At 38.9% G+C, this 55,031-nt stretch overlaps 2 protein-coding genes across 2 annotated transcripts; both read right to left on the reverse strand.

Moving 5' to 3' along the window:
• Positions 1 to 10,044: 10,044 nt before the first annotated feature.
• Positions 10,045 to 36,592, reverse strand: LOC306948318 (neuroendocrine protein 7B2-like; the record flags this gene model as incomplete). Its single annotated transcript, XM_079537893.1, has 6 exons — positions 10,045 to 10,140; positions 13,837 to 13,890; positions 18,950 to 19,062; positions 22,012 to 22,161; positions 35,243 to 35,475; positions 36,444 to 36,592. 6 exons carry the CDS (start codon positions 36,590 to 36,592, stop codon positions 10,045 to 10,047), a joined length of 795 nt encoding a protein of 264 aa, XP_079394019.1.
• Positions 36,593 to 38,727: 2,135 nt separating this feature from the next.
• ARHGAP11A (Rho GTPase activating protein 11A) lies at positions 38,728 to 49,470 on the reverse strand (the record flags this gene model as incomplete). The annotated part of the gene is made up of 11 exons (XM_079537892.1): positions 38,728 to 40,289; positions 40,669 to 40,816; positions 41,583 to 41,691; positions 42,020 to 42,155; positions 42,429 to 42,596; positions 44,949 to 45,095; positions 45,194 to 45,354; positions 45,857 to 46,113; positions 46,478 to 46,574; positions 46,887 to 46,957; positions 49,345 to 49,470. 11 exons carry the CDS (start codon positions 49,468 to 49,470, stop codon positions 38,728 to 38,730), a joined length of 2,982 nt encoding a protein of 993 aa, XP_079394018.1.
• Positions 49,471 to 55,031: the final 5,561 nt, after the last annotated feature.

Genomic DNA, 55,031 nt, shown 5'->3' on the forward strand with positions numbered 1-55,031 from the left:
TTCCACAGCACTATGTGCTGCAGACATAGAATAAAAATATGTTTTCTGGCCTGAGAACACCTATGTATGTAATGCATCCCATATGTGACTATTTTTCAAAAGTGATTTAGAAAAGCTTATTTTATTAAGATGAAGTTTGACTGTTGGACAAGTATAAACTTTCATACCAAATGAAGAAATTTAATTGGTCAGACTTACCTTTTATTTCTGTTTCCACAGTTTTTAATTATTTTTTTTTTTTTTAAATATATCCTTGGTATTTGATGGCTAGAGAAAAATCTGCCAAGAAAATGAAAGCCATAAAATAACTCTGAAAGATTCTTCTTCCCTTCTGCATTTGCTTTACACATCCTTCATGGCAGGACTGCCTGCAAGATCTGGGGGAGGTGTCTGCTGATGGGCTCTGCTTTCTGGATGGTTTTGGAGCAGCATGCCAGTAGGTGACTCCACTCAGCACTCTGGAGCTCAGAAGCCCTTATAGTTTAAAGCTGTTAAAGCTGGGTATTAGTAAGGAGGCATCGAAAGAGCCTGGGGTTTTGTTTGCTTACATATTTCACTCCATGACATGACAGCTATGAAATAGAGTTTCCAGTTATTCTGCAAAATGAACTGATTCCTTCCCACGCGGTGCTGCATCCCACATGTTGGTGACAGTATCTCAGGTTGCATGTGCTTTCAGAACATGTATAGATGTGCCACGGGCAGTTCTGGCAGGGCAGTGGCACCCTGCTGTGGTGCTGAGCAGTGCTTTGCAACTGTACCTGGGGTGCAACCATTCTGCAGAGATCAGAATGAGAGCTCTGTATAATAGTTTGGGACCTCTGTGCAGCACTCTGGTGCAGCACCTCAGAGTGTAATGCTGGCCATGCACTTAGGTGAAGTGAAAGTGGAAGCTGAAACCTCGGCTTCTCCTGGCTCTGCCACTTGCTACCTGTTGCGAAAGAAGAAGGAGTAACAAATGCAGGAGAAATGTTTTGTGATGTATGTGGGTTCATAAGGCTTTTAATTTGGATTGTCTGCTTTCCCATTGCCTGCTTCTTAAAATTCACATCTTATCTGTTTTTGTTTTTCCTGGCAATACCTAGGTAAAAACAGAATGCTGGATAAAGAAGTGGCTTTGCAGGAATGAAGGAATGTCAGCTCCCTTTGGGCTGCGACAACAACTTATTCAGCCCGTGTGCAACTTCTGCCCTTTATATTTGAAATGCAGTGAGACGAACACAACTGCTGTGTTATGGGAAGGACAGAGCTCTGTGAAACCATTGTGTTCATACTCTTCTCTGAGTGAATGGTAACATGTTCCTAGGGAGGAGGTAGTAGGAAACAGAGCCTGTCCTCACTGCCATATTGTGTTTGGATGGTCTCCGTGTCAAGACAATGACACATAAGAGGCATAAGCACCCTCCCACTCCCTTCACTCACAGCAATTTTCTCATGCCTCCATTTCCCCTGTGATAGGGAGAAGAGTTTTTCAAGGAGCCAGAATTGTTTTGGTGTAAATCATTAAGGCTGGTTCAGTACCAAGCTCACAATGAAATAAGCAGTTAATTATAGTAAGAGAAGCCAGGGGTTCACATCAATATGGAAAGACAATTTGTTTTTTGTTTTTGTTTTTTTTTTTTTTTTTTTTTTTTTTTTTTTTTTAACCTTTTGTGTTTCCATGCCTGAATGCATCCATTTCTAAAAGCTTTAAATGGGGAAGAAGGCCTTCTAACTTCTGCAGTTCTCCACAGTTAAAAAAAAAAAAAAAAAAAAAAAAAAAGCTATTTCCAGAGAATAAGCCAAGTTTTCATTGCTGTGGACAAAAAAAATCTACAGGCAGACAAAGAAGTGTTTTAACTGCTTGTGGTTATCTAAAAGAACTGCTGAAGATAAGGCAGCAACCCAGCAAGCTGTGTTGATTTGAACAGCATTTCAACTATACGTATATATGCAAACACACATTTAAGTGCTTTGCTGAGTAAGGTGGACTTGTGTACACACTTTCATTTTTTTTATTATTTTTTATTTTTTTTTTTAACAGATTGAGACCCCAGTCCTCTAGGGGCCTGCCAGATGCCTGCCTTTGTTTTCAGTGATCTATTCAGACAGTATGAAGTGAAGAGCATGCAAAAATCCCAGGGGTTTGAGTCAGGCGGGCCTTCTGAAAGGACCTGAAGTGATGTATTATGCCTTTTTCTGTAAGTGTGTATATTAGAACTTTAAACTTTGCAAGCTGAAGAAATAACAGTACAATGCAGTAATAACAAAATGCACGAAAAGTCTATATTTTTTGTCTGTATGGTTACCAAAAATTTACTCTTTCAAAAATTGCCAAAGAAATCAGTTCTGGGAAACTACACAGGCAAATGTAGGGCCAAATCTCTTGTCCTGATATTTCCAACGGCTCTGTTTTGCTTCTTCTGTTTCCTTGTCAGAAGTATCCTGTTCAGCCTGTTTGGCTAAGGGCAGTTGGATATTTATTCATTGATCTTTCCCTTTCTTACAGTATCTTGAATTCTAATTAGCATTTTTCAAGTTCTTTTACTTTATTCCCCAAATATAGCTACACCAGACCTCATTCTTCCCCTTTTTCTGGAGCTGTTCAAAGTCATGGAAGAGCTGTCATCCTATGTTCTGTAACTAACTGCGCTGCCTATAAATTCATCAGCTGCTTTCATTTGCAGTTTAAGTTCTATTTCTTTTTACATTTAGCAGTGTGCCTGGAAATGAGTAAAATCACTTGGTGTTAGGAGAGGCTCTGAATAGTTCAGGAGCTTTCTTCTAGGTGTTCGCAATTAATCAGACACCAAACACTTGGAGCATTTGGATGCACTTTTAAAAAGTCTGGAAATATAAACAGGAAATCTTAATGCACTAAAGACGTAAGCGAAGAAGTTAAATTGCAAGTGACCAAATCAATTACACTTCAGATCACACTGTGGCAGGGCTTTTTGGTCTTGAACCAGATGGAATGAGACTCTTTGTGAAGGAGGTATTATTATTTCTTGTCATGGTTTCAAAATGAGCATATAAATTCACAGTAAAAAAAAGTACATATTTTTTCTTTTGAAAAATATATGAAAGCATTTAGAGGAAGGAATCCTTGCGACCGGCGTCATCAAGAGCTATCAGATGCACTTCTAAAAATATACGTCCCTGTTGCTAACCCAAGCAAACAAGAAATGAATGTGACATCTTACTCTGGTGTGAGGCAAAGAAGAAATCTTGCTTTTTAATAGAGTCTTAGATTTAGAGCTTATGACTTGTTTTGTCAACGTTTTTCCTGTAGGCTGAGATTTTTTTCATTGAGACAGCTGTTGTGATATAAAAATGTACCAGAGAGGTATCTCTTTCTCCTTGCTGTAGTTTGAGATAAGTCTGTGCCATCACCTGGATTTTTCTGGAGTCATAAAGCACTTTTATAATACAATGGAAAGAGATAGGACAACTTGTTGAGCTCTGAGAGGAAGTGACTGCTGGGATCAAGTGTAACGAAACTTGCTTCCTAGATAAAGTCATTGTAGCCAAATGTAACTTCTTTGTTTCTGGTTCAGAGAAGTATTTTGGAAAACCAAATACTTATGTTTTGATATGTCAAATCAAGTTGTTTGCTTTATTTGGCATCTAGATCACACTTTATTTGCATATACCATCATCATCTTTTGTGAGAGCTTTGAAAAACGCTTTAGTATTTCTCCCTAAAGGAAGTAGAGTCCTAAATGCAGAATGTGCTAACAATTTTAAGTTACTAGCATGAAGAATGCAGTCGGGTAAGTAGACTCTTAGTAATTCCCTAGTCTTGCTGAACATAGCATTCTTACAGAAACCCGAAGACCTCACTTCTGGAGTGCTGCCCCACAATCCAAATGCTACACATTCACCTTAGACTGAGGTGAGAGCTGCCACACAGAGTTCTTGACAGCATTTAGATGCCTGAGGTACTTTATTGACGAGAAAGCGTAGGTATACATAGACTTAAGCTGCCTAAGGAATGGGAAAGGGAGGCAGGATCTGAAGATCATGTTCTCTGGTATTTGTGTTCCACACCAGCTGCAGTGTGGATACTTAAGGTTTAAGTGGATCTGGCCCTCAACCTCTTCACTTCTGTTCTACCATCTGTTGCAGATGTGCAACAATGTAGACGCAATGGGTTTTTGTGGAGCAATCAGTGTTTTAGGGACTATCTATGAAGGTGTTATCTTCATGTTTGTGGGTAAATCTTTTCATTTTGATGGCTTACAGGTTGATGCTGGGAACATAAAAGCACAGCATGTCAATACATACACAGTCAATGCTGTTAGACACAAACTAGAAAATCACCTCAACTATCAGAGCGGGAAATAATTTGCATATTTTAAATTGAAAGAAATGTGTGCACATAGCTTGCATGTTGGATAACTTGTTCTTGTGAGAACCCCTGAAGACAAGTCTTCAAAAAGGCTGCAGCAAAAATGGAGAATAGCGTGGAGAAGCTAGAAGGAATCGGGCTGGGCTAACTTTTCTGTGTTTTTAACTCCATGCACAGTACCTGCATATGCAAGTAGCCCTGGGGCAGCTGGGTCAGAGAGTTGTTTGGGAATTTAAACAATAGCTGTGGACTGTGTGTAAACTGACAGCAATGTTTGTCTGTCAGAATTATGACTTTTTAAGAACTTGCTAAAATCAGTTATGTCTCTTCTTATTTGATAAGTATTTTATGCAGCAGTAAGGATGATCTTGTTAGTTCAGTTGCAATAACACAGCTCTGAGGACCATAAGTCTCACAGCCATCATGCTGTCCATTGGAGCCCCTGAACATTTTGCAATCAGCTTTGTTTGTGGTTGCAGTGTTCTTAAAATAAATAAATTACAAAATCAAAATTAACCAATAATGAATTATTAGTCTTTCTCTGGATGACCTGTCTTTTCTTCTTTTATGGGTATGTTTTGTTCATTTGGAAATACAAAATGCCACAGTGTGGCAATTTCTTTTATTCCTAAGTATGCAAAGATGTTCTGCCTACAACAGTGTGACTCTGGACCACACTTACCTATGAGGTTTATCCCACTTGAACTTCAGGCACTTTCAGATGGTTTTTAGACACTAGGATGTAGGCAGTGCACTGAAGAACTGCGTATGTTAGGTTGGTTTGGTTGTTTTGTGGTGGTGTTGTGTTTGTTGTTGTTTTTTTGCTTCTCAGAATGAAGATTTAATTAAAGTAAGTTAAGACTGACTTTATTTCAGCATTGAAACTGTATGCCCTTCCTGTGAGCAACTCTTAAATATTAAGATGCTCAGATCTAAAAGAAGCCCCCTAACCTATCTGTAAGGGAGAACTTTGGTGGCTCTCAGAACTTACATTGTCATGTGGTTATTAGGTTGGGACAAAGATCTGGAATGAAAGCAGTCAGTGTTTATGCATTTGAAATGGTCTGTAAATGGATGATGCCAGTTAAGGAAAGAAGGAGAATTTGTGCATTCTCCTCTGCCTTGCTCCATTTACAATGAAACATCGCCACCGACTTTCACTACTGTTGTTCTTGGAGAGCAAAGTAGGTTGAAGAAACACAATTGCACGTAAAATACACCTGTGTGTCATAAGGAGAGCTGTATTCATGTCTTTTGATGACAAGAATTAGGGGAAAGAGAAAAGATGGTTCAGGTCTAGTAGGTCTTTAACTTTTGAAGCTATTCTCAATTCCAAACTTTTCTCATAAACATAGATGTTAGTGACACTTTTTTTTTAAGCTGTCTCAGTCCCAATTGGTAATGTTGCTGCCATGATATTCGCATCGTTTAAGATTTATTGTGCTCCCATGTGTTACACACATGGCCAGCAGCTATTCACAGGATTCATAGAATCACAGCAAAGCAGTTAGCATCATTTTAAAAAAAACAAAACAAAAACGTGAGTAGATACTACATACTTCTTGTGGTGAATTAGGATCATGAACTGGAATTCAACCCCATTCTTCACCAAACAGCAGAAGGCTTGAGTGTGCTAGACCTCAACCATGTATGCACTTGAGAACCAGTCCTTTAACTCTTTCATTATCTCATATTCAGACAGCTTGGTTTAGGATAAAATGCTTTAACACCATTTGTTGTTCATTGGGCCCTTCATGATGGCAGTTACACCCTTTTCTTATAATTTCTGTTTAGTTTTTAGTTCATTTGCATCTAAGTAAGTGCATCACTGCCAGCAACTGAGCACTTTAAGAGAACTTGCCATTTTTGCTCATGGTTGTAGTATGCCTTTGGCTCTAGGCACTGTGAGCAGGCAAGACCTTTTAAGGGACATGTTAATTATTTAAAAAGAAGTCTCACTGTTTGAAATGATTCCTGAACATCTTTTAAGATTACTGAAGGTGCTTGCGTGAATCCAAATAAAACTGCTGCTAATAAAGCAGCAAGCCCATTCGTCTATCTGTGAGTCATGCCTTTATACAGTTTACATTTCTGTGTAGAAGATGGTTGTAGCATCTGCCCACTTTCCTTTTCTCCTTCCACAAATCTAAGTCTGTGAAGTTGGCTGAGAAGTCACCATCTTTGAACTCTGTATCTTCACAATTCTTACATTCCAGACTGGCATGTAAGAAAGAAATATCTGCTTGAAAATTAATTCACAGGACAGCATTACAAAAGAGGTAAGACTTGGTTTAACAAGCTTACAAGCCAAAAGGCCAGAAGCATACAACTTTGTTTTGTGTTGGTGTTGCTGCAGGCGTTTTTGAACAAATTTATATGCTTGAAACATTTGGTTTTGGGTTTTGTACAGAATGAAAATGAAAACAAAGTCTTCTCAACTCTTTCATGCTGCTACCAGCTACAGATCTGGTTTGAGAGCCTCAGCTCAACTCTCCTCTTTTTTTTTTTTTTTTTTTTTTTTTTTTTTTTTTTTTCTTTTAAATTCTTCTTCCTATGCTTCTGACATTTGGAATAATAAGATGCTTGAATGTTGCTTTATCCACAGCAAATCCAGAAGCTTATTTGGCTTGGTGGTGTTTATCTTTCTGCCAATGTCTTCATCAGTTTTGCTGATTAAATTTGTTTACCGTATTTCAATAGGATAAGATTCAGATTGACTTTACTTAATGATCCTGTGTATGATGCAGACAGACAGCATGGTTTTGTTAGCTGAATGCAGACATGCCAACAGAATCCCATTATTGTGCATAGATTCCTTCAGCAAATTGTCTGAAATGTGTGATAGGTAGTTAAAACACTTTTTTGATTTAAAAAAAATCTTAACTTTTTTGTTTCCTAAATAATGAAAATTCTAAATGACTATAGGTGTGTTCAAGCCACTTAATTCATGTACACAGGGATGATTACATCTGTGAGAGATGGCCAACTTTTTTTGCCTCTTTGAATGATTTTTGGTTTCATAAGCTCTTATAGAGGAGATAATTGCCATCTTTGTTCCCTGATCCCAAAAGACAAGCACTGTGATTCTTTGTGTAAAACTACATAAAAATATTGGGACTGCTGTTGAAAGCATTTGACAGAACATTTTTTTTTGACTACTTTTTTTTTTTTTTAATGAATACAGAACTACTTATCCCAATTAAGAAAGGTAGCTCTAATATGTAACCAAAATTAGGTTGATGTATTCCATTATGGTGCAATAGCTGTACTTTATCAGTATTTCACAGAAGTGCTACTGAGCCTTTGTGAATGAATACTAAAGCTGCCTGATGGGCTCAGACTGTGGCTGGTATGGCTCCGCATTTGATTTCTTCTTGTAGATGGTTCCTGTAAAACACATCATTGTATTGTGCAACATAAAGATGGGTGTTTTTTTTTGTTTTGTTGCTGATGTTTTGTTTTTGTTTTGCTTGTTTTTAAGACAAAAATATCTCAAAAATATTTGTAAGTGTGTAACTTTCCTTTTCCTTCTGTGTGCACATAGGTGGAAGGGCAGCTCCTCAGCACTGGTGATGTGCAGTGCCAGCAAGTGCTGTGAGCTGACTTACAGAAGTCAATTGGAGCACTTCTGATACTATTAAGAATAAATTACCTCTTTGCCCCTCCCTTTTTTTTTTTTTTTTCTCCATATATTTACCATATAGTTATCCTTTCGTTTTGCACTGGTCCATACTAAAAGCTTTTTAAAAAAAAAAAAAAAATCATGTTTTTTTCTTTTTTGTAATTAAAATGGCTTTTACTGTAGATAACAAGGATATGGTGTAACTTAAGTGTCTTTAGAAGTAGGTAAGAGTTGTGCAGCTGAGGAAATGCTGGAATTAGAGCAGTGGAGCCACTGACCAACCAAAATCCTTTGTAGCAGTAGCAGGGCTGGCTGGGGTCAGAAGATGTGGATGACAATCTGGGCTTCTTGGGGCCACTGTGGTACCATGATTCTCTGGTGATCAGATCTCAGGTTCATGCCATTGTACAGTCCTTTCTGTTCTCGAGGCAATCTTTGCTTTTCCGTAGCTCCCAGTACCTGAGTGAACATTGAATGGGAGTGTGGATAGAAATAAGCATAGAAGATATGTCCTACCCCACAAGCAACTGGCCTGCTCTTGCCCTGCTTTGAGGCACTGAAAGCTGAAGGAGCTCAGCATTTCCTAGAAACTACTCAGTTTCATGCCATGTGCAGTTATAAAGCCCACTCTTAGCTTTCCCTTCCTTTTTTTTTTTTTTTTTAAGTGAAAATAAGATGAAAGATATTATAGTTCAGCCTCGAATGGTGCTGAGTTTTGCAATCCACCCGTAAATAACTTGAGGAATGACTCCCTGCATGCATCAGTTATTATGAGTTACTTACTGGTAGGACAGAAAAAGCAAGTGCTGTGCAGTCATATTTGTGACGTTGTTAAATCATACGTAGCTAGGACCTTTGGTTTCCGTTAGTCTTATCTGTTTTATCTAAAAGATCACTGTTATTTTACTATGTCTCTTTGTAGGACAGGAAAAGAAGCTATACAATTTTTTTTTCATAGATTTGAAGTTCAAAGCTGTAAGCTAATGCTGTTCCAGTGCCACATGTATATAGCTTGTTTGGCCTGTATGTTTTCAGATGCATCCTGAAAATAAGAAAAAATCGTATTTGATTTTATATTCATATGTTCAAGAAAGCCAGACCTCAGTTTGCTGCCATGTAAAGTTCTTCTGCTTCTCCTAGCAGAAGAGCAGTATCAGTTTCCCATAGTGACTTCCAAAGCAGCTGTAGCTACCAGTGTTATGAACTACCACAGTTTTTCAGACCATCAGCTGCAATGACCTTCACATCCTGGGTCTGCATTTGAAGGATGCAGACACATCCTTCTTAACACAGATAACGGCCTCTGTCTTCACTTATCGCATCCTGGGGTCATTAATTTAAGCACTTCATAAAGCACAAATGCTGCTGCTAAGGCAAAAGAGCAGAGGGGGAGATTAATTCTCCTTGATAAAGAAGGAATATGTGCAAGAGGTTCGGGGACGAGGAATGATTAAAACTAACAAAAGTATTCAAGTGGATGGATGCAAAAAGCAGCTCTTTAATTCTTAAACTTGCACAGAAATAACTGAGACGGATGAGCCTATGAAATATTTTGGAAAACGTCACTTTGCAAACCTTGTAGATTGCTTAAATGTTTATTAAAATAGACCGAAAGCCAAAATTCTCTGGTTAAGATAAATACTTTGTCTTTGCTAAGTAACAATATTTGTGAACAAAACATAAAACTATAATTTTCATGTGTCAAACATAGTAACATTTAAGATTAAATGCTAAAGTCAGACAGGGTTTTTTTTTTTTTTTTTTTTTTTAACATCTTCCTATTTACAAGTTTCTCATTAAGACCATTTACCTCACATTAGCTATTAAAATGACGAACATTTTAAAAGTTTTCTCCATGACTAAAATAAAAATAACAGAAATGTCCTTTTACCATAGCTTAACAAAAAACAGAACCGTATTTTTGTTATCTAGGAGAACATACTGTTATAAATACAGCTGTTTTTCATCTGCAATTATATAAATAATAAACATGCTGCCATTCACAAGGATTTTAATAGATTATTATATATATAAGCAATATTACGATCTAGTGGAGGATGGCATGAGTTTTCATCATTCATTTTTATTGTACTTATTCAGGATCCTTGTCTTCATCTGAAAAATGTGGAACAGACTTCTTTGCTACAACATTGTCCAATCGCTGTCCTTGCAGATATGGGTTCACAGTCTGAAAAAAAATTAAATTATTTATACTTTATTAGAAGCAGGGAAATGCAGAAAAGGTAATGAGGAATAGTAGATGTATGAATATATTTCTTATCTGTCAAATACTTACAGACCAGAAAAAGAAATTGCTCCCACAAAGAAAATCTACCGTCAGTCCTTGCTTTTTTTTTTTCCTAGTACTTCTCTGTGTACATGAAAATTTACTGTATATGTATATATATGAGAATCCACTGTGTAAGAATAACTGTTGCTACATCATGGTGCAGGCAAGTGGAAGAGGCCTGACCTGAGTATCAAAGAGGCTGAGATAACACTGTCCTTGTGCTCTGTTCCTCCTTTCCTAGGTCTGGAAAAGGATAGCAGGTCTACTCTCCTTGCCCTCAAGGTAGGACAAAACTCATTGGGAGCATACAGGTACACTTCAGCTTAAATCACTGTTCCCTGGTGGACCTCAAGCTGGGAGAAAATATAGTTACCACAGCAGCTTTGACTGATGTCTCTTTTTCAGCCCATCTCCTCACTGGGAAACCCGTATTTGCTTCCTTTCTTGATGCAGAGATAAAAAAGGAAAAAGAAATGCTGGCCCAGAAGCAGAGCCAAGTGAGGGTTTTGGCATAGAAAATGGCCTCATACCACTGCCAGAAGGAGGGAATGCTGGAAAGAAGATCCCTGGCAAGGGTCTGCCTTCACTTTGCGCCATGTAAGCAGCCCAATGTGAGACTGAAGATGAACAGACCTTGTCTCATACTGTTTGGACATCACGGTCCTGTAGAAAGCCTCTGCTTTAATTTTGTCTATGCCGATGAAATGAAATGTGCTAACTTGTATTCTCAAGTATCAAGCCATTTTGCAGAACTTGAAAATAAACTTAAGTATTATTTATACCCACTGTATCTGCGTAAACAAGATTCAAATATATGTTCTCTTCTTCACAGATATAGACAAAAAATTTAGTGCTGCTTTTTGATGACAATAAAAATTATTTGCCTCTCCAACTATAAACTTTGGAGGAATGCAGTTTTTCCAGTATCGCCTGATTTTCATTGTGCTGTTGCAGCTTAGAAACTACTTTTCCTGAGATGCTTCTTTTACTAAAACCTGTGAGTTCATAATAAGGCAAATATATATATGTGTACATACGTAATATAGTCCTAATAAATGCACTAAATATTTATTTTCAATTATCTGTCAGAGTGGGAAAAGTTTTGTGATTTGTCTCTATTTGTGCCTAAGCCCTTGGATTTGTCTGTATTTGGGGAAGAGATCGTTAATGGTTGTTCAGAGCACAGAGCAGTCCTTTTGCTTTGTTGTATTGTTTCTGAATGCTCTGCTTGCTACAAGTGAAAACAGAAAAATAGTAAGAACCAGAAATGAATGTGGAAAAATCTTTGAACATAAAACTAACACTAATTTAATGCTCTAAATTGTTAAAAATAAGACACATGTAAATAATTTGTTTGTGTTTGTTAAAAGAAGTTCTGTTTAATGTTAATTTAGTGAAATTCAGCTGTTGCATAAACTTCTAGGAATTATTTGAAGATTCTTAGGAAGATTAATTGGTCTTTTTTTGGACTGGTACTCGCTAGCTACTTTTTGAAATAAAGTAGAAGAGAATGAGAATACATTAAAAAAATGAATCCCCAGCAGACAAAAGAGAACACAAAATATAATGCATAAATTCTGGCTGATATGGATAAATTTTTTTTAATTCCATACAGCTGTGCTGAACTCAAAGCAGCAGAGGTCTTGAGTACCTTTGTGCATAGCTCCAAGCCCACACCAATGTAACTCTGTTGTTACAGAACTGTCAGCCATTGAGGACCCCAGCTTATGGATGGGAGTATGCTTGAGCCCGCTTTCAGCATAGGGAGAGTCGCTGATTAAATTAGAAGTCACTGGGGGCTGCCTCATTTACTCTGCAAAGTGCAAATAATTGACACAGTAGCAAATAGCAAACATGTACTTACTATATACGAGAAACATAGGTGTGTATATGTGTGGGGAGATGTATATTTATATGTATCCACGTAAGTATATGTATATAAACTCAGAATATGTAGTTTTGCATAATCCTGTGGTCCCCCTGCACAGCACTGTATAGATACAACACCTTCACTCTCTGTGGACAACCCAACTCCAAATGTGACATGCTTTAGTCTAAAAATGGGACTGTTCTGATCCCAAAGAGCAGTCCGTTGCAGCAGATATCCTCAGCAAGCTCTGCTGTGAAGAGGGCACCAACAGGAGCACAGGGGGTAGGAGGAGGGGCAGGTGGGCTCTTTGCAATCAAGTCCAGTACTCTGCTGTTCTCACCCCATGCTGCCCATCTGTTGATGCAGTGAAAATTCCAAATTGTTTATTGCAGCGTAAGTAACCATTACAGTATTGCTCTCAAAATAATAGAGAAATTTTTGCAATTATAATAAATTTACATCTAAATGATACACTGGGCTAAGAAAATATATTTGCTGCAAAGCAAGAAGGTGAAGGTTCATCTCCTAAATGCTGGGCTGTCCCTGGCTGCAGGGCTATCGTGTCTTCAGCCATTATTCCTTTGGTATCTGTCTGATGACACCAGTCAGCATGCAAACAAAAAATGTGCATTTTTCTTGTGCCTGTGTTGCATTTATTATGCTGTTTTAATGAGCAGTAAATATTCCTGTTTCAAGAGTAAATTCTACTTAAGACTTAAAATAAGGTGCCCACACTTTTTCTATTAACAAACTTGAAAATTAATTAAGCATAAGTGGGAGGCAGACACTGAGGTAAGGCAGATCACTAACTTATGATCAAACCATGTCTACTACCAGTGAGAATTCAGCCCATCCCTTTCTGGCAAAAAGTTTACTTTTGAGAGTGAAGCAAACTGAACAAATAAATCAGTCAATAAATCACCTTCCCTTGCACTTCGAACATTTCAACTCAATGTGACTTAATTTGCAGTATAAACTGTGCTGTCATATTTTACAAAGCTACTTTTTGACAGAGAGTTAGGCTTCCTAATGTAAAGTCCGGTTTTCTTCTTGTGAAAAATACACCATCAGCAAAACTAAAGAATCTGTGGGGAAGGGATTGCTTGATAAAGGACAGACTAACACTGCTGAAAAAAGAAAGAGAGAATGCAGTGGTGTGAACAGTGCAAAAATTCTCCAAAACATTCACCTCGTCCTCCCTTGTGCTGGGGCTGGCAAGGTGAGGAATGCCCTCCTCCTGCTCTAACCAGCAAGTGGGACATGGAGCTGGAAGTTTAACACTGAGCTGCATCGTGGTGTGCAAGTTAATGGAATGACATTGGCTTAAGAGCAAAATCTGCTGCTATTCACACCAAAAGAATATTGAAATGAATGAGAAGAGGTGATTAATTTTGCCAATATTTGTAATAGGAAACATTTTATTTGGTTTTAAAGAAACTTAAAGAATTTCAAGTGGGCTTATGCAATCTGAATCTCCACAAATAATACAAAGTTTGTGAACAAATGCTTTGCATTGAAGTGTGGCTTCTGAACACAACATGCTATGTAGAAAATTACATCTTGCACTTCATGGAGCTGCAGCAGTTTATCACAGAAACTTCCTGACTTTACAACTACCTGAGGTGTAATGCAGACACATTAGACTAACTTCATTTCAACAGCATGATTTTATCCTTATTAGCACTTTAGAAGATAAAGGAGCTATAAATTATTCTGATAGTTACCCTCTTTCTTCTTTTTGGACCACCGTTAATCTTCTCAAAGAGTAAGTTCTTGCTCTGGAAGAGGAGAAAAATGTAGCCATCAAATTCATTTCATTCTTCTAAGATACTGCTCTTGCTATTAAATACTGGCATGTGAACTTTTCAGAAGCAAGTCTAGATGGGTGCGTAGTTTTACGGGAAAGATAAACATACCCAAAATGTTAGCAGGAAAACTGAAATAAACACTTGCAGTTCTTCAGGAGCAGTCAAGCTCATCAACAATTGCAAAGCTGCAGTTTGCTACTGTGCTGCACTGTATCTTTGTTTTTGCTTAGCAAATAAGGATCATAAGTATGTGCTCAAATAATGACATAGATTGGAAGTTCCACATCATGTATTATGCAGTATAAATACATAAATATTTTTAAAAAAAGAAAAAAAAAGAATAAAAAAGATAAATAAGAGGAGGGGGATAGGGACAGGGAATGCTGTACATTTTGGTATTCTGAATTCTGGTACATTTTCCTGTACACTTGAGGTGACAAGCACAGAAGCAAAAATACTTCCCTTTTACAAGGGATTTTCTAATTCATTTTTAAAATTGCTTTCAGTGTCATTCCTACTGTTTTGTTGTCTTTGCTTATTCTTTTCCAGATATCAACACTTTCCAGAACAAAGTTCTGCTGAAATGAGTTCTGAGCCAACTCTTCCTTTGTTTAAGTAGTGCCCTCAATAAAGTTTAAAAAAACCATTTGGTCCATAACATTTTTAATGGCAAACCTTTTAAAAACTGCCAAAAACATCTTGGCAGAAAGGAAAGTTATGATGATGAGGAAAAAAAACACGCACAAAACCCCTCTGACCATGGTTTATAAGAGCGCATCCACATATTGTTATATTTCATACAAGTAGTGAATTCTAATAAAGTCCGGAATAACACACACATGCTCAACACATTTTGCTTCAATTGTGTATCATGCAGAAAAACAAAACAATACCCTAACCTGAAAATGGAAGGAGAGAAGAGTTACATGTATAAAAGCTGAACACTGTATAAACAAGACCATTAATTCTGTTATAAACAACTGACCTAATGTTGATTATATAAATAGAAAGTGTAATTCTAGCACAAGACAAATTCACCAAACACTTCTACCCTCTGCAAAAGCTTGATATGAGAAAAAACAAACATTTTCAAGTGTTACAATGAAATCTGCCAAAATTGTCTGTTTTGTACTTCTTGTGTTCATTAAGCCCAAAATTCGCGAGGCCTATCTCTTGCCCAACCTAAGTTATTTTATCCGAACTGTGCCAAAAAGGAACAGAGATTAAGTTGGCCAAGGGAGACATTCTTGGCTAGTCATGTGTCCAAACTTACTTAGGGAAAACATAAATTTAACATTTAAAACAACAACAACAACAACAACAACAAAAAAACAAAAAACAAAAAAAACAAACAAAAAACCAACAAAAAAAACTCAACACAGACATGTGAATCATTTTCTGTAGGAACCCAAGCACCATTGAATCCCCTCTTCATAAACTATTTGAATTTATACTTTTAATGAGAGGAAAAATATTGCTGCTGAAATAAATAAACTAACTAATTTAATGTTCCTATCACTCCAGAAAATTCCTTATAATTGAAGCGTTCCTGCTCAAGATGATGGTATTGGTCTTGCCTGCCTGGGAATGTGCTAAGATCATTTCTCCTACTTTTCAGCATTACGTGTAGTGCAAAGAGAATGGGCTTATGGAGAACAGTCAACGAGTGTGAATGGATGGCATGTCACAATTCTAGAAACACATCCCACTGCATAACAGCTTCAATTTGACTGTGAAGGGCTCCCCATTTACATCTTTCACCTGGGGCCCAGAGGGAGTGAAGGCACAGATCTCCTGGAGCTGGAGACAAAGCTCGGCTGGAAACAAGCTGCATGGCCAGCAAGGAAATGTGGCTTCCGGATTGTGGAGGAGATCTCTTGTCCCGTTTTAGGGCTTCAGAGCTGCAGGAACAGCCATGGCACAAGGAACCAATGCTTTGTTCTCACTCCTGGAGCTTCCTGTTCATCTACCAGGTACTTGGAAGTGGGCATTTAAGGAAGAGAACTCAGGAGTTAAAATGCTTGCAATCAGTGCCAGAAGGATCAACTCTTTGATCCTTCTAAGGTCAGGGAAACTTGCTTAGGTCAGTAACAATCAGCAACTCTGAAATCCGGGCTTGCACAATTATTAAGCAAAAAGTGAAAAGGGAAGTTGCATTTACAAGGATGCATGCTTTCAGGAGCAGTTTTTTGTTCCCATATCAGCCAGTGTGCAGCCCATCAGGAATATCAAGCATGACAACTTATATCGCCAATCATACTCCATTGAATTCAACAATGTGTATCTACTGTCTGAAATTGAAGGGGGAGGCACTGGCTCACTGCAGTCCCCTAAATAATCACCACTGCCAGCCAGATATTTTAAAATGTCAGTTAGCAAAGTAAGATGCACTTAACATTGCTCATTACAACTGAAGCTGGAATAAAATGAAATCTGCAAGTGACTACTTTCAGGATTTCAGTAAAATTAGGAAGCCAGAGATGGCAGCTTCTTTTAACAAGGAGTTCAATTTGTTGCCTGTTTTTATCCCTGCTTCCTATTTGCCTCTCTTTATGTTGGCCCAGTTCCCTCCTCTGCAGCTGATAAGCACAACTGGCATTATTTCTACCCTGAGACTGAAATTTCATCCATTGCTTCAGTAGAAAGAAGTGTTGTTGAAAAATATCGTTGCTTTTAATTTCCTATTTGTACTGATACTGGTGTCAGAAAATACAGCTGAACTTCCTTCCTCTTTTTAACCCCTACATGTGGTACTGGTTGGCACTTGGGGGTTCAATCATTCTAAACCTCATTTGTACATAAGTTATTTACAATAAGTGTATTTACAATACAAGTATCTTCATGAAAATCTTTCTGGGTGCCAAGAACACATCTTCAGACCATTCAAAGAGTCAAGCTGCAAAATACAAAAAAGGCAGACCCTAATGGACAATACCTGCCTCCTGCACAAAAATGTCTGAACTGATGGGAAAAAAAGTTCTTTAGCCTGAAATCTCAGAAATCGTTGTTGCACACTGGAGTCGAGACCCATCTTACTGTTTCCACTATGTCTGCACATGAAGGATAAAGAAGGGTCTTCTCTATGTGAGGGGAAAGGAGGGAAGAGTGTAAGCTGTGTGTCTTCCCCTATCAACAGAGCCTGTTCCCAGACTCCCAGAGGTGAACACAGTGGTACAAAGAAAGTTCCACCAGACAGAAGGATTCTTCCTGTATCTTTCCTCTCCCTACTCAGTGTACATTTATCATGATTTATGTATTCATAACTTCATATGTGTTAGCAAATTTTTACACGTGATGGTTGGCATCTGAATGGAATCACACTTTGCTACACAAGACAACTTCTAAACTTATTTACCATTGTGGAATACATTACACTGGGTATTGCACTGGTCCGCCAGCTTTGCAAACACCAGAGTTGGTGACCAAATGAAACCTTTATAATAGCTGATTTTTATAGTGCTTTTCTGCAATTATTATTCCAGAGAGGGAAGAATAACCAAAACAGCCATAAAATCACTATCACTGTATTTCCTAATCTTTCTAACATGCAGTGATATCCAAGGAGGAGGCAGCTGGGGCAATACTCCTGGATTTCATCAGAACATTTACTCATGTACATTACCAGCTGTTTCATCTCTAATCAAAAAGATCTGGGCTTGGCTCCACTACAGCTAGATATGATTACTGCTTGGGACCTAACGCTCTTTTTTAAATCCATGTGTGAGTAGTTTTTTCCCTAAATTAACAGTGATGGATGGAGAAATGAAAAAAAAAGGCCAATGTTCTTGTGATCAAACTAGTGATTACCTATCATTTGTTAAGCATATAGGTTGCTGATGACAGTGCAGTACGTACACTGATTCTGAAATCATGCTGCAGGCCAAAGATCTGCAGAAGTGTTTTTATAGTCTTCAAAATGGCATTATGAAAGTAAATTACTTTTGAATAGTAAGAAAACTAACAGCATTATCTGGCATAAATAATAAAGTTCACCATCTGGTGTTTTTAAAATGAAAACCTTTGATAGTAATTACTTAGAACGCAATGAGGGTTTCCAAAATTTGGATTTTTGGCATGATTCTCTCCAGAAATTTAGCACTCGCATAAGTAATTAAGGCTATAAATCTTACACTGGTTCGATTGTGAATGATGAATCACTGTCTCACAATTACAGCAGAAGAAGAGGCTGCCAAACTTGTATATTTATCGATACATGCTTAGAAAGCACTGGCTTAGGGCAATCTTAAGAAAAGTGCTGTAATAATGCATAATGAGATTTCGTTATTTGCTTTAGAAGCATAAATTATGATCACTGTTATTGTTTTCCTGGCGCCTGAAGATGGATTTGGGATTGGACATTCAACTGATGTAATCTAAGATTAAGTGGCAGAGCTTTCTTTGGAGCCTCTAGCCTGCAGAAATAGTCTAGCTGGAGTTATTAAAGTATTGTATGTGTAAAGCAAGAGTTTTGCCCTCAGTGTAGCACATAATGCATAAAATAGGTTTTCAATGAAATCCAGTAACATAGCTCTGGGAAGGGCCACTGATGTTCCACATAATCCAACAGCAGCGGAAGGGGAAGTCGCAGCTGGGAGCGGTGTTGGGGTATGAAGCAGACCTGGGCACCCACTGCTATACCAGGGCTGCTCCAGCCCAGTGTATATCAGGATCTCACAGGGGCCCTGCTATGTTTTGAAACCTCGTGCTAAAATCTGCACTGAGTTTGGTTACAGCGCAGTGCAGTTCGAAATGTGGTTTGCTGCATTTGCCACGCACATACATAGTTGTCATGCTTTGGGACATAATGAGAGAATGATTTCTATTTTCTGCTTCCATGGGCTTTTCATCAATCCTTCTTCCTAGCCTCTATTTCTGTATTTTTAAAGGCCAGTTCATCTTTCTGAGAAGCTCCCTTCAGGGTGACAGATCTACCATCAGTGAGCCCATTATGCTCCCTGTGAATCCTGACATCCCATGCAGCAAAGCCCAGGGCCACATGCGGCAGACCCACCAAGAGACAAGTACTCACCCACTTGCCGGTGCTGGGATAGTTGTGCTCTGGATCGAAGAGGTGCTGGTGCAGCTGGTACTCCCTGCTGAACTCCGCGGTGTCCGGGGTGTTCTCTAGGCACCCATCATCCACTGCAAAAGCACATTAGAAAGCACAGTGTTGTGTTTAGTGGTTTTGAAATACTGTGCCACTTTTAGCAGCAAACTTCTTAAACGTGGTTTTGCAGTTAAAAAAAAAAAAAAATCTAAGCAACTGGACAACTGGAAAGTACCTATTTATGTTGTTTGTTTCTCTGTTTCTTTTGAAAAGAGTTTGTCAGGATGTACGTAAACCTTTTTTAAAGAATACAACTTAATGAAACTCTAAAACTAAACAATCTTATTTTCCAAGTTCTCTCTCCTTCTTGTTTCTCTTTTAAATCAGTGATTGAGATTAATTTTACGTAGAACTGCATGTTCTGCTGATTTGGATGGAATCCTATTTTCATTTTTTAATGCCCACAGGAGGTGGTAGAAATTGTTTAGGCAATCTTTTAGAATTTCATGGTGAAATGAGTAAGAAAAGGCAGTTTCCTGCACTAAGAAGCTCTTGGTAGAGCTACATTTCTGGCTTGCTACTTTGTTGAAAATGGCTGAGAATTGTTTACATGTCTTAAGTTACCTTTAAAAACATGATGTAGCAGAAGTTGTATGCCCTGGCCGTTTCTGCAGATCAGTAGCAAATGTAGTGAGTGAAGAAACCTCCTTTATCACAAGTAATGATTTTGCAGACAGTATCACATCAAGAATAATATCCTCTTAAGAACTCTTCTTATGGACTATTTACTATTTAAGCAACTTTTCAGGACCAGACCAGCCCTCTGTGCAGAGCCTGCTGTTGGGGCTCCATTCCCACTGCCAGCATCAAGTGCTGCAGCCCCAGCAGCTCCCAGCCATGGCCAACCAGATCCCAGCACTTAGAGCATTTTGTGGGGCAGCCAAACTGCTGCATCTGCAGGCACAGACATTCCAGAGGGGACCATCTCTTCTGTCCCTGTGTGATCATCTAGTAAAAAACTTGCAGAGGGACTGTTTTTCCCTTGGATACGGGAAACAGACAAGACTAGACTTAAAAATGAATTAGTGTAATCCTGTAAGGTTTATTCTAAATCCAGTGGATTCTCCTTTCTCTCTTTTCTCGTTAGGAAGCAAAAAAAAAAAAAAAAAACACCAAAACCATCACTAGTAAGAAACAGGGCAAAAGTAACCACGAAGGTTAACTAACCCTGAAACCACTGTAGTTTAATAGTTTCTTAAAAACTGTGTCAGTCTCAGAAGGGACAGGGTTAACCAACCCAACAGAGAAGAAAGTGACAACAGAAACATGGATTATCTCCTCACGGTGTGGTGTCTATGCCTTTGTGTCTTCTACCCAAAGAGAAGCTGGACATGTGTCTGCCCTCTGTGACTGCTAATCAAAAAGTCTTCAAGCTCAAGTGCTTGAGGCTTATGTATTCCTGCTGTGGAATGTGCATGTGTAGACAGTGACTGGAAAAATTGTTTTCCATTAAGCAAATCCACAGACCTGATTGAGGAAGGCCTCCGGTAATTTGTATGCATAATACAGTTTTAACAGTCACCACTTGAATTTCCATTTAAGGCTCCGAAAAACATTTTACTCTAATCCTAGCAGATGCTATCTTCACCCACAGCATACCTATGGCAGAGTTTATCTGCACAGACCGCACTTCTCGAGGAATTCCTCCTGTGCTCAGGTCTGACTGTATTACTCTGAATAACAACCTTTATTTCACTTAAGAAAGAAAAATTGAAGGGATTTTCAAGTAATTTCTCTGGAAACCATGCTTTTATTATTATTATTTTTTTTTACCTGGTCACTAATACAAGTTGGATGGGCAAGCAAAAAATGTTCTTCTTTATCTAAGAAGCATGTTACTGTGTGTGAGGAAACCTAAAAACCATCATTTGCAACCTGTCAGACAACAGCTACATTGAACAAATGGAAGATGATACGTTTTTTCAGAAAAGACATAGTCATATTACCAAATGGGCTGTAATAGAAGTAAGTGGGGAAAACTATTCGATTTTTTAGTATTTTTGAATGAAATGTAAAAACACTGTTTGCAAAACTTCCCATGACTTTTTTTTTTTTTTTAAATCAATTCTAAGCTAGTTAGAACAGTTTTAATAAAACTACAGCCAACTGTTCTGCATTATCCAAGGAACGTAAATGAAGACTAAACAGAAAAGATTTTGAAAAGATCTCTTAGCTCACAAATAAAAAATGAGAGACAAAAAAAGAAGTGCTCATTCCCATTCCCAATTCCAGCCAATGGGCGTTTTACTACTACTTTCAGTACTGGAAATCATTCCTTGGCTCAAATAACAGGAAAAAGATCAGTTTCCTTAGGGTATGTCTATATCATGCACACAAAGTGCTGTTTCCAGGTCCTTGAGCACTATCCACTGTGGATGCATCCAGCCTCGAGGTGTGGCAGGGACCCACAGGTATCCCAGGTGCTGCACCATGATCACCTTCCCCAGCTTCTCTGCACTGCTCGCTGACTGGTAATGAGTTGGGGTACGGCCACACAGTGCTCCAATTCTTGGCGCAGATGCACCCTCAGTGAGCTATAAAGCCATGTGGATGGGAGCCAAGGTATCTTAAATATTGACTCATGGTCTGGGTTGGAGATCAGGGCAGACAGTTTCATTCCTCTTGGCACAATGAAAGCCTCTAAAATAAGGGTAAACCTCATCTGTACAGAACGATAACTTTTTCAGGATCCAGCCTAAAAATGAACTCCCTCAGGAACAAGATGTTGTTATAAATCTTGCCATCTTTTCTCCAAGGTCAGGTTGCTTTCTTTCCCCACACCTTTTCTAGCAGTCATATATCAGTACAGGAAGTGCACATATTAAAAGAAATCTCATCTTGAACTCCTGATTGCTCTACAGGTCTGTTCCTGGCATACAGAATGAAAGGAAACACCCACTGGTGATAAGCATTGTGCTGCTTAATATATCACAGAAAGCCCAGCAGCACAGCCCGTACAGAAGTGAAGGTCATGGCAGAATTACCTGTTTTCCCAATAGGACAGGGGTTTGGAGGGTCAGGATAGCCTTGATCTTCACTGAAATCCTTTGGTATATTATCTCCTGTCAGTTCAGCCACGATGTTTGGGATATTGCCGTAAGGACCCAGGTGCTGGAGACCCTCATGTGCTCCGCCTAGCAAAGATTTGTACACAGTTGTTTTACAAGATGAAAGGCATAAGACCAAGTTAAAAAAAAAAAAAAAAAAAAAAAAAAAAAAAAATTAAATGGAGACAGATCCTAGTTTAAGTTTCAAGACTCTGTTTTTGAAACATTGGCCATGATTTAAATCAGATGACTTCGGTAATGAGAATTGAATCTAGGAAACAAAGTCAGCCATTTATTATAAACCTCATTTTCTCAATTTTTAAACTATGCAAGTTGTAGGTAAGTAAATGCAATGAAAAAGGAATATGAGACAATAACAGAAATTAAAATGTTTACTTCACAATCATCCTCACTCACTGATGATGTTATGGTTCAGTGCCGCAAGTAGTAAATGAAGAAGATACAGTAAGACAGCATTGTACCAAGTTAATGACACCGTAAAAAGAAATGGTCCCATGCATACAGCCTAGAAATACGTTAGTAAATTCAGTCATGGGAGGGAATCTAGGATACTGTACCAAATTTTGTTGTATACACTCATAAAGAAATATTTTAACATTGAAGCACCTATTAAGTACAAATTTCAGTTTCCTAGTGAAAAGAGGTAAAGTGCCCAAACTGTTAATGGAATTCCTGTGTACACACACCTACACTGCGGTCATTTTGGTGCCTTTGGCACTTTTTCTTAACAGATGAGTTATGCGTTTATATTTGCCCTATGGGACTCGGGCACCATGACAAGGTCACTGCAGCAACGTGCCATGCTGTGGCAGTGCAGCAAGTCACCATAACCCCGCAGGGCAGGGCAAGGAGAGGTGCTGCCTGCTCCTGGGCAAACACAATGCAACCAGTGTCTCACAGCTAGTGGGAATGGAGAAGACAGAGTGGCTCTCCTCCTCCCCATGCACCTCAGCCTGCACTCCTCCACTGTGACTTCCATGAGAGGTCTGGGAAGCAAGCTCAGGCCAATCTTTCTTTATTCTTTTCTACAATTACTCATGTGCTCAAGGTTGTTCTGTGTGCACACATTACTGGTCAAATGTATCTAAGTATCTAAGTGAAGCCCAGCTGCTTGAGGAGTTTTCTAAATGCTATTGTAGAGCATTCTTTTGAATTTTAGACAAATGAAAACTTAGTTTCAAGTATGAGCTTTTGCTCTGCCATAAAACAGATGCCACACACGCTGCAACAGCTAATGTGGCTATTGAGCACTGAGACAGCTGTGTAATGGCAGAGCAACACATTGTACAACTCCAGATACGGAAAAGTAGCAACACACAGCCCCCTGATAGACTCCAGTAACAATGAATGAGAAGAAAAGGAATTCGTACAATGGGAAAACGTGAATTAAATAGTAAGCGCAGATAAAATAGGGTAAGTAGCATGATCACTGTCTGATCACTATAAAACCTTATTTTCAATTTATATAACTTTCATAGATCCAAAAGGTAGGACCAAAGCTTCTCAAAATGCATCTCCTCCAGAAGAACTCAGGCATTCCTGCTCTGAGTCACAATAAATACTACCTGCATAAACGGCATCCTATATGCAGCTAAGCGTTGTAAGCTAAAACTCTGCCTTTCAGAAACTGCTAACTTTAGGCAGTCTTAAGAAATTTCACATCCATTTCTACACTGAGAAGTACTAGTTCTGTCAAGTTATTTGGAAATTGCAAATGACCAATTGGAAGTTGGCATTATAGTACTAGTTAGTGTATAAGCATATGTCTTTCAATTTTATTTGCCTATTTTTTCCCTTTAAATACAAGTTTCTTATTTTGCAATGCGATGTTGAAAGTAAGTTTTACACAAACATAGATGTAGTCCTGTTAAAACTGTTTGCAACTGTGTTATATGAGGTTCTCCCTTATAGCCGGCCACAAGACCTGACACTAAAGCCAGAAAATTGTTATGACTTTATCATACGTTTACAGTTTATAATCAACACAAAGATGATGCTTGTAAGAACTGTATAGATTCACAGTCATGCTATGGTTATGCATTAAAAATCGTATAACATACATGTAATCTAATGTCACTCAAACATGTAGTGTATAGCATAAAATTTTTCTTTTGTACTGAGCTCCTTCACATGAAGATTGATTGCATATCTGTACTTAAAAGCATCAGATTATGATTCTGCTGTAAACGAGAGAACCACATAATCAATACATGTTTGAACATCCTATATACAATGTGATTCGCTACAGGACAATCCATCAGATGCAAGCATATCTATCCTTGCATGTGGTGCAGACCTCTTGGCACCAAAGCTCCATCCATAAAGAAAACAGAGGTACTTAGCAGGCTCCAGTGTGCTATATATACATGCAAGTTTAAACTGACTGCCAAGAATCCCTTTGACTGAGTGCAAAACAATCTTTTTATATTAATATAAAGGATTGTTTCCTTTAGGTATAAATGTTCAGGATCATTTAAGGGTTTTTCCCTTCTTTCCGAAAGAACTGGAGACAATAGCACCTGCTCTGGTGCCATAATTTAGCACACTTGAATGATTTAATAGCATTAGTGAAGTTCATTCCTCATTAACTGTGATAAATAGCACACTAAGCCAAGACTGCAATAATAAAAATGAAATGCTATGAATATACCAAATGGGAGTATAATGTACGGTAATGCACAAGCTGCATTAATTTGGGTATTGTGATGTTACTGATCTGAAGAAACATATCAGAATTAAACACACGGGCAGCTAACAAGTCAAAACATTGTAATACAAACATATACACTGCCATGTAAAAAATAGCATGAGATGGCTCTCTTGAACTGGGACCAAACCTCGAGGTAGAGACTGAAGGAAAAAGACAAGAAGACTAAATATTGAGGAACTTTTTGTAATTCCCTGTCCAAGTGCAGCATGAGAGACACCACTGATGAACTATTTGAAACCAGACTAGAGAAACCCAGAGGAATCATGCAGAGAACACTCCTGTAATGAGAAAGAGCAGACTGGAGAGACCTATGTTTTTCCCATCTCTGCTTACTTCTCATATGAACTGGTTTTTGTGCATATTAGCAAAAAAAAGAAAGAAAAAAAAAAAAAAGAAAAAGAAAAAAAAGAAAAAAAAGCAACGCACTCCCTTTTGTGCTTGGGATGTCTCTGAAAGCATGTGGTTATTTTAGCTCCCTACAGGATAATCCGGAAGTTTAGGTCTTTTAGACTGAGGTCTGTATTGTCATAACTCAGCTTTGAATTTCATTTAAAAGATATGCATACACACAGCCACCATCTGATAATGGCTGTGAACTGTTGCAGAGTGAAGAAGAAAACATGGATCAATGCATCCCTGCATTCGTGCAATTCTGGAGACCTCTTTGATTATCTCACCAACTGCCGATGTCATCGCCATTGGAGATACTTGGAACGACTGAAAATCTCAAGTGCTTTCATTTTCAGCTCATATCTCTGTAGTAGCAATACTATTCATGTGTATAGGAGGACAACACAACCACTGCACTCTTGGAAGGAAAAAAGAAAAAAAAAAAAAAAAAAAAAAGAGGGGAAGGAGAAAGAAATAAAGGGGAAAGGAGTAAGCAGTCTCATGCCAGTATTAAATACTTTCCCTGATGAAACAGATCTGATGGAAAAGCTGAAATTCTGGTTGCTGCTACTAGTGGAAACAAAAAACAACTGATCAAATCTGTTCTCAGAAGCAATCCTTCACACTGAATACAATCAGCCAGCCCTGCTCTCCGAAAAAGCCATTTTAACAAAGCCAGAGAATGGGTTTTCAAAAAATTTAAAACGATTATAGAACATTTTAAGAGAAATAATGGGGCATGCTTCCTTTTCAGTCTGAATAGAACAGTTTCCTGCATCACTGTATAGAAAAATTTACCCCATTTATAAATGCAGAAAAGAGGTGGTTTGGCTAATCAGTGTAGGAAAATAAAATAGAACTGATTTTGAGTGTCACTTGTGAGTAAACATATGCCAGGTACCAAATTAAGACTTTTTATTAGCAGAATAATGCGCACTGTCCTAGATTTCACTTTTTGCTCTTAAACATCCATTTAGGAGCAGATTCCTGAAGTAGCCAAGCCCTCCCCAGATGCATGAGGAAACACTCCCCTGAGTGAGAAGTGCTCCTCTTACCATCTTGATCTGCACAAGCTCCAAGAACTGTAAGCTGCAAGGCAGGACTGCCATACCTTCTCCCCTTGTGTGAGGCTCTTGTGGGCTATCAGGAGATGAAGTATACAAAACCCGTCCGACATGTCCAACTTTTTGCCATTTTTCCTCCACAATGGTGAGTACAGGAAATAATAGACAATGAAATGTGTTGCTGGAGAGGAATTCTTCACATGGGGAGACTCCTGGCAGCTATTTGCAGCCATCTTGCATTTCACTAGGTGTGCGAAGCAAACTGACCTGTCCAAGAACTCCAGCAGAGAGCATCTCAGCTTTGTTATTTCTCAGCTGTGAGTTAATCAGTGATATTTTAAAAAATGTTAAATAGAGATACATTATCGCCTTTGCTAGTGTGCAAAATGTTTTGCTAATCTAGACTATTAGTTCTTATCACTGATAAAATCTTCAGAACCTTTTCCAGTGAGCCCTCTCTGATCCAGAGATAGTTCATTTTCCTTCTGTTAGCTCTCCATTCCATCCCGCACTTTTGATATGAACCACTCTGCTCTGTCTACTTTCCCTGTGTCACTGTGTGGTTCAAAAGGGATGTCTCATCCCTAATCAAAGGTAAATGTGCCAGTGTGCTTTCTGATGCTCTTGCATCTTAAAATCATACACCAGCCTCTAACATTCTTTTCTTAACTGCAAGACTCCTCACCATTTAATCTGGTTAATTCAAACTGTCAAAAAAATCCCAAAAGCAAAAAAAAAGCAAGCAACACATTTTCATTTTCCTTACCCTTTCCAACATCACCAAAATCTTTAAAGCCCCTAGTGCTATTTTCCCCTGCATCTTCAGCTAGCTTCATCCAAGAGAGTCCCACACTTCGTTGCTGAGACTTATTAAAGGTCAGAAAATAGAGGCAAAGAAGAAATTGTAAATGATCACATTTTCTCCATTCCAAAGTAGTGGCTAAATTAAAGAACAGGTAGAAGAGCTCTCCCAGGAGAATCAAGAATGGGAAACCGCAAGCCTAGCCAACTTCCCTACTCATTCAAGAGCAAAACCCAAGAAAACTACAGCTGTACTCGCACAAGTATCCTGAATTTCGGAGTCAGCTTCTCCTCTCCCTAATGGTACAAAAAAGATTGTTTTTTCTTTTCTCTGCAAAGGAACACATTTCTTTCAATGTCTTTTCTAAAGCTTTAAACACACACATCACACAATCACTGATCTTATTTCCAGTGAATGATTCACTTTTATCCCATATTTTAATTACAAACAGTACAAATAATTAATATATGAAATGCTTTTATTGTGAAATAGTTGGGACAAAGCAACGCCCATGCCTCTCTCACAAAGAATTTATGACAGTAGCTTATATGCCATTATTAGTCATTACTCAAATTGCAAAGACAATACAAATATCCAGCTGCTCACTTGTTGACAGAGCACAAAAGAAATCTTACATCTCCTTCAATTGAGCAGTCCTGTAATGGTGATATTAATTTGCCCCGCACCCTGAGCAGAAAGCTTTCTCACTTCACCATGTAGATAAGCTCCTATTTATATGAAGTGCAACCTGCAGCAGCAGGCAGTCCACACTGGCTTCCAGCTTCTGTGCATCATCAGCAGGGCCATGTCCAGGAAGCAGCACACACCTGCACCTGGCATAGAGTGATCTTGCCAAAAACCTTGTGAGGGGCACACGACTTTATGAAACAGAGAGGAAGCAGATGGCCTAATTTATCTCATGAGGTACAGGATGCTATTTCTTTCCTATGAATGCAGTTGTGCCAAATAAAGACCAGAGGCACTTTATTTACTGGCACTGATGTTGGCTCTGTGAGACGTCCAAAAAATCCTTCACTGCCAACCTACCCAGGCATTGGCACCCACTGGAGTAATCAGAGGTAGGAGCAGGCCAAATGTTGCTCTTCAGCACTGTGATAGGGACTTGGGCCAGCAACCTGCCGCACTTGTGCATCCCTGTGGGAGGAATTGGCTTCTTTCAGACACTTGCCCAGAGGCCAGGAACATTCTGCCCCTCGTTCATTCCCTAAGCAGCTATGAGGGCACTGCTGAAAGCATGCACAATGGGAAGCGCAAGGAGAATAGTTTTGGAAACCCCTGGAGCATGCCAGAGATCTTATCTGCTGCACACTGCACCACAACCAAGGAAAGCAAGAATCTCCTCTTTGTCCAGAAGTTTATAATATCTTTTCATAGAACTAAATAAATAAAAGAATCTTTTCTTACTGCAAGTTAATTCAAAATCCATATGGAAGCAGGGGAAATGCACATGATGTGAGAACAATTACAAAAAGGTATAAATCCTAATAAATGCACCCAAAAACTTGTTTTATTCATGAGAAAGAACAAGCAGGAAAAAATATTAGTATACAAGAACTCATCATAATTTAACTAATCTTCACTGACAGATTTTTAAACACTTCTGGGCATTTTTCATTGATACATAAGATTTTATAATCTTGTGTTAAATTTCTACATATCATCTTCCAACACAAGAAAACAGTGTACTGCAAAGCATCAGATAACCAGGAGCTGTCATTTTTCACCTTCTCAGATTTCTTATCTCTCTTATCAGTTAATCTCCTCCTATCCGCATCTAAAATACATAATTTGCTGCATAACCATTTGTATAATCTCATTCTAATTTATTAATTAACTTTGGGTACCTGAAATCTACCTCAGTCCCCACAGACCTGGCACCTGCCTTGCCCCAGAGGGTCCCATCTCAACCTGCTTTGTCTTTTGGAATTACCCCCTGAAGATGGCTTTTTGAGGTTCCAAAAGCAGAGGTCACTTTATCTTCTTGGTTATCCAGAACAGGGATGTGTAGTGACACCCCACTCCCTCCTAAACCATGATATTATGGGCCAAACTTTCTAACTCTTTAATAAAATAAAGAACAAATAAATCACCGGACCTCATTTTTCTCCTGTTTACGAATTTACAACTATAATCCATTTCACATGCAATTTCTTTGTAGAACTCTGTTGCATCACTTGCTCAGATGAAGAAAACACACTCTAAAGCACTGCTATCATTTGGCTCCTAACTTTTAAATACAGAATTAGCATTCCATACTGCTTCTCCTGGCGCATGCACCACAGCCCAATATCATATTTCTGGCTATATTTGACATCATAATTCTGGGAGTAAAATGTAAAGAAAATAGTAAGCATTTTCAGTAAAGCCTGTACAAATTAGTATATAGAAAAGCTTTACCAATTTACATTACAAATCCAAAATGCCCATATTAAATTTTGAAGTAATATTTGCTGGATATTTTCAGTAATATGAAAAGAAAACAGAACAACTACAAATCCCTGAGGGCAGGGACTCTTGGAGAGATGCTGAGGATCAATTTTGTTTGTTCAATGTCAGACCCATAACGCACTGTTTGATGAAGCTCTTGTGCGCTTCAGCAGAAGATGACCCACTGTGAATGTAACTTTATGTTGAGCTGCAGCAGGACTTTCTCTAAAGAACAGATACAACAATCCAAATCCCGAGCTATTGTGTGGTCCCTCTGCACCAAACTGACACTGCAAAATAGCCCCAAGGCAGCCTACTGGCTTGTGGGAGGTCTGCTCTAGTGCAGTGGCACTGAGCCAGCCCAGCGCTGGCACTGCTACACTGGCTGCTGGCAAGGGGGGTGCAAACAGAGCACGGAGAATGCAGCCATAATGTGGCCATGTGCATTGATAGGGTGCTCACACGTCACTGCCTGTGCATATTGCGCCTCATCACCCAAGGAAACACAAATGCATTGCGGTACAAGCACAGCACACAGCAGCCAAAAAGCGAGTAGGTGGTGGTCAGCCATTCCTGCGTTAGCTTTGCAAAGTGCCTTCACCAGCAAAAGTTTGGGGATCTCTCAGGTGAGAATATTGCAGTGTCCTCCTGGGAAGTGAGTGGCAGTCTCGTAGGTGCATTGCAGGGCGGATAGCAAGGCAAGCAAGCAATGTCCCTTTTAATTTTCTCATTAGGAAAATGTAAACTGAATAGAAGTTATTAACATCTGTGAGTATACTGCATGATTTTTCAGAAAGCATATTCTGTGCAAAGTGCCATTTGAACAGTCTGTACTGTCAGTTCTTAGTAAAAATATTAAGGTAATGGTTCTTAGAGTTTCATCACCTCAATCAGGCAAACACTAACTCCTTTTTTTTCCCTTCTTTTTTTCCGAAACAGAAACAAGCATATATTTCCCTTCAAAAATAACTAAACAAAAGCCTTCCTTTTCTCAGTTGCTATACGCAGTCTCTGCAAGAGTAAAGAACTCTATGTTCCCAAAGACACATCATATTTTCATATTTCTACAAAAGATCAGGATTTAGGAGACATTATTTCAATGTTTTCATTGAAGTTTAGAGTACCGTGACTCTTTCGCTCTTCAAGTTTCTAAGAAATAAAACCAAAACTACAAAGTTGAACCAAAACCAACAACAAAAAAATCAAAAGAGAGGCAGAGAGGCAACGAAAGACTTTTTACCGCACTAAAAGACTTCTCTTACCATTTTGAAGCGCTACGAACTGCCCGAGCTGGACTCCTGGTGCCCCCGTGTGTTTAAGTGAGATGTTAATGCTTTGCTGCTGTCAGAGTCCTGACATCAGAGTCACACATATGTCCACCTTTCCATCCCTTCTGCCCCCGACAAAATGGCACCATTCATAAGCACACAAAAAAAGCAAAAGAAAACAACGCAGTCTCTTGCTCCATAATCTCCCTGCCTGGCAGAAAAAAAAAGCTTCAGTTTTTGAAATGCTGAAGGCATCTATTTTATTCTTCGATGTTAACAGAGATGCAGCCCCGCTATTCTCAATAGGAAATCTGAATGTTGTATAACGTTACTCATGCAGTACTTTAGTTAAAAAAAAAAACAAAAAACAAAAAAACAAAAAAAAAACAAAAAAAACAAAATAGTAACCACAGAAACACAGTTACTCATTAAATACCAGCTTGATTTTCTAGATTTGGGTTTTTTCCACTTCTCTATGCAGCATTGCTCAGCCTCTGCCATGCTATTTCTAATCAGATAAAGTAACAAAGAGAGAGAGAGTGTTACTATAGAAATTACAGCAGTTAGCGTGGGGTTGCTGCCCAGAAATGTGGTGAATGCCTCATGCCTGGAGACATTCAAGGTCAGGCTGGATGGGGCTCTGAGCAATCTGACCTAACTATGGGTGTCCCTGTTCATCGCAGTGAGGTTGGACTAGAGAACCTTTAAGGGTCCCTTCAAACTCGAACAATTCTATAATTCTATGTATTTATTGGCTTCAATATAAGAAAAGACAGTAAATTCTCTTTTTAATTAACAAGTTGTGTATTGCTGTTTTTTTTTTGTTTGTTGGTTGATTTTTTTGGTTGTTTGGTTTGGTTTTGTCCATCAGGAAGTAAACTATCTGGTCATTCTGCAAAGGGAAAGCAAAGATGAATGCATTTTCTGAAACTCATCCATCTCCTAGCTATCCTTGGTGCTCAGCAAGTTTGTGACTGTGTTGACTACTGCCAAGTCAGCCCTAAACTTTTTTAGGGGGAAAAAAAGACCATATACAGTTTCTTAAAACCACCAAAAAACAGTGTTTCAAGTCAGAATATCATGATTAACATTGGAAAAAAATGTAGATACCAGAAATGGAAAATGGGCATAATTAGGAAACCTGTTTATGAACTAACAGCAATAGCATTTTTATGGATAAAATTAAGCTCTTATTCAGCTGGAAAAGGTTATGATGATAATCACTCAGAAATTTGAAAACATTTCATTATAATAAGGCAGTTAGCATAAACTTGTCTATATTATGGCAGCTTAAATTTGTTTCCAAATTCCAAAGCTACACAACTTATTTTTTCTTGACAGCACCTCGTTTGCAAGAGTACACATGTAATCGGTGAAATGTTGGACTTTTGGAAATCTTTTGGAATCCTGGCTTTGCTGAAACTGATGGCATGCACACTTATCAACACAGCTGTGGGTGTACACTAGAGTTGGTGGTGCAATTTCTGACAAAAACATTTTGTTAGGAAAAACATGTTCAGAACAATTTTCTGCAATAACACAATAAATTTATTAAATTGTGAGTGGCAAACTTTGTTTCCTTTTTTTTTTCCTGAGGTGCAAGATCTGGTCAAAATGAGAAACAGATGCGCTCTAGAACAATCTGTGGGCTGATGGTGATGACACCGGCATGCGATGAGCCATCTTTTAACTGTCCACATTGGTCACTGCAAACTGCAGTCTGAAAAATGGACGGACGTCAACACTCTGGGCAGCTCAGAACTTCTCTCAGATAATACCACTTTCATACCATTTCCACTACTTTCACAAAAATTCCCACTGAAGACAGCATCTCATGAGAGCAGTTAGTGAATTACTGTTTTGCTACTGATGATGTTCTTTATGAAAATCCTATTTTGCCATGAAGTATTCCAGTCCCCGCCTCTCCAACTCGAACTAAAGAGAAAACTTCCACTGACATCTTTTGTTGAATCTACAGAACTTCTGCCCTTCTCTTTCTTCGTTTCTTTATCTCCTAGTTTTCCTCCTATTATCTTGTAGATCTTTAAGAGTACTTGCATACACTAGCCAGTGAGGATCCCATTACTGCATTAGGCAAAGCCCACCTGCGTGCCCCTAAGAACATGAACGGATGCCATCTAAAACCACATGCAGCTGTCTCTTCCTCAGCTCAACCATAAATCACTTACCATTGCTACATGTACTTCTGGAAATATTACTTACAGGGTCTTTCTCTACCAATCAGACAATGCCACTGCCAGCCAACACCAGCTGGCAGACACCAGCACTGCAGACGCGGTCTTCACGGCTTCCACGTCTCAACCCAAGCTGCAGCTTCATGTGCCACTGCTCAGTTCTAGTCTTTGTGTGATGGCCACATGGCACCTGATGCACAAGTGAGCATCAGTCTCGTGGCTTTGGTGGATCAGTGGGCAGATGGTGGGTCACAAATGCAGCTTTTCAGACATATACCACCTGTACGACTATTGTGCATTTCTTGCAAAACTGGACTATTTTGGATCTCACCATACCATGCTGGTAGTTTGTTTCCAAAGAAGAACCTAAAAGTCCAACCCACTCTGCAGTTTTCACTGAAACTATGCAAAAATAAATATACAAAGAGAATAAAATAGAATACTGTTAACTCTAAAGTCTTTCTTAAGGTAATAGTTAAAATCACTGGAGAGAACAAAATTCTAGTTTTGTTGGATTAATTGTTCAATAATGCACAGACTATATTAAAAAGAAATTCTCAGTGAATATTTACTGAATTATATGCACCTTTCAAAAAGGCAAGATAAGAAAATATCATGTATAATGACAGATCATATTAACTTTATAACTGGAATTAACACTTTTGAAACATTCTGAAGTGTTTTTTTCTTCAGCTCCTAATCTGTTGTTTTAGCAGATGGCTCTGTAACTCTCCATACAGGCAGACTAAAACCACAAGAAAAAAAAACAACAAAACGGCAAGTGGGTGCTATCTGAAAAACTTATGGCAGAAGAACTGATGAAGAAAAATGTCTGACGTGAAGGTTAGATTTACATATCTGTTTCAATTTCTCTACTTTAAAAAAAAAAAAAATATATATATATATATATATATGCATACATATACACACACATGTTTGTATCTACATATAGAAAAAACTCAAGAGTCAGAGATTTGCTATTTCTTACACTTCCAAAGTGGAAAGGAACAGGAAAAGGGAAAGGAGAGAAAGAGAGAGATGGAAAGGAAATTTACTAGAATTTTACCAGAAACTGTCCCAACATTGCCAAAACTACCAGACTGTTTCTCTGCACATTAGCCTTAATAAAGGAGGGAATAGTACAGACCAAATATTACTCTTTATCCTGCTCTCTCTCTCTCATTTAAATCTGCAGAAAATCAGAAAGAGATGAAAGTTTATTTAGGTCTGCAGTGATCGTGTAGAAATGCACATTCGGGTTTTATCTTCTCCTCAGCCTTCATTAGGGCAATTCTATCTCTTCGGTGAGGACAGTCATTAGAAAAAAAATCGATGCTGACTTTCTACGAACTTCAAAGCAACTACATTTTGTGAAAGGGGCTTTGTGTTGAGAAAGAGAAGGGCTGAGATTTTCTGCTGTTTGGATGTTTGCATATTAACAACAATATTCTGAGTTACATACCTTCAACATTTTGCTATAATCCCAAAGTAAGGGCAGTTCATTACAATTCAAATAGCAATGCATTTTGCAGTATTACCCTAATACCCTAACATTTGAGCCAGATGTTTCAGATGGTTTGCATAGTTAGAAAGTTAGTTGATTCCAAGGAAACTTTACATGCAGAAAGTGAGACCAGAAAAACTGTCCAAAACAATGAACCTGAGCCTGTTGCATTCATCACAGCAACACAGTCTTCAAGTGCTATTGTTACATAGCAGGGAAATGGGCAGCTGTGCTCTTCCCTCCTCCTTCCCCCCCCCCCCCCCAGAGCACCAGATCGCTTGTGCTTCCCCTGATGCTGTAGAGACCCCTGGGAAATGTCCAATCCCCCTCTGTAAGGTTTCTCCCTTTACCTTTCGTAACATTGCAAATGTTTGGTCTCCTGTGGTCCTCAAATATTTCAAAAAATCCATGAGATCTGGGGCCTACAGCTTACATTTGTGTAATGTGAAACATACACATGATATAGATATATTCAATATTAAGGAAGAATTCGGCAAATTGTGTTATTATGAGGTATAAGAGATCAGTAATTTCCAAGATAATGTAGTTCTTTCTACAAAGCTTGTACATAGAAAACCACTGCTTCTTCAGCCCTCATCATAGGAAAGGTGAAAGATAGCTGATTCAAAAGCAGACGTTGGACAACAACACGGTGCAGAAGCCTGTGATTTTGAGCTTGGGATATTCTGCATAGATACATCTGCAAAGTGATAATTCCTTTTAAAGCATACCAAAAAATTCACCATAAGCAGAAGAAGCCAGATACCTTCAATGTTCTGTGGGCCCACCAAGTTCATAGCCTGGTGTGCTGGGTACTCCACACGGGGCCGGGCGATGCCCAGCTGCTCCATCACCCCATGGAGCAGCCTCTGTATGTCGGCTTCAGAGACCCTGTCTGGAGTTCTGGTGCTGTGGCTGTATGCCGAGGCCAACCCAAACAGCAGCAGGAACATACTGGTACCAAGCAGGGTGCTTGCCATCCTGATAGCCAACTGCAACCTGGGAAAAATAAATGAATCTGATTAGAAATGGTAGTGAAAACAAAGTGGAAATAACTCTCCTCTTATTACTATACATCACAGCTTGTCACCCCCAGCTTCTAGAGTCAGTTGAAGGTCTGTGGGGGACAAAGGGGAACGGCAAAAAGCTTGTTCCCTTCAGAAAAGGAAAAACAGAACTGTGAATTGCCCAAATCTGTCTTTCCACTCTGTGTTTCCCTGCAGTGCTCATTAGGCGGCCACTGCAAACAAAATGGATCCACCGCTTCATTTAATGAAAATTGATTTCCCCTCACATATGTGTTTGTTATGCTGTTTTATAAATCTCTGGGCTCAATATGAATCCTTCTTCAGATGGGAGATGCTTCCCAAGCTGTACGCTTGCTCTGCCTGAAAAACCAAGCAGTGGGAACAGCAGAACAATCTCCATCATGGCTTTATTTCTGCCATAAGACAAGAGGCTGCCTACTGCACATACATCATCTTCCCACCTGAAACAGAGAGGGTTCATTTGGTTCCCCTGAATGCCTTTCACTAGACGGCTACAATGTACAACTTAATTAAACACAAAAATAAAATTAAACTAATCACTACTTTCTCAGATTGAATTTTATTCAGAGCATTTGGTTCCCAATGCTCAGATTCCCATCACACTAAGATTACAACGCTTATCCCCAATCTCTTAACCAAACAAAGACCCTCTCGCCCCCCCCACCCCCCTCCTTTGGCCGCCCGATTTCCCCGCACCAGACGTCAGGATGTTCCACCGCCTCTCGCCAGGAGCCTTGCAATAACTTCGAGGCAAAAATGGCTGAAAAAAACAACGCCGGCAATATTCCCCTCTCGCCTGCGCGGCTCCAAGGCACCGCACATCCCCGTCAGCCTCTGCAGGAGGCAGCCTCGCACAGCCCGAACCGCTGTTTGCCGCCTAGAGAAAATTGCCCTTTTTTTACACATAACCCGCGCTACAAGGCGGAGGGCAGCACAACCCGCCGCTGTCGGCGAGGAGCCGGAGGAAACCGGGCGACAGCCCCAGCCCTGAGCCGCGCCGTCCCGCACTCACCTCCGTCCCGCTGTCGGCGCGGCTCTGCGGATGCGGCGTCTCCGCGGCCGCGCATCCTCCGTGCGCAGCCCCGGCCCCCCCGCCGGCCACCTGGCGCCGTGTTTGTCTAACGGGTATTCAGGATATCCTCTGCGACAAGCCGAACGCAACGCTCCGGCAACTTTCGGTTTACATTTGGAGATGGACGCCGTTACAGGGATGTCAGCTCTTGTTTCCGACGCAGCGCTCGGCTTCTCACCCGGATTTTTCTCCCAGAATAGGATGCTCCGCAGCCGAACTGCAGGCCGGCGGCATTACGTAACGGCAGGACACAAAGCGACAGCACGGCAGCTCCCAGCGCGTGCAGGTAAAGAGCTGCAGTGTAATCGAATCAGCAAACAGCAGCTCGAGCTGCCGCTAATAGAAAAAGACTCTAAAGGGATCTCTCTGTATCTGGTCTGTAATTCTTAGCACTCAGCAAAACAATCATTTCTAATAACTGTTTTATATAATGACTGCTTCGTGTAACTTAACTGCTGCTAATGTGAATTTCATGCCTTTCAATTTTAGAATGGAGATATCTACAGAAACCCCCAGCCTCGATGCTTCAGAGAGCACAATAGACCCAGGAATTGCTCTCAGCAGGTGACTGATGCTCGTTTCCTACCTTCTGGTCCCTTTCTACATGTCAGTAACTTGCCCAGTGCAGGTCTCTACTGCTTAATCCTGAACCTGCTATTTCTACTCCCAGAAACGCTGACAAAATAACTTGGAATTTGGATTGTAGCATCTTACTGTACAGACGAAAGTTCTGAAAGCTTAAAGTTTCTGAAGCACAAGAAGCAGATCAGTTGCAACTGATAGACTTCTGCAAAGATCTGTTGTGCCTTCACATTACACAAGAACAACTTTCAACACTTATGGAAGAAAATAATGAATAAAAGCAGCAATATATACTCACAAACTACATGTTCCTCCAACTCTTTGCATGACAGCTAAAAACAGAATCTAGAATAATTGCTACTGTACACTGAATAATTGCTACAGACCCCTGCTCTGACACCCACCCCAAATAAGGGAAAGAAGGGGGACCGAGAAAAGCAGCAGAACCAGACCTGCCATTGATAGACCACCGTAAAAGCCTACTCTTGCTGAACTATTTTATACCATGCCTTTTGCTAGTAATGAAAATCACCAACACGCATCTTTGAGAGCCAGAATAGAACTATTTCTGATTTCAGCACTTTCAGACTTACTCACTGATGCTTGCGCAGTCTTTGTGTATATGACAACATACGCTAAACTTCTAAGTCACTATAGAAGAATGGGCTCAGAGAAGGAACAAAACCCATGGTTTTATTAAAACCAGAAGTATCCAGTGCTTTCAGCTCTTATATTTTGCCAAACAATTTGCACATACAGAAAGCTAACAAGTTTCAAGTGTTCACTCTTAAATAATCTTACCACTGATGACAAACAGTTTTCATTTTAAAAGATGTAAACAATTGCTTGTGCAAATCAACTTTTGACAGACTATGGCTTCATACAATCATCCTCCCTTGCAACATCAGCATCTAAAATTTTCTTCTGCTCCATCTAGTTCACACTATTCTATTGCTCTAGAAATAAGTTAAGACTGTCTTTTCACTGTAAAACATTTTACTGCCCACAACTGAAGATTCTTGGTTCATATTGCAGAAGGCGTCGCCTGAAGAAATTAAGACTTTTCACTGCCTGAGTTTCCACTCCAATAGAAATAAAATTTCTCAGAAGGAGAATTGGTAATAAGCCCAACTTAAACATCAAAATAGTGCTACAGTATGCCTGAAACTAGGAAGTAAAGGAAATCAACAAGACGCAGCACCAAGATGTGTCTTTTACATGTCTGTTAGGTCTGTTTGTAACTGGTGTTCAGGCTAAATGCCGCAAGATTTGTTCTGGGACACAGTGTGCTTTCAGAAGCTGAGGTAAACAAGCAACAAATGCAAACATTCATAAAAACACTAAAAAAAAAAAAAAAAAAAAAAGAAAATCAAATCAATTTGAACAAACTGACTAGCAGTTATAAAAGAAGCATAAGTAAAAAAACCTCAACTTAAGCCTCAAAGTGTTACGTACAAGGTACAGACTTGTACAAATCACAAAAACAAAGTAGATTTTCCAAAAGGTTAACCAAGTTACAATAACCCCGTTTCACAATCATAATTAATCCTACAAGTCTACTGGTTTTGCAGTTGGCAGCAGTTTCACTTTAGATATTGGATTCTTTGGAGAGCCTCTGTAACGAGCTTTTTCTTTTCCTGGAGCACTTCTTATGATTGTAGATTTTTCTGGAGCAAAATCTGGAATATTTACATCTGTATTAACTTTTAAGCAAGACTTCACCGTTTCCTGATTGGTTAGATCTTCTAGAACAGACTTTGATGGATGAACAGTCACTTTCTGTCTGTAGATTCCAGCAGTTCTTACAGAACCATCAGGCTTGTCTAACAGATGCAGATGTCTGCAGCGTGGTTTGGATGTTAAGTCAAGCTGACTATGAGATGTAGAAACTTGGTCAAGTGTACTTTCGCTCTTGAGTGACAAAGCACTGGAATTCTTATTGGGTTTTTCTGTGCAGGAAGAGAGTGCAGAATCACAGCTCAAAGATTTTACAAGTGGTGAACCAACATCACTAACTATACTGAGCTGAGAGCTTATAGGTCTTTTGTTAGCCTCCAATAAGGAGTTAATTCTTCTTACAGACTGCCGGACAGGAGTACGCTGGAATTTAAGAGGTGGTTTAGTTTTGCTTGCAGAACTTGGGTCATTTAATGAAAGCCTGTTAAACCACTGTATGTGGTCAGAAACCTTTCCGTGGTCAGGAACAGTTGATGCCTTACTTAAAGTTTTAGCAGAATTTTCAGCTTGCAAGTATTGGTTGCCCACTTCATTTCCTGGTACAGGCAACTGCAATGCAGGAAGCTGTCCTGTCCCTGGAAGTTTAGCAGTACCTTCTTCTGAACTACAGCATTTTACCGTACCGTTTTCAGCTGTTTGTGAATGCGGTAGCTCTAGTTCCTCTTTTCTTCCAAAGGAACCTAATTTTAAGTCATCTTTTGATGAACTGTTCTGAACAGCCAAATTGTCTTCTTCCTGTGACACAGGTACTGGCCAGAGATCTATCACATTTCTTATATCTGGTTTCTGGACCTGAAGTTCAATCTCAAGAGAAGTTCGGAAGCTTTTTTTCTCCAAAGTTTTCATTTCATCTTTTTTTGGTTGCTGTTTATCAATATCACAGGATTGACACTGCTGGTGGAACAGCTCTCTGGACTCTACCTTTGCTGGACTCTGAGAAACTCCAGCTACCAATTCTTTCTCTGGACTGAGCCCTGTGAGACCCAGAGTTTCCTTTAATGTTTCATCTGTTACACCTGAGAAAGATGACTTTCTATCAGCTCTCAGATGGTGAAGATTACTTCCAGACCCAGAGAAAGCCTGTTTAACTTTCAGTAATGTTTCTGCAGTTGAATTATTTGCTTCTTCACAAAGCTTTAACCTGCTGTCTTGTTGATCTTCAGCTGCAAGTCTGCATTCATCTGGAAGAACCCGTAGCTTTTCAAATACAAAAGCACATTCTGAAGAACTGTTTTCTGGCAGAATTCCCTCATTGCTGCTGATCTCCTGAGAATCTGTAACAGTAGGACTATTCCATGACATTCTGTAAACAGCTTTGTTGTGGCATTTTGGAGTTAACAAGTTTTCTTCTGACTTGCTCACATTCTTTGAACCTTAAAATAAAGATTGGAGGTGTTTAATGACAATGTCTTGCAATTTAAAATGACCATTATAGGAAAACTTTTTGCTAATAAATGTTACTATAGCAGCATTGAATTTAAAGGTGCCATTAAACTCTGTCATTTTAGAGATGTGAATTTCAGTTCTTCTTCAGGATGATCTTTTTTCACATCTCATCATGCTTAACCAGAAGAGAACTAAGATACATTAAAAACAAAAGCTTGTCCTAAACCAATTTTTCCCCCACAGACGCCACTAACATTCACTAGCTTTTAACTTACTTGCTAGAAACATTTTTAATCCAATTATTCTCTATATGAGGTTACTTGTCCTTACGAAAATTTCACCCTCCCACTTATGTTAGATATTTACCTTTCCTAGAGACTTTTTCATTGATACATGGGCTGAAGAGTACACCTCTTTTTGCACATTCAGCTCTGCTTTCCCAATTCTGTTGACCGGCAAGACGCCTTCCAATATTTTCAGCTCTATTACCAACTGCACATCCTGATGCAACATTCTTGGAAGAAAATAAAATAAAAAAAAAAAAATGGAATTCCATTTATAAAGACCACCAGGATAAAGGTATGCAGCAGCTTTTTCCTGGCCATACTTCATCTTTCCTCAGTTCTCTGTAGACCTACACAGAAAGAAGCCTACCTGCAGCAAGGTAGGCTTAACCACTCTCTAAATATAGTGACTGTAAACACAGCCTCTGCAAAATCAGAGGTTCAGAAACGGTCAGAACTACTGATTGCAACTGCATTGGGTTCACTCCAGCTGTCAGATAAGCCCCTATCCATTTGCTTGCTCATTCTATCTCAAGCAGGTCACAAGAGAGAATTAGAATGGGAAAAGAGAAAAAAATACACCATCATAAAACAAACAAAGCCTCACAAAAACTCTCATAAGTGATGCAAAAGCAATTGTTCACCAACAGCAGACTTATGACCAGTCACTTTCTAAGCACTGGCCACTTAGAAAATATTTCACCTCATTTGTATTGCTAAGAGTGACATTATATAGCATGGAATACTGGTCTTTCTGGTCACTTCAAGGTCAGCTGTCACAACTGTGTCCCGTGCCAGCCTCTTGTTCCACGCCAGCCAAACCCAATGCAATGATCACTTACTACTATGGAAACAAACATACAGCTTCTTGCACTAGATAGCAGATCCAGTTGTACTCTTACCCCACCATTCACAATCAAATCCTTCCAGCTAGTGAAAAGCAGAGCCCAAGACTTCTGATTAAAGTTTGCACTGTAATAAAAGCAGCATACTTACCACATCCCTACTGCTTTTCCCCAAACCAAACTTCAAGCGTAATGACCTACGAACCATTTCTTTTCGGCTAATCTTTGGAGAAAAGCAACCTGTTTTTCCTGATTCAGCCCTGGGAAGACAAAGAAGTGACACTGAAAACTCTTTAGGAGGGCAATGACAACATTCTTACACTTCTTTCCTCTGCTTTGATGACTTCTATTGCCCTCACATCAAGCTTTTTTAGTAGGCGCAGAAAGGTTCCCTTTGAAGCCACTATGATACTTTTTTTTTTTTTTAATAAATATTTTGAACTAGATTTTACTGCCTATGATTTTGAAAAATACTATAAAAGTCTGTTGTGTTTTTTTAAAAAAATCATTTTAAAAACTGAATGAGGTTTTTAACCTCCTCCACACAGTCAAGGAAGTTAGATCAATTTGAGAATTAAGGTTAATCACCTGTACAACTTTTTGCTTGCAAGTCTTTTACTTCTTCTGTTCCCTGTGCTAGACAAACGATTTTCACCACATGTTGAAGGAGATAACGAAGCCTGAGGTGACTCAAGAGACACACTAGGGCTTGCTTCAAACTGAACTGCAGGAACAAAATACATGATCTTAGAATAATTAAGTTTTCAAATAGATACTTAACAGATAACATAGCACAGAAAAAGAGTCTTAGTAGACAGACAATTTACTTATTTTCTGCAGTGATGACTTGAAGTTACTTTGACTTCCATTTTGTTTAATGTTAAATGGGGCTGTTGCTTGAAGCATTCATAGAAGAATTGAGTTGTAATAAAATGCGCACTACAGAAAAACAACCACTTCAAGCAGCAAAGGGAAATAATTAAGGCACTGTATTTACCTGATGCTGGTGTGGAGTTGCTGTTAAAAATACTGCTTGGTAACAGCTCAAAACCAAAACCGTGCTTAAAAGATCTTCTCTTCTTGCTGGACAAGCCCTGAGAGCAATCAGCTGGAAGCTTACGCTTAATACTTGGAGTAAGAACCACTGGAGTCAGAGATGAAAGGACTGAAAATAACAAAACCAAAATTTTTTCAACAACAGCTTGAAAGGGTAAGAGTTTACTACTAGAACACAGCATTGTTCTTTACCCCAGAAGTTGCTGTAAAAACTTGAAGTGCATGCATTTTGAACAGGCGGAAGCAGTCAGTATAGCTAAGTTGGTTCCATTTTGTTTTTTGGGGGGATTTTTGTTTAGTTGTTTTTTTTGCTTGGTTGTTTTCTTTGCAAGCTAGTGTACCAGAAGTACCAGAGCGTACCAGAAAGGAAAATCCAAAGCCACATATTAATAATGTAGGCAGTACAAAAAAAAAAAAAAGCACAGTCATTTTCCTGTAAGTTAAGAAGGACTAAAATTGAAGGAAGTCCTTCAATTTTCAAGTCAGAATAAAATGCTACTGAAGCCTTAACGCAAGTTAGATGAAAAGCATAAAGTACTCATACTAGAACCAGCCCACTGCTGCAATAGCTAAACTACATGCAGTATCTTGAACAGAAATCTATCTATATTCATAGTTTTACACAACTGAAGCAATCATTTCTCTTTAGTTATAATTCTTGAGCTGCACTGTGGGATGTAGCATACAAATCCAGGAGATGCTGCATGCGCTCTATTTAGCACAAATACACCAATACCTACCGCTTCTGTCTTGCTGAGGTGTAGTGGAGGGTGTTCTGTTAGATTTAAATTTATTCAATGCTCCACTAACAATATCTGAAATGCAAGACACACCGAGCAATCAAATTTAAATATGAAATTTGTCTTGCTCTATTTTCAACTGAAATTTATATCTCTGAAAGAATGCAAGTTAAAACAAATCAGTTAAATGGCTGTTTTACATACAGGAACCCGCAGCCTAGATCTTATCAACATACTTACATTGCTTTCGCAATGGCAGAAAAATTCTGCTTAGGAAAAAAAAAAATACACAAAGAATTCTACTGAATGTTATACAGATCTATGGCTTCCAATTTCTTGATTTGTTATAGGTACACTCAGAAGGTATTCATTCAAGACTTTCTCACAGAACTCACTAAGCAATTCTCTTGTACCTGAGAAGAGGTTTGCACTTTGATCCAAGGCCCAAATAACAGAATGAAATTTTGGTCTTGCAAAGAATTAATACACAACTTTTGTTTTTTAATAAAGGCAAAATGAATCCCAGTAGAATACACATGAGCTTTTACCTTTTTTCCTGCTTCCAAGAGTGTAAAACAGAAGCATTTTTATTAAGCGCTCCTGCAACCTACAGCTGCATTTCTACGTGTTCCTTGCAAAGCTCAGCAAACTGTAATGCTGCAGTGGGAGAGCTATGGTGACAGGTAGCTGTCAGGCAGTTTTCAGATCTCAGATTTGGATAAGTGTACACTGAAATGTAGTAATATTATGTTTTATCACATCTGGAGAAGACAGATGTTGCATATTACCAGAACCTATTCTACAGAATGTTTTAACAAATTCTAACTACTTCTCCTCAAAATTTGAACATTCACAAACATTTCTCACTTTGTAACTTGGGTGACATCCCTTCTTCAAAAAATATTACACAAAAGCACGCCTTGGCTAAACATACACAGCAACAAAGCATTAAAGTCAATTGTTGTCAGGTTAAATATTCCAAGCATTAGCTAAACATACACTCATTTTTATAACAGTACATATAAGATCCATATTATAGTTACAATTAAATTGTGTAGTTCTCGTAATTCTAATGACCAATGTAGCTTCTTAGTTTCAAGGTAAGAAACACTACATCATTTTAAAGAAAAAAATGAAATACAAGTCTCAGTGAAATTCTCCTCATCCTTACCTTTTTAAACCAATAGAAAACCACTTTCTTATCCACCTAGGTATAGAAATGGTTAAACCAAGAGCTTTTAGAAATGCGCAGACTCACCGAACTGTATTTAAATCTCTTCTATTAAAGCTGCGTTATCTGAAAATAAAATAATCAACTAAACTAGCTCAGCAGGAGTTGTTTCAATTTCAAGTCTCATTGAAATCAATGCTTCCCAATATAAAGATTTGCTTTCCTACATTAAATATTTCAGAACTCAGTAATAATGAACTGTATTCACATAAAACACGTTGGAAAGTACTTTGAAATTAATAAAGCGGATGAAGAAAATCTGCACATATGCAATATATGCCAAGTCTATGGTGCATTTCCCTAAACACTCATGATCCTACATACACAAGACACACAACTGTGACAATGTCCAGTATATCACATCTGACTCCAAGTTTCCAACTTACATAGAAATACTGTGCTTTCAAAAGTCTAATCCGCCCAGGGTCAGCATATCTGAAGCTGCAAAAAACCCATTTCAGTGGCTAAACCTTTCACACAACATACTTACCCCCAACGCTTCGGTGCCTCCTCCTCTTACATTCACTGGGAGATTCATTTTCACTGTCTTCATAGCCCCTCAATGAGGGAGTAGACTGAAAGGCATCAACACCTAACATTGCAGGAATCTTTTCCAAGATAAACTCTGGTACCTGTCCTGAATTTATTAAGAAATATTTTTAAAAATTATTTTAAAATTTGAAAAAGTTACATACAAGTAAGTACAAGATAACTTAATAAACATGTATCACTTACCAATTTCTTCTGCGTGATCAATGAATGTCTGCACCACAGCAGCCTGCAAACGAATTTTTTTTTCTGTACTGGTTGACAACTTTTCATTTTCATTCGAATGCAAGAGGTTGGGAGCAAAAATCACTGCCAGGTTGCCACTATCCATTCTGTTTTCATTAGATCTTAAAAAAAAAAAAATAGAGTGCACTTTTTAATGCAAATTATCAGGACATAAGCAGCAGAGAGAGAAAGAGGGAGAGAAGGGCAAGCAACAAACACTGTTGAAAAAAAAAAAAAAAAATGGAGCCACTCATTTGTGTGCTCACATACCAAGATTAGTGGGTATGCTTATGCAACCTAGGCATAGCAATTGTACTTGTTGAACTCAGTATGTTATAGCTGCCCATCAGTTTTTGGAAATGCAAGGTATGAGATTACGTTAGTTTAAAGTTGCTCCTCAACTTTCTGAAGGATAAACACAGCTATGAAAGACTAAGATAAATTCCAGCATAAGAAGGTTTTGTAAGAAAGCCCTTTAGATTTAGGAAGGAAAAGACTGTGCCAGAATTATAGTAAATGGCTGCAAGTAAGAAAGTTTTCAAGTCAAAACCAAACACAGGAAGTATGCCTGAAAAGGGAAGTTCACTGAATTTAGGAATATTTACAGTCACTGCTTTACATTACACTGACCTTAAGGACACAGTTCTCAGAAAGTTGAAGAAGTATCTCAGCGCTTCGATTGTTCTGTCAGTCATTAAGCACGAAAGCAACATAGTTGCAGCTTTCTTCCCCTTTGCTAGCTGCTGAGCTTTGAGAAGGCCATCTTGTAGATGAGGTGGAAGGATTGGTTCTGGCAGCTCTCTAAAGAACTGCTTAAGAAGCCCTGCAACGTCACACGGTAGTGCAGCTGAGAGGCAGTTTTCACCTTGATCCAGCTTACTCTGAAATTGTTCAGAAGAAACATGGTTTTAAGTATTCAGTATACTGCCAGATTTTAAGATCATGCATTAATTCTGTAGGCCGCACCAGCCTTATATATTTTTTTTGTTTATTTATTTATTTTAACCCACCTACACTATAAAGAGATACAGATTATGCTATCAGACAAGAAGCTTTTATTTATTGGTTCTCCACTGTTCACATACTTCTGGGGAGAACATCACTAAATCCCATCACAGTGTCCAGCATCTATACCTGCTAACAACTTTGGTCAGGCACAAGCTTCTTCTGCTAATCTGGGAAGATGAACAATCTATTGAGACATAAGTAAAGAAAGAAAGAAAAAAAAAAAGCTTTAGAGAATACCTTTAATGCTTTTAAACGAACCAGAGATCCAGACTTTCTAAAGAGTCCTTCGGTATGAACATGCTCTTCCAGATATTCACAGGCATCAACAAGAAAGCTAAGGACAGAACAGTAGTATACTTCTGAACGTCAGAATATATTTTTCAGAGAAAAGGCACTTTATGACAAATAGATAAAACATAATGCATAGGACTGTTTCCCCATGACAGTAAGTGTAGAGACATTCAACAAGGGCAGCCAAGGCTCTGATATCCCCATCTAAGTACTACTTCCCTCCTCTCCCAAGTGGAGCTGTTCCTATTCCCCCACACTCTTTAACAAATCTGGATTATACCTCCTCCAACATAATTACATATATCATAATTATAGAGCGACCAAATAAGTGTAATTCTAAATAACATCAATTTACCTGGGAATATATCCATATTCTGGCACCAGAGATTGTGGCAGCGCATAAAAAGATGTTCCAAAGACTTTACTCTAAAATAAAACAAACTCAGTGTTATGCAAAGTTGATGGGCTTGTTAACAAGTTATCACAGAAACATATGTATTCCACAAATAGAAGGATAGTTTAGACAAAAAAGAAAATCTTTCAGAGGATACAAATAAGAAGTATATTCAGGAAAAGCTCCATCAGCTGTAAATGTTAGAGCCTGTGTTGATTCTAGTTGCAGCTAACACCCCAGGTTACCGTAAAATAATATACAGGATTTTTTGCAGCAAGTTTTGCTTATTTTTAGTTTGAAAAGAATCCGTTTTCTTGTAAGACCACAAAGTTGGCAAGGGTAATTACTAACAGACTCTTCCAGAATCTCACCTTTTTCAAATTGCTCAAGTCAAATTTCCCTTTAAAAATATACAAAATAAACAAAACAACCAACCAACACAACAACTTGGAATAACAACTTCCTTAAAAGAAACTTTCTCTTCATTTGAGGCACTCAAGACTGCTCTTTCAGTGAGGGTTAATCTTAATCCAACAGTCGAGAGAACTTTTCTGAGCTCTTGGGTTTAGTATGCATACTTAAGAAACCATTATAAAATTATCACCTCGTAACAAGACAGAGTATTTGTTACACAGTAGAAAGCATGCAATCTCTTCAGTCATATTACCAGAATACACCTGCAGTATTCACTTTTTTTCTTTTTTTTTGTTGGTTTTAAATGTTTATCTGAGGTAACTACAAAGTTGTTACATTAAATTGTGAGCTTCTATAACTGAAACAACTTATATTTTTGTTTACTCTACCTCTTTTCTACTTAAAATTACAGAAAACACAAGCTCACCCCAACCCAAAAGGATCACTGTCATTCTCAACTTATACTTCTATTTTCAGAAATGAATGCAGACTCTCAGTTATCTATGCCTGAAATTCAAAGTGCTGACTACATAGGGAAAATAGTTAATAACTAACCCTACAGGCCACCTTTGGCCTATCTGTCCTACAGAGAACAAACATCACCTGATAGATAAGCTGCAAAAAATGCTTCTGTTGTTGCAATCTATGTAGCTACCATAAACACAAAAAGAAAATTAACTCCAAGATAAAAATCTATTTCTGTGTTTACAAAATGATGTAATAGAGAATTCTGGCATCTTGCAATTCAGTACTTAAAATTTGTAACCAATATCTGGACAGTCTGATCCAGTGGGTAGCAACCCTGCAGTGGGTTGGAACTGGGTGGTCTTTGAGGACCCCTCCAACCCAGGCCATTCTATAGTTCCATGACATCACTTGTTTTACTAGGCTTTGGTTGTCAAATCAAAAGCCATGCTTTATTATAAGAACTGAATTGAAACTACGCCTGTTTCCTTGCAATAGGAGATACAAGGCAAAACAAATGTTATTCTCTACCACCTCCTACCTTGCTCATTTATTACTTAATAATAATTTTCTTCCCCCTATAATACTTAAACTCTATAAGCATACATCAATACATGTTCAGTCTTTATAACCTCTTCTTCCAATACTAAGAAAAAAAAAAGCTAGATCCGTTACATTGACTTTGAAAAGGGGGAGGAAGTTCATTTTGGCTTTACTCTTCCTCTCTCCTTTTCCACATACCCCAACCCAAGCACGTAATTTTGCAATATCTTCAGCTGACTTTGACCACAGGTTACTGCAGAATTTCATAGTATCCTTAAAGGAAATAGTGCTACAGAAAGCTGACACTGTTAGTGCTACACTACTTGCACGGGGATCTTATTTAGGGTTTGGGTAGTGATGACTGCTTCCCTGATATGAAAAATAGATTTTAGGAGATTAATGTTCTGAATCAGACCAGGAGATTGATGTTTTGAATTAGACTTCTGTGGTGCTCAGATCGCTCTCTACTGAGACAACTTACGTTTTAACTCAGAAGTACCAAGACAGAAAATTCTTTCAACGATTTTGCAGTAGGCATTGAAGGTAACAGGATGGATTGAATTCCTCAGAGTGCAGGCAGAGGAAGGATAGACCTGCACCAAAACACCCATTGGCACGGGTGTTTTGTTTTTGTTTTCTAAGAAGTCAACTTTAAGAAAAAAAGCAAAGCTTTTGGAAACCACGTAATACCTACGTACTCCAGCAAACGGCACGGCGATTAAGCTTTCACTTTCACAGCGAGTGACGCTAAGGTGAGCGAAACGGGGGAACCTGCGGAGCTGCTGCACGGCCCAGGGGCACGCAGCAGGCCCTCAGAAGCACGCGTGCCGGCGGGCACGGCAAGCGCGTTAACCGCGGGCACAGCGACAGCAGGCGACAGCAGCCGTCAGCCGCCCCTCAGCCCCCGATCACCCGGGCTCCGCGGGAGCGGTCCGAGGCGGCACCGCGCAGCACCCACCAAGCCCTCTCGTGACCGCCGCCACGTTCCGTCTCCTACCTCTGCGGCCGCCGCGGGCTGCTTCGCCGCCGCCAAGCAGGCCCCGCTCTTCACCTTGATCCCGTAGGAAGCGCGCAGCTCCTGCAGCACCACTAGCCGCAGCAGGCCGCGCCGCTGCTCCGCCATCCCCGCGCCCACCGCCCCTCAGGTCCCGCACGACACCATAACCCCAAAGACTGTCCGCCGCAGCCTGGCTCAAACCCAGCGCCAACCCCGTCCTCGCCTCCCATTGGCCGCCTCCCGTTCGAATTTAGGCCCCCGCCGCCCAACGGCCGGGCAGGGCTGGCCCCGCAGCGCCTGCTTTCCTCGTGGCCTCTCTGCCTCGCGCAGCGCCGCTTTCAGGCGATCGCGCTGGCCGCCTAAGGAGCCATCCTCGCCGCGGGACGGCCGTTGCCTCAGCGCCCGCACGGTGGCGCTGTCACCCGCGGCTCCCGGCCCCCGGACGCAGGAGCGTTACGGTTCTCTTTGCTTCCTCTCGCTGAGTTGGCATGTTTTCGAATAAATTTCGGTTAAAATACCAAAATAATAAACCATAGCACTTTTGTTTAAACCGAATTCTCAGGAAAGGAAGGCACGGTATCAATCTTGATTATAACGGCGCTGTAAATAGGAAGGTCCCTCATACCTTCAGCCACTGACGCCTTTTTCCTGAGTTAACTGTGCTCGTTTTATGTGGTGAGAGCCGCAGTTCACCCCAGGGTGTAAGTGGCAGTTGAAACATAATGGCAGTTTAACCACCATCCCCAGCCTTGTTTGTGCTTTTCCAGACTGGGGTTTGCCTACCTGTTCATCACTGCGTCCTCCTACACCTCCCCGGCTGTGCTCTTGGGGCTTTACTCTGTATTGTTATTGCAAACATCTGGAACTTTAAAATTCTTATTTCTAAGGTAGCTCTTGAACTGTTAATAACAGTTAACAGATGAGCAAAAGTAATAGTTGCTGTAAATATGATCTTAGTGCAGATTTACTGTGTTATTATCTGTGCTGACATTCGTATCATATGAAAATACAAAACTCAAATCCTGAAGTATCACTGAAAAGAAGTACAAGAGTAAAAATAGTAGACAGATAAACAGTAGACTAATTTTAAGGTTGCTTTAGTGAGGCGTATGCAATAGAAAGCAGTCTCATGGACTTCTAACTGGCCTGAGTAAGAATCAGGTAACTGAGTAAAACAGCCCCAGCCTAAGCTGTAGAACACAATTTAGTTTAAGCAATCACGATACAACTTGGCTTTCTGTAGTAATGCCAAATTACACAAGAGGGAGCTGTGATCTGCTAAATATTTTAAAACTCATAGTCTTTTTTATTCAGAATTCACATTGAAGAAACCATGATGGTAGCATATTCTGTTTGGTGTTTTTTATTTTTCTAAAAAGCGATGGAGATCTTCATGCTTTTTCCATTAGATATTTAAATATACAATACTATGGATTTTGTCAAAAGCATTTATCAAGTATTGTAATATCCTTTAGGTGACTATTTCAAAACATTTCTGCTTTATTTACACGTAGGGACTGAGGAAAAAAAAATGCTTCGCAAATAAGAAATAGGCATCTAATTTATGAACCAGTTCTAGCATCTCAACTCAAATCTATTACACTCTTTCAAAAACAAACTGGAAAAAAAAATCTATTTGGCCCTATTTTTAACCTATAGAAATGTCTAAGAATTGACATACCCAGCTTTTTAAGGAATTCTAGTTTTTAAGGTCTGTGGTGAAAAGCCAATCCTGAATGATGTTTATGGCAAAAATCTGTTTTCTCATCAAGGGGGTGAGGTTTACATTCATTTTCATACAAAACGTGCCTGAGGGCTGTCTGAAAGTAATACCCCCTATTTTATTATGTTGGCCTATGACATCAGAGGCGGGAGTGGAGATATGGCAATAGAGGTTGAACCTTCTCACCAACATTCCATTACATTTTATTGTAGTGTGACAGATGGCAGCAGAGGAGCAGTCTGACAAAATGGTATCTGACATGGAAGTGCATATGAGGCAAAGCATGGCATTGAATTCCTCCACTTGGAAAAAATTACACCCACTGACATTCACTGATACTTGCTGAATTACTTTTGGTGCAGTCTACATGAAACACAGATATATTTTTTCATACATGTGTGCTCTTTTTCACAATCCATATACAGGAATCTGTTTACATTTTAGGAGGATAAAAGCTCACCTAAATTTATCATGAGGCTTTGTGAGTTTTGAAATCTAATAAAAACCTGAGAGCTCTAGAGTCAAATGTTTATTAAAATACTTGTTTCAGTAAACACTCAGAACATTCAGTGGTTGAAACAACCAGAAACTCAGCCATAGGAGATAGAAACAAGTTGCATCAACAAGCAAAGTACCAGTGAGGAACAGAGAAAACAGAACTCACTGCTAAGTACTCCTTCCTGAACAAACTCAGAATCTGGGGGGAAAGGGTGCAAGCATCTCTCACTCTGGTACAAGCTTACCTCCTCATCCAAACAAGTTTGGGGCAGAAAGATAAGCTAGACCAAGAGAAACTGAAATATAACTGCATGAGGGCTATTTACATATTGATGTCTTCAGTGTCTTTTAGTGTAGTTTATTCTGAGTATCCTTCCTCATTCTAGTCTATTCCTGGCTTTGTCTCTCAATGAGAAAGTATGCACCCAGTTCACAATCATCATCTCTGCAGATTGTTCAGGCTGCATTTATGTTAGTTATGTTTTGTTTCCCTCTTTCACTCCCACCACTACTCTGTCTTGTCATCAGTAAAAACTTTTTCCCAGGACAGAAAGTATTGGTAGAACTGCCTCGTGCAAATATTCAGAATTATGTCAGAAAGAAAACATTATTTCATGTCAGAATACCTTCAGAATTTAAGGCTAACTATATCCCGTGCCTCTGCAGGGGAATCTTGATGAAAACTAATTCAAAAAAATAGTAAGGAAGAACAATGTATCTAAAGCAAGAAAAGCAGAAAGGATGTCTTCTAAACTGACAACATGAATTTCCTCTGAACAGCGAGTTCAAGATAGAGTAATTCTGTTTAACACACCTTCCACTAAGGCTGTGACTTTGCTCTTAGATTACCATCTTGTCCCTAAATGATTTTGAAGAGATATGACAATCTTAAAACCTTAGTTGCATAAATTGTTAACTCTGTATTTGAGCTTGCTCCTCTTACTGTGTTCCTGTTCCTGAGAATAGATAATCAAAGCTATTTCATTAAAGCTTGAATATTCCACATTAAGAACCACCTGTATTTTGTCTGAGAAATTCCAAATCTCAATTTCTTGATTGGTAGTAATTGAATTTATTATTTACAGTCATTAGTACTATAGGCATGTAGGTTTTTCAAACGAAATTTTGAGATAGCAGAGAACAGTATTATACAAAACATAGTATTCAGAATAACTTTTCCCCATTTACTCTGCAAGATCACATGTTTGAAGGAGCAGAGAAATCATTATATGAGACAAAAGACACCTGCATGTCTGGTATAGAGAGGTGAAACTTCAGAAAAGTCCAGTGATTTTATAGGTAGATTCGAATATATAAAATGCTAAGATCTTGATTTAGTGAATATAGTTCCAAGCTTAATTGCACCAAGGTAATGTTTTACATATTTTTGGGGGGGCTGGAGATGTACTTCTAATGCACTCAAATCTGTTAATTGCAACAAGTCAGTCTAGGTGAGCAGAATTCAAGTTCACAGTGTCAAATGGAACTCAGTTAGAAAATAAAAAATTGAAAATAATGAAAGCAATAATATTTGTTGATCAGGCTGATAAATTTGCTATCTCCCTTTTACCACATAAGGGGAGAGAGGACTTCTTTGAAGCCACATACTGTCTTGGAAATCAGCCTTTAAAATATACGGGGTGCTTCTAAATCAAGTCAGTTCAGTTACTGATGATGTCACACCACTCAATTCACTATAGACACTTTCTGCTGTAAGTGCTTGATGGCTGAAGTGCATTGTGGCAGAAGCTAAGATTTTTCTCTTGACACTGTGCATGACATTTTGCACTTACAATACATTTCATTTCATTTTTAACAGCATTAGTAAGAAGCCTGGTTTTTCTCTTCTGATTTTCTCTCACTTTCAGTTCTTGTGTTTGAATGGTTGAATTATCTGAAACTGGCAATTTGTCAGTAATGGAATGATTTAAAGATTACATGTACTATCTTCACTCACTCTCTTCAACCCTACAATACAAAATGTAAAATAATGGTGTTAAGATAACCCTAACAAGGGCAATGTTTTACGCTCTTCTTCAGTGCAGAAAATTCTCCAATAAAACCAAAACTTTGATCTGTACAGTGAGATATATCCTGTACCTTTAAAACAAATGAGGTGTTCAACATGCTTTCTAAGCAAGGTCATGAGCCTTCACACCTGCCGCTTATCATCAATTAACTTCATTCATGAGTTAAAGTATAGATGGATACAAACAAAACAAACCATAAAATAGTTACAGATTTCTGTTTTAGTGACATCATAGACAGCGAGACAGCTTATGCAACATGGAACGAAGAAGACCAACTGGTACTGCCAAAAATGGAAATAATAAATAAATAATAATAATAAACTAGTAGTATGCATCTCTGAGTTGCAAATATGGCATTTTAACTAAAAAGATAGAAGAGCTACTTGGTTAGCTTCCTAAACTGTGAAGTCACATTTAAAACAACAGAAATACCCCCCAAAAAAAAGTGTTGAAATGGGAAGGCAGTACAATGCATAGACTGCAGATATGACATAAGGAAAAAAAAAAAAATCTTTTTCTTTAGCATATCCCCTTTACAAACTTCCAGGTAGTGAAAGGAGAACTTGATTTTTTTCCTCAGACTCATTCGTCTCAATATTAAATAACTCCCAGATCTTGAGAGAATACTCCGGTAATATGATATTTTATTTCCTTTTTCTAAGCAAAGACTGTGCTTAAAGCATTTTGGAATGCTTCTGGCAAGGTATTTTCATGTAAAAATTATAAATAATTAAATCGTTGAAGGGCTGGAAAATTTATATCCAAAATACAAACTTTGGAATTTTAAAATCTCTCTATGTAATGATTCAGTTTATTTGGATAACCACTCTTTCAGAATACAATTGTGTGACAGGGACTGGGGTTATAAGAGACGCAGACACTTGGTTGTGTCAGGTTACAAATGGAGCTGCTGAACAATATTGTCACTATTTGCTTTGTGGACAAATTATTTCACATCCATTCTTAGAAAAGAATGATGTGTTGTATATTTTTTCTGCTTGTGCATTAGATTTTCAAGTGTCTTACCTCTATTATATGCATACCATTGTTCAAGAGAAGTATCTCTTGGTTCCCACTTCAGTTGGAAAGGTATGAGTGCACTTCTTATTTAGCTTGAAAAATGAACCAAAGGCACCTCTGAAGAGATGTGGTTTTGATTCAGTGAAGTAATCGTGATAAGAATGCACTACTGAGAAAACTCATTCATTCAGTTTTACTATGTTTGTAGAGTTTAAGAGTTAAAAAAACTTGATTTGGAAGAAATAGAAGTTTCACACAACTATAATTCTAGATCTAGAAAGGAAATTAAGATTACTCATGTTACTTTACTTTTATAGAATACTATTTCACACAATGTTAATTAGTTTTAAGAATGCTTCCAATTCTCATCAAAATGATACATCCATCTGAATTTACACTTGCATCATTTTAAGTGG

This window comes from Tetrao urogallus (assembly GCF_951394365.1).
Source record: "Tetrao urogallus genome assembly, chromosome: 6".
NCBI lineage: Eukaryota > Metazoa > Chordata > Aves > Galliformes > Phasianidae > Tetrao > Tetrao urogallus.